Genomic DNA, 72,089 nt, shown 5'->3' with positions numbered 1-72,089 from the left:
TTATAGTTAGGGTTAGCGTCAGGGGAAGGGGTAGGGTTGGGGTTCCCTTGTCAGGGAACTCTGGGAATTGTAGCTCTAGTTAGGGGGCAGGGTTAGGGTTCCCTCCTTGCCAGGGAACTCTGGGAATTGTAGCTCTAGTTAAGGCTTAAGGGTTAGCGTTGGGGTTAGCGTTAGGGTTAGAGTTAGGGTTAGCGTCAGAGGTAGGGGTGGGGGTAGGGGTAGAGGTAGGGTTCCCTTCTTGGCAGGGAACAGGGGGTCCCCTAACAACTCTCGGCACCCTTTTCCAACTATAGCTCCCAGATTCTTTGGGGGAAAGAGGCCATGAGTGTTTAAAGCGACTTCATAGCTCTTTAAATGGTGTAGATGTGGCCCTAGCCTCCCTCACCCCGCTGCCTTTTATTATTGTGGAATCCAAAGCATTTCCCCAATGAAATCTCTCAGAAACAAGAAACAGGAAGAAGAAAGACTTTGTTTCTCATGCCATTTTGGAATGTCTTAACTTGAAATGCCAATAAAGGTATTTTTATTGTATTGTGTTGTATAGTGTTGTGATTAATATGGGAAGTAGAGTGGTAAAATACGTTTGTCTTTCTCCATGTGTTTATAGTATCCATATTGCTATTTGGAATACTCGAAATAGGAGGGGGGGCCCTCAGCTGCACACCCACCTCCCTTCATTCTCCCTCCCCCACCTGCTCAGCAGCTTCCCTGCCTGCTATCTTCCTTGCATCACCCCACTGGCATTGCATCCTTGCCCCCCAGCCCTCCCCAAACTTGCTGCGCCCCAAGGCGTTTTGCACTCGCCTGAACCCTTGTGGGGAACAGGGCAGGGTACAATGGGAACGGGCGGGGTGACCAGGCTGCTTAAACCACACCCCTTTTCCAACGGAAGCGCCATGGGGGGTGGGCCCTCCGAGAGAAAACAACAGAACAGAACAAAGAACAAAGAAGACGGAAGTGGCGCACAGTTCCTTCTGTTCCCTCGCTTCCAAAGAATGGAATGTCAACACACAGAGCATGTGATCCAGTATAGACACACACTCTGCAGCATGGGAGAGAATGAAACTGCTGACATCCAGCACCCCCTTCTCTGCTTCTCTTGAAGTCTTTGACTGTAACCCTGTCCAATCTTTTTTCAAAGAGGGCCAGGTTTGTTGAAGTGAAGGGCTGTGAGGGCCACCGAAACAGCCAACCCAAGTTGTTAACCTTTTTGGGGGGGTTGAATTTGTTGACGGTTGTGTTTTTTTTAGGATTTTACCCCAGGAAATAAATAAACTGCCACAGGGGCCGGATTAAACTGACCGGTGGGCTGGATTAGGCCCCCAAAATGGACTTTGAACATGCCTGATAAGTGCACGAAAAAGATGTAGTGTGTGCACCATTTCATGTTTTACTGGAAAACTTTAGGTCACTGTTAACTTGTAGGCAGGGCCTTGGGGGCAAATCCCCCCTTGAATCTGACTTATGACTTCAGCACTGCCACTACAGAGTAACAGTGTCATCATAATTTCACCATGGCAACCAGCTGCTTCATTTACACTTATTTGAAAGGCAGGTCATTGAGTATTTATTTTATTTATTTATTTTTGTATGTAATATTTTTTAGGTTTTCCATAACTGAACATGTGACCACTTTCTTTCCCTTGGAAATTGACTTGATGATCCACAGCCAGTTACCAAGCATCTAAGACTATAGAAAAGAGCATCTTGATCAGAGGTCAAGTGGGAACCTTGGCACCTCTTACTTAAGCTTTCAAGAAATATGTCTTCTTATGTCACAGATGGGTGATAGCAACCTCAATGAGCCTCCCCACGTAAATGTCAATTCTCCAAGCATTAATATAAATGCTGCCTCTCAGAAATAAAGATCTGCTCATGATCAGATCTCAAAACACAATTCCTTTCTTTTCTCTCCTATTTATTCTGGAGTAAGTCACAACTAAGCCCACTAAAGTTAGTGACGCTTGACCAAGCTAAATCTTCTGTTAATGAGAAGTGAATTGGGCCATTTACAGCTTCCTGTGCAAAGATAAGGCTTGCTTTCATTGGTCTGTTCATTTGTGCATTGCACTAGTGTTGTGTGGAGGGAAATGTAACCACTGGGCTGAAAAATGTCCCCCTCCTGGGGTTTTTTTCCGGTGTGGCCTTCACAGATATTGGCACAACTTTGTGTGTGTGTTTGTGTGTGTGTGAGTTTTGGCTGCTCAGCTGTGCTCACCATTGTGAGGGCTGAGGGGGTGATGGTGATGCCTCCCCAGCTGCTGCCATTGTCCGTGGGTTGATTGTGATGTGACAAAAACATTTGGCTGCTGAGCGGGTATAAATGTGGACCAAGGCGCAAGCCTCGGCAGTTGCCCTCCCCAGAGAGAAATGGGCAGCTCGGTGGCACTCAGCCCAGCTTGTCTCCTGCCCCGTGGCGGCAAGCAGGCAAGCGGAAGGAGGCAATTGCCTGGTGCTGGGATGCTGTGGCCCTGGTGGTCTCCTGCCCCGTGGTGACAAGGTGGCAAGCGGAAGGAGGCAATCACCCGGTGCTGGGATGCTGTGGAGCAAGGAGAAGGCAAGTACAAAGTTTACTTGCTAGTGGGATCACTACTTGAAGGTGACTGACACTCAGCTCTGAAGCTGGTTGATGTCTGGCAATGGACCTGGCGAGGCTGCAGCTGGTGGGTGGTTGTTGGAAGAGTTTGCATTAAGGCTAGTTTTGGCTGCTCAGCTGTGCTCACCATTGCGAGGCTACGCTGGCTGAGATGGAAGCAAAATGGTTTGGATGCCTTGTTAACAGGCATCCAGAGGAGGAATCTGGGGGGACGCTGTTGGGTGTTGGCCATCCCACTCACCTGTTTGTCTTTGCCTTACAGGGATGTTTGGAGCCAGTGAGGTTTTTCTGAAATCCAGCCTTAAAAGTCATCAAGAGAACCGCAGGACATCCCTATTTACATCGGAGAAATGAAACGTGAAGTACTGGCAGTGAGGAATAGACAAGGCCTTGGCCATATTTGAGAGAAGGAGCTTCGAAGGGAGGCTGCAGGTGGACATCTGCTGCATTGCAAGTGATGGGGCAGTGGGGAGAGAGAAGAAAATGAGGGAGGCAACATTAGGCCACATTAGGTGCACCATTGGAACTGCTATGAAGTCGCTTTAAACAGGAATGGCTTCCCCTGGGAACTGTAGGTGGTTAAGGGGACGGAGACTTGTTACGGTGGTTAAGGATTAGGATAAGGATTAGGGGTAGGGGTAGGGGTAGAGGTAGGGGTAGGGGTAGGGTCTCTTGGCAGAGAACTCTGGGAATTGTAGCTCTAGTTAGGGGGCAGGGTTAGGGTTCCCTTCTTGCCAGGGAACTCTGGGAATTGTAGCTCTAGTTAAGGCTTAAGGGTTAGAGTTAGGGTTAGCTTCAGGAGAAGGGGTAGGGTTGGGGTTCCCTTGTCATGGAACTCTGAGAATTGTAGCTCTAGTTAGGGGGCAGGGTTAGGGTTCCCTTCTTGTCAGGGGACTCTGGGAATTGTAGCTCTAGTTAAGGTTAAGGGTTAGAGTTAGGGTTAGCATCAGGGGAAGGGGTAGGGTTGGGGTTTCCTTGTCAGGGAACTCTGGGAATTGTAGCTCTAGTTAGGGGGCAGGGTTAGGGTTCCCTTCTTGCCAGGGAACTCTGGGAATTGTAGCTCTATTTAAGGGTTAAGGGTTAGCGTTAGGGTTAGCGTCAGGGGAAGGGGTAGGGTTGGGGTTCCCTTGTCAGGGAACTCTGGGAATTGTAGCTCTAGTTAGGGGGCAGGGTTAGGGTTCCCTTCTTGTCAGGGGACTCTGGGAATTGTAGCTCTAGTTAAGGTTAAGGGTTAGAGTTAGGGTTAGCATCAGGGGAAGGGGTAGGGTTGGGGTTTCCTTGTCAGGGAACTCTGGGAATTGTAGCTCTAGTTAGGGGGCAGGGTTAGGGTTCCCTCCTTGCCAGGGAACTCTGGGAATTGTAGCTCTAGTTAAGGCTTAAGGGTTAGTGTTAGGGTTAGAGTTAGGGTTAGCATCAGAGGTAGGGGTGGGGGTAGGGGTAGAGGTAGGGTTCCCTTCTTGGCAGGGAACAGGGGGTCCCCTAACAACTCTCGGCACCCTTTTCCAACTATAGCTCCCAGATTCTTTGGGGAAAGAGGCCATGAGTGTTTAAAGCGACTTCATAGCGTTTAAATGGTGTAGATGTGGCCCTAGCCTCCCTCACCCCACTGCCTTTTATTATTGTGGAATCGAAAGGATTTCAATGGATCCAGTGAGGTTTTTCTCAAGTCCAGCCTTAAAAGTCATCAAGAGAACCGAAGGACATCCCTATTTACATCGGAGAAATGAAAAGTGAAGTACTGGCAGTGAGGAATGGACAAGGCCTTGGCCATACTTGAGAGAAGGAGCTTTGAAGGGAGACTGCAGATGGACATCTGCTGCTTTGCAAGTGATGGGGCAGTGGGGAGAGAGAAGAAAATGAGGGAGGCAACATTAGGCCACATTAGGCGCACCATTGGAACTGCTATGAAGTCGCTTTAAACAGGAATGGCTTCCCCTGGGAACTGTAGGTGGTTAAGGGGACGGAGACTTGTTACGGTGGTTAAGGATTAGGATTAGGGGTAGGGGTGGGGTAGGGGTAGGGGTAGGGGTAGGGTCTCTTGGCAGAGAACTCTGGGAATTGTAGCTCTAGTTAAGGGTTAAGGGTTAGAGTTAGGGTTAGCGTCAGGGGAAGGGGTAGGGTTGGGGTGCCCTTGTCAGGGAACTCTGGGAATTGTAGCTCTAGTTAGGGGGCAGGGTTAGGGTTCCCTTCTTGCCAGGGTACTCTGGGAATTGTAGCTCTAGTTAAGGGTTAAGGGTTAGAGTTAGGGTTAGCGTCAGAGGAAGGGGTAGGGTTGGGGTTCCCTTGTCAGGGAACTCTGGGAATTGTAGCTCTAGTTAGGGGGCAGGGTTAGGGTTCCCTCCTTGCCAGGGAACTCTGGGAATTGTAGCTCTAGTTAAGGCTTAAGGGTTAGCGTTAGGGTTAGAGTTAGGGTTAGCGTCAGAGGTAGGGGTGGGGGTAGGGGTAGAGGTAGGGTTCCCTTCTTGGCAGGGAACAGGGGGTCCCCTAACAACTCTCGGCACCCTTTTCCAACTATAGCTCCCAGATTCTTTGGGGGAAAGAGGCCATGAGTGTTTAAAGCGACTTCATAGCTCTTTAAATGGTGTAGATGTGGCCCTAGCCTCCCTCACCCCGCTGCCTTTTATTATTGTGGAATCCAAAGCATTTCCCCATTGAAATCTCTCAGAAACAAGAAACAGGAAGAAGAAAGACTTTGTTTCTCATGCCATTTTGGAAAGTCTTAACTTGAAATGCCAATAAAGGTATTTTTATTTTATTGTGTTGTATAGTGTTGTGATTAATATGGGAAGTAGAGTGGTAAAATACGTTTGTCTTTCTCCATGTGTTTATAGTATCCATATTGCTATTTGGAATACTCGAAATAGGAGGGGGGCCCCTCAGCTGCACACCCACCTCCCTTCATTCTCCCTCCCCCACCTGCTCAGCAGCTTCCCTGCCTGCTATCTTCCTTGCATCACCCCACTGGCATTGCATCCTTGCCCCCCAGCCCTCCCCAAACTTGCTGCGCCCCAAGGCGTTTTGCACTCTCCTGAACCCTTGTGGGGAACAGGGCAGGGTACAATGGGAACGGGTGGGGTGACCAGGCTGCTTAAACCACACCCCTTTTCCAACGGAAGCACCATGGGGAGTGGGCCCTCCGAGAGAAAACAACAGAACAGAACAAAGAACAAAGAAGACGGAAGTGGTGCACAGTTCCTTCTGTTCCCTCGCTTCCAAAGAATGGAATGTCAACACACAGAGCATGTGATCCAGTATAGACACAGACTCTGCAGCATTGGAGAGAATGAAAAGCATGTTCTCAATAAAGGAGAGCACGTGTTGCGGATGGGGCCAGACAAAGCACCCAGGGTTACCAGGCAGGCTAGTTTCAAAGGGTTGAAACTTGATTGGCGGTTGGTGTTACTGGGGTAAATTTGATGTTGCAAATTTAGGGGTGGGATCAGGGCTTATTTAAGCAAGGTGCACAGCATTTCTCTTTCTCTTTCGCTGTGGGCACCGGATCATCAGCACCGGAGCGATTTCAGCGAGAGAGTGGTTGTATACTTTCCTTTAATTTCCTCCTTTCTCTCGTCCTTTCCTATTTATTTTGTCGCTACTATCACCGTCTTGGCTATTCCTTTTTCTTTTAATTAATTTCTTGTTTTAGAGTTACTCTTCCCCTTATACGCCTGCTTGGCGGGGGGGGGGCACCCCCTGGTCCCGGGAGGTTTACGGCCCGATTCTCGGCCGGAATTTTATAGACTGGGCCGGGGAGCGTATTTCCGATTTACGGACGGCGCAGGGTGGCCTGAGGGCGCCGGGACTAGGCCGAGGCCCTCCGCGGCCTGGTTAGGCCGCGGTATAGGCCCGATCCCGCCTCCGCCTTTACCCCCCTCTCCCCCCCGTTTTCTTCATCTTGCCCCGGGCCTCCGGGGAAGGCTGGAGGAGCCCAGAGCACGAGGAGGCACTTACCTGGTGTTGCGCGCGTCTCCTTGCTCAGCCGCCCCCATTTCGCGCCATTTAGAGGCGTTTTGGGCCTGTTGTGGCGCTCAGCGCCCCCGCATTTATTTTGGGCGGGTGGCGCCGTGAGGGGCCCTTGTAGGCCAATCTGCACGGTAGCGCCTTCGGCGCCACCTTTCTTTCCCCTTTTCACTGCTGAGGCTTTGGCGAGCATTTCGGCTGGGGGGGGCGGATTGGTGACTCCGACATTTTGTGCGTTTTGGCGGGAGCGCCATTTTGTCTTCTCAGGTGGCGGCCTCTAGTGGCCAGGCGCTGCAATTGCAGGTTTCGCTCGATTATTGAACCGATTTGGCAGTGCAGCTTCAATCTACTGAGACTTAGTGGGCTATTTCCACTAGGGCGGTGCTTGCCTATTGGGTTTGTTGCCCAATTAATCACTGCTAATAATTGTTAGCCTTTTCTTACTGGTAACACGAATAAATTATTAAAAATAATTAATAACATATTTGACAATAATAATAACATTATTTAATATTGAAGGTATGGCACCAAAGAGGGCGGCGAAGTGGCCTGGACCTGCCCCCTCGGCGAAAAGGCCCATAAAAGGCCCGTCCCAGGCCTTACGTTCCCCTGAGCCTGGCCAGTCGCTCAAGCGTCTCCAATCCATGGTATCTGGCATGGCTGGCAACCCGGTGGCTCTGGCACGCGTTGAGGCGGAGATGGATGGCTTGATGCAGCGATGCTCAACTCCGTCAACCTCCTCGGCAGGGCCGGCTCCTCTTGTGGGGGTTCCTTCGCCGCAGTCCTCCTCTAGTGGGGATGAGAGTGAGCCATTAACGGCTAGCGGCTTCTTACCTGATGCGCAGCTGGCCCAGTCCCACATCTTACCTGTGCCGCAGGTTGCAGCGCCAAGGGGCCGGGGCCATTCCAAGGGTGTGGCCAGACGCAGGGCGTCAGCCCGAGGTCGGGCTGTGGGGAGTCCATTCGCGCAGTCTCCAGTAGCGGGGAGTTTGCTTCTGGGTCCTTCACAGGTTGTCTCTTTTCAGTCAGTTCCAGGTCCTTTGCACCAAGGTGATATGTCTGAGTCTTCGGTCGAAGACAGCCTTCCTCCACCTCCGAAGGCCTCTTCTGGTGGGCATCGTTGCCACAGAAGGAGCTCCAGGAGGCGTGCCAAGAGGAGACATAAGGATACTTCATCCTCCTCTGCAGGTACTACTTCGCAGACCTCCAGTAGCGATGAGGAAGCCTCCCTTAAGCTGTACTGGGGCTTTGGCGAGGTTTCGGGGCTCCCCAAGTGGGTTTGGGAGCGCAGGGCAAACTCCCACAGGGCGAGATACGGGGCGGTGCAAGAATGCCGGGATGGGGTCCTAGTGCCTGAGGTGAAAGTCTCCACCAACTTGGCTAGGGATCTTATTCCTGGGGCCCACTTGTCCGCTAAATTGCGGGCTAGGATTCTGAACGGCCGTTATGTTGATATTTTCGGCCTTGCCCCCCCGCTCGACGGGCAGGAGCCTTTGGACAGGGGCTCTGTGGCTTCAAGGATTCGGTCAATTATAGCTAAAGCAGACAGGACTTTTGAACGCTGGCTAGATAGTTTCCAGGTTTTTTCTGGCGTAGTGTCAGCTGCATATCCCAGGAGATCTTTGCATTTGTGGGTGTATCTGTCCATAGTCCGCTCGGCCTTTACGATGGCTGGAGAGTCTGCTGCTTTGGCTTATGATCAGAATTTCAGACGCAGGGCAGCCAAGATCCCAACAGCCCACTGGGATCGGAAGGATTTCGGACGTGTGGACCACTTATGTGGCCCCATGTATTGACAAAAAGGTCCCTGATCCTCCTAAATTCAAGGCTGTCCCAGCAAAGGCGGGTCGCAAGCTGTTCTGCTGGGATTTCAATAAAGGTGCCTGCCTGCAGCAGCCTTGCAAGTATGCACATGTTTGTGAAAAGTGCTCTGGGATCCATTCTGCATCTGCTTGTGGGGGGGGGGCGGCGGCCCTTTCGAAGGACAGGGGGTTCTCAACAGCCCCCCAAAACCGCCCCCCAGGTTCCAGCTGCCGGATCAGGGAAGTGATAGTTTATCCTCCCGGGCCTATACCCCGGTTCGGTTGCAGCCGTTGCTGGCCTTGTTGAAGCTTTACCCTGACCGGGCCTCTGCTTCTTATTTGAGTGAAGGGTTTTCCTTGGGTTTTAGGATTCCAGTGGCCTCAGCTCCGTTAGCTGGGAGGCCTGTAAACCAGAAGTCGGTTAAAGATATGCCTGAGGTGGCGCGCAAGAAAATTGGCAAAGAACTGGCTTTACATCGTATGGCTGGTCCTTTTGCCGCCCCCCCCCCTTCCCTAATCTGCATGTCTCCCCTTTGGGTATAGTTCCCAAAAAAGCTCCGGGGGAATTCCACCTAATTCATAATCTTTCTCATCCTAAAGGCACATCAGTAAATGATGTGATTCCTCCGGAGCTTTGTTCGGTAAGGTATGCATCTCTGGATCAGGCGATCAAGATGATTCGGAAATTTGGGCCTGGCGCGCTGCTGGCGAAATGCGACATTGAATCAGCATTTCGTCTGCTTCCAATTCATCCTGATGACTTCTGGTTGTTAGGTTTTCAGTTTGAAGGAAGTTTTTACTTTGATAAGGCCATGCCCATGGGCTGCTCTGTTGCCTGTGTGGCCTTTGAATGTTTTAGCTCTTTTCTAGAGTGGGCCTTATGTAGGAAAACTGGTTTGGATGGAGTCACGCACTATTTAGACGATTTTTTATTGGCCTCAGGGAGTGACTCAGGGGACTGTGTCACGTTATTGCAGGCCTTTGCCTCCCTAGCGGAAGAACTAGGCGTGCCATTGGCGGCGGAGAAGACTGAGGGCCCTTCCGTGCAGCTGACTTACTTGGGTATCTTACTGGACACAGTGGCCCAAACCTCTAGCTTGCCACTTGATAAGATAACCACGCTGCGTCGGGTTATTGAAGAGCTACTTCCCAAGAAGAAGGTTACCTTGCAACAGCTGCAGTCGTTGCTGGGTCACCTAAATTTTGCTTGCAGGGTGATCGCCCCGGGGCAACCTTTCTGTTCCCGTTTGGCCAGACTGATGTCAGGCTTGCAGACCCCTCAGCATAGGGTGCGGCTTTCTGGTCAGGTTCAGGCTGACCTCCGCATATGGTTGGATTTTCTGGAGGACTTCAACGGGGTGTCGCTTTGGCAGGACACCTTGAACCTCCACAATGACTTTCAGGTCCATTCTGATGCCGCAGGGTCCTTGGGGTTTGGCCTCTATTGGGATGGTAGGTGGTGCGCTGAGCGCTGGCCTCCGAGTTGGCATGGGAAAGCTATTACTCGGGATCTAACCTTTCTTGAGTTCTTTCCCATTGTAGTGGCTGTACATTTGTGGGTCGAGCACTTCAGGGACCATCGTGTTTGTTTCTGGTCCGATAACCAGGCAGTGGTGAAAGTGCTGGCCAAGCAGTCGTCACGTTCCCCTAGGGTATCAGCCCTATTGAGGGCTTTCGTTTTACATTGTTTGCGTTTTAACATTGTATTCTCTGCACGTTTTATTCCGGGCATATCTAACGAGATTGCTGATGCTCTGTCCCGTTTTCAGATGGAGCGATTCAGGTCCCTGGCGCCAGTGGCTCGAGACCGTCCGGATTTTTTCCCGGATCATCTCTGGAACCTTGGCAGCACTTAGTTTTACAGGGAGTAGCTGCATCTGTTGCCCCCTCCACCTTGAGGTCTTATAAGAAGGCCTGGGCTGATTTTTTATTATTTAATGGGCAGTCTGCTGGGGAAGTTGATAGCCCTCATTCTACTGCCCAGGTGCTTCAGTATTTGGCGCACCTATTTCAGCTTTGGCGGGCAGCCAGGACGCTGAGGATCCATCCAGCGGTGATTTCCTTTTTCAGCAGGGCCTTCTTTAACAAAGACCCATGCGGAAAGTTTGTAGTGCGAAAGGCGCTGGAGGGTTGGGGGCGCCTTTGCCCTTCTAGGCCTGTGGCTAGGAGGCCTATTACGTTTGAACTGCTGACAAGGATGCGCAGTAAGCTGTGGAATATCTGTTGGTCGAAGTTTGAGGCTCGAATGTTTTCCACAGCCTTTTCTTTAACCTTCTTTGGGGCCCTTAGAGTAGGGGAGGTGGTCCTGGAGCCTTTGAAGGCTGGAGGCTCACGGGGTTTGATGCTGCACGACGTGAGTGCTTCTCCGTCAGAAGTGCAAGTCAATATCAGAAGTTCAAAGACTGATCAGCTAGGGCGAGGAGCAGTTGTTTGCTTCCCGGCGACTGGGGTAGGAGGCCCTTGCCCAGTTAAGGATCTTAACAAATATTTGGCCTTGCGCCCGGCGGGGGAGGGCCCCCTATTTGTCCATAAGGATGGGCGTCCACTGGCGAGGCACCAGTTTGCTAAAGTGTTGCGCAAGGTGATTGCGGCATGTGGCCATCCGGCTTCGGAGTTTGCTCCTCACTCCTTCCGGATTGGCGCCGCAACAACGGCTGCACATTGGGGTCTATCCGTGAGACGGATCAAGGATATGGGTCGTTGGAGATCTGAAGCGTTCAGGGCTTATGTGCCAAAATGATGTGCCTGTGTGTAATTATGCTGTGTTTCAACCCTAGGTTTGCCCACCATCAGTATCTGGATTGTGGGGCACAGTATCGTGCACTGGGCTGCTGCCAGAGCTCGTCAGTCCGGATTGGGAGACGGTCTGGGCCTGCCGCAGCAAGTACGAGTGTCCTGGATTTCCAGAAGGGGGATGCTGTGGAAGGAATTCTTATCACTTATGCACAGGCGCATTCTCCTGGATGGCCCCCCTACGGCGATTGTGGTGCAGCTGGGGGAGAATGATATGGTTTCATCGTCCTGTTACGCCCTGAGGGCCGCTATATTACAGGATTTAAGGGAGTTGGCGGCAATGGTGCCATCATCTAAAATCATTTGGTCACAATCGCTGCAGCGCCGTATTTGGCGGGGCAGTCCCTGCCCAGCTGCCACCGAGCGTGTGAGGAAGCGGATTAATTCCGCAGCAAGTAAATTGGTGGTTGGTCTGGGTGGCTGTGTGATTTCGCACCCTCGGATAACATTCAGGGCTGCTGAACTTTTTAGGGAAGATGGGGTTCATCTTTCCTCTGTTGGGAGTGATATTTGGTTGGAGTCAGTGGTGGCTCAGTTGAGGGTGTGGTTGAGTTTGTGAGTGGTTGGCGGCGAGCGTAAGGGCTCTGGTGGCGGTTAGGTATTGGTTAAAATTAGTTGGTGGAGGGGTGTGGATTGGCTGTGCCTACCCCTCCAATGCTGCTGCTGCACGGGAATTCTGTTAAAGGAATTCAGGGGCTTACCATCCCCCTCGTCCAAACCCTTGGTGCAGGGTGCGGGCCAAGTAAGCTCCTGGGAGCAGGCAGGGATGGTACTGAGGGTCTGTGGCGCAGCTCCAGTAATCCCTGGGTCCTGTTCCGCCACACTGGCTCCCGCCGGAGACCGGGAGTCAGTGCTGTCCCCAAGGCGGGGAGGACAGCTAGTCATAACCAATGCCTAAGCAACCACTCACAATTTGTATGATAATAAAGTTGTGGCCAAAATTATGCCAAAAACCTTAAACAAAAATAATGTGTGAAGTGTGACTTATTGGGTTAGGGTGTTTTGGGGGACCTCAGCACACAACTGCTGACATCCAGCACCCCCTTCTCTGCTTCTCTTGAACTCTTTGACTGTAACCCTGTCCAATCTTTTTTCAAAGAGGGCCAGGTTTGTTGAAGTGAAGGGCTGTGAGGGCCACCGAAACAGCCAACCCAAGTTGTTAACCTTTTTTGGGGGGTTGAATTTGTTGACGGTTGTGTTTTTTTTAGGATTTTACCCCAGGAAATAAATAAACTGCCACAGGGGCCGGATTAAACTGACCAGTGGGCTGGATTAGGCCCCCAAAATGGACTTTGAACATGCCTGATAAGTGCACAAAAAAGATGTAGTGTGTGCACCATTTCATGTTTTACTGGAAAACTTTAGGTCACTGTTAACTTGTAGGCAGGGCCTTGGGGGCAAATCCCCCCTTGAATCTGACTTATGACTTCAGCACTGCCACTACAGAGTAACAGTGTCATCATAATTTCACCATGGCAACCAGCTGCTTCATTTACACTTATTTGAAAGGCAGGTCATTGAGTATTTATTTTATTTATTTATTTTTGTATGTAATATTTATTAGGTTTTCCATAACTGAACATGTGACCACTTTCTTTCCCTTGGAAATTGACTTGATGATCCACTTGGTTTTTTCCGGTGTGGCCTTCACAGATATTGGCACAACTTGTGTGTGTGTGTGTGTGTGTGTTTTGGCTGCTCAGCTGTGCTCACCATTGTGAGGGCTGAGGGGGTGATGGTGATGCCTCCCCAGCTGCTGCCATTGTCCGTGGGTTGATTGTGATGTGACAAAAACATTTGGCTGCTGAGCCGGTATAAATGTGGGCCAAGGCGCAAGCCTCGGCAGTTGCCCTCCCCAGAGAGAAATGGGCAGCTCGGTGGCACTCAGCCCAGGTGGTCTCCTGCTTCGTGGCGGCAAGCTGGCAAGCGGAAGGAGGCAATTGCCTGGTGCTGGGATGCTGTGGCCCTGGTGGTCTCCTGCCCCGTGGTGGCAAGGTGGCAAGCAGAAGGAGGCAATCACCCGGTGCTGGGATGCTGTGGAGCAAGGAGAAGGCAAGTACAAAGTTTACTTGCTGGTGGGATCACTACTTGAAGGTGACTGACACTCAGCTCTGAAGCTGGTTGATGTCTGGCAATGGACCTGGCAAGGCTGCAGCTGGTGGGTGGTTGTTGGAAGAGTTTGCATTAAGGCTAGTTTTGGCTGCTCAGCTGTGCTCACCATTGTGAGGCTACGCTGGCTGAGATGGAAGCAAAATGTTTTGGAAGCTTTGTTAACAGGCAGCTAGAGGAGGAATCTGGGGGGACGCTGTCGGGTGTTGGCCATCCCACTCACCTGTTTGCCTTTACCTTACAGGGATGTTTGGAGCCAGTGAGGTTTTTCTCAAGTCCAGCCTTAAAAGTCATCAAGAGAACTGCAGGACATCCCTATTTACATCGGAGAAATGAAACGTGAAGAACTGGCAGTGAGGAATGGACAAGGGCTTGGCCATACTTGAGAGAAGGAGCTTCGAAGGGAGACTGCAGATGGACATTGGCTGCTTTGCAATTGATGGGGCAGTGGGGAGAGAGAAGAAAATGAGGGAGGCAACATTAGGCCACATTAGGTGCACCATTGGAACTGCTATGAAGTCGCTTTAAACAGGAATGGCTTCCCCTGGGAACTGTAGGTGGTTAAGGGGACGGAGACTTGTTACGGTGGTTAAGGATTAGGATTAGGATTAGGGGTAGGGGTGGGGGAGGGATGGGGTAGGGGTAGGGGTAGGGGTAGGGGTAGGGTCTCTTGGCAGAGAACTCTAGGAATTGTAGCTCTAATTAAGGGTTAAGGGTTAGAGTTAGGGTTAGCGTCAGGGGAAGGGGTAGGGTTGGGGTTCCCTTGTCAGGGAACTCTGGGAATTGTAGCTCTAGTTAGGGGGCAGGGATGGGTTCCCTTCTTGCCAGGGAACTCTGGGAATTGTAGCTCTAGTTAGGGGGCAGGGTTAGGGTTCCCTCCTTGCCAGGGAACTCTGGGAATTGTAGCTCTAGTTAAGGGTTAAGGGTTAGAGTTAGGGTTAGCGTCAGGGGAAGGGGTAGGGTTGGGGTTCCCTTGTCAGGGAACTCTGGGAATTGTAGCTCTAGTTAGGGGGCAGGGTTAGGGTTCCCTCCTTGCCAGGGAACCCTGGGAATTGTAGCTCTAGTTAAGTGTTAAGTGTTAGCGTTAGGGTTAGCGTCAGGGGAAGGGGTAGGGCTGGGGTTCCCTCCTTGCCAGGGAACTCTGGGAAGTGTAGCTCTAGTTAAAGCTTAAGGGTTAGCGTTAGGGTTAGAGTTAGGGTTAGCGTCAGAGGTAGGGGTGGGGGTAGGGGTAGAGGTAGGTTTCCCTTCTTGGCAGGGAACAGGGGGTCCCCTAACAACTCTCGGCACCCTTTTCCAACTCTAGCTCCCAGATTCTTTGGGGAAAGAGGCCATGAGTGTTTAAAGCGACTTCATAGCGCTTTAAATGGTGTAGATGTGGCCCTAGCCTCCCTCACCCCACTGCCTTTTATTATTGTGGAATTGAAAGGATTTCAATGGAGCCAGTGAGGTTTTTCTCAAGTCCAGCCTTAAAAGTCATCAAGAGAACCGCAGGACATCGCTATGTACATCGGAGAAATGAAACATGAAGTACTGGCAGTGAGGAATGGACAAGGCCTTGGCCATACTTGAGAGAAGGAGCTTTGAAGGGAGACTGCAGGTGGACATCTGCTGCATTGCAAGTGATGGGGCAGTGGGGAGAGAGAAGAAAATGAGGGAGGCAACATTAGGCCACATTAGGCGCACCATTGGAACTGCTATGAAGTCGCTTTAAACAGGAATGGCTTCCCCTGGGAACTGTAGGTGGTTAAGGGGACGGAGACTTGTTACGGTGGTTAAGGATTAGGATTAGGGGTAGGGGTGGGGTAGGGGTAGGGGTAGGGGTAGGGGTAGGGGTAGGAGTAGGGGTAGGGTCTCTTGGCAGAGAACTCTGGGAATTGTAGCTCTGGTTAAGGGTTAAGGGTTAGAGTTAGGGTTAGCATCAGGGGAAGGGGTAGGTTTGGGGTTCCCTTGTCAGGGAACTCTGGGAATTGTAGCTCTAGTTAGGGGGCAGGGTTAGGGTTCCCTTCTTGCCAGGGAACTCTGGGAATTGTAGCTCTAGTTAAGGGTTAAGGGTTAGCGTTAGGGTTAGCGTCAGGGGAAGGGGTAGGGTTGGGGTTCCCTTGTCAGGGAACTCTGGGAATTGTAGCTCTAGTTAGGGGGCAGGGTTAGGGTTCCCTCCTTGCCAGGGAACTCTGGGAATTGTAGCTCTAGTTAAGGCTTAAGGGTTAGCGTTAGGGTTAGAGTTAGGGTTAGCGTCAGAGGTAGGGGTGGGGGTAGGGGTAGAGGTAGGGTTCCCTTCTTGGCAGGGAACAGGGGGTTCCCTAACAACTCTCGGCACCCTTTTCCAACTATAGCTCCCAGATTCTTTGGGGAAAGAGGCCATGAGTGTTTAAAGCGACTTCATAGTGCTTTAAATGGTGTGGATGTGGCCCTAGCCTCCCTCACCCCACTGCCTTTTATTATTGTGGAATCGAAAGGATTTCCCCATTGAAATCTCTCAGAAACAAGAAACAGGAAGAAGAAAGACTTTGTTTCTCATGCCATTTTGGAATGTCTTAACTTGAAATGCCAATAAAGGTATTTTTATTGTATTGTGTTGTATAGTGTTGTGATTAATATGGGAAGTAGAGTGGTAAAATACGTTTGTCTTTCTCCATGTGTTTATAGTATCCATATTGCTATTTGGAATACTCGAAATAGGAGCGGGGCCCCTCAGCTGCACACCCACCTCCCTTCATTCTCCCTCCCCCACCTGCTCAGCAGCTTCCCTCCCTGCTTTCTTCCTTGCATCACCCCACTGGCATTGCATCCTTGCCCCCCAGCCCTTCCCAAACTTGCTGCGCCCCAAGGCGTTTTGCACTCGCCTGAACCCTTGTGGGGAACAGGGCAGGGTACAATGGGAACGGGCGGGGTGACCAGGCTGCTTAAACCACACCCCTTTTCCAACGGAAGCGCCATGGGGGGTGGGCCCTCCGAGAGAAAACAACAGAACAGAACAAAGAACAAAGAAGACGGAAGTGGCGCACAGTTCCTTCTGTTCCCTCGCTTCCAAAGAATGGAATGTCAACACACAGAGTATGTGATCCAGTATAGACACACACTCTGCAGCACGGGAGAGAATGAAACTGCTGACATCCAGCACCCCCTTCTCTGCTTCTCTTGAAGTCTTTGACTGTAACCCTGTCCAATCTTTTTTCAAAGAGGGCCAGGTTTGTTGAAGTGAAGGGCTGTGAGGGCCACCGAAACAGCCAACCCAAGTTGTTAACTTTTTTGGGGGGGGGGTTGAATTTGTTGACGGTTGTTGTTTTTTAGGATTTTACCCCAGGAAATAAATAAACTGCCACAGAGGCCAGATTAAACTGACCGGTGGGCTGGATTAGGCCCCCAAAATGGACTTTGAACATGCCTGATAAGTGCACAAAAAAGATGTAGTGTGTGCACCATTTCATGTTTTACTGGAAAACTTTAGGTCACTGTTAACTTGTAGGCAGGGCCTTGGGGGCAAATCCCCCCTTGAATCTGACTTATGACTTCAGCACTGCCACTACAGAGTAACAGTGTCATCATAATTTCACCATGGCAACCAGCTGCTTCATTTACACTTATTTGAAAGGCAGGTCATTGAGTATTTATTTTATTTATTTATTTTTGTATGTAATATTTATTAGGTTTTCCATAACTGAACATGTGACCACTTTCTTTCCCTTGGAAATTGACTTGATGATCCACAGCCAGTTACCAAGCATCTAAGAATATAGAAAAGAGCATCTTGATCAGAGGTCAAGTGGGAACCTTGGCACCTCTTACTTAAGATTTCAAGAAATATGTCTTCTTATGTCGCAGATGGGTGATAGCAACCTCAATGAGCCTCCCCACGTAAATGTCAATTCTCCAAGCATTAATATAAATGCTGCCTCTCAGAAATAAAGATCTGCTCATGATCAGATCTCAAAACACAATTCCCTTCTTTTCTCTCCTATTTATTCTGGAGTAAGTCACAACTAAGCCCACTAAAGTTAATGACGCTTGACCAAGCTAAATCTTCTGTTAATGAGAAGTGAATTGGGCCATTTATCTTTGTGATTGAAGAAACATGGTGTGAACTTTGATGTGCTCTAGCATTGCACATTTACTCTGGATTCTTCCATCTTTATTTTGTCCTCCAAATCCATGTTACGGAAATATCTCTTCTTCTTTTTTGCTCCTTTCTGCGATGAAGGCTCCTTTTTCCATCTTCGCCACTCTGCTTCTTCACTTATGGTGAGATGCAGAGATCATAAAAGGCAAGGTTTTAAGAAAGCGTTTATAATTAAAGTGAACAGGTGGCTCCAACTAGTACGAGCGACCGAGCAAACAAACCCACTGAGAGCTGGGATTGGTTGAAGCAGATGGTGTATCCTTTGTACCTCTTTTAATGAAGACTACGCCTGATCTCTCTGTTGGGCTTAGCATGACACATATCCTTCTCATTTGTGTAAGTACATTTATACTGACATCAAAAGAAAAGCCCCATATTTGTATCTAGATTATAACAGCAAAAGATGCATCCACTCTTAAGAACCCCTTTCAATGTTTCAGAGATCTGGGCACATTAGGCATGGCATAGCAACACAATTCAGAATGGGAACCTAATTCATGCCTGTTATCTACTCCTGTCCACAAGGGCTAACCCATCACATTGTTGATGTAATTGTATTATACAGTTGGGTGATTATATTCTCTCTCCCCCCCCCCACCCCACTCCCACTCTCTCTGGACAAAGAACAACAATCTCCAAGCATTGGATATAGTCTCGCAGCATTTAGTTTTCCATTGGGAGGAAGGAGGGGATATAAATTTAATAAATAAATTTAAAGCATAATATATTCCCTGTTGCTTCAGGCCATAAACCCATCTAGCCCAGTATCCTGTTACCACAGAGGCCAAATAAATAGGACGTGAGTGGTACCCCCCCCCTCCATCTTGGCATTCAAAGGCATACGTTCAGAAGAGTCATGGTGTTGTGTGCTGTGGGGAGGAGCTGTTTCCTATTATCTGGTATGCACCCTGGTGAGAATGACTTTGTTCAATGGATGGCTCTGGAAGTTTTGGCTGGGATTACCAAGGATATCTGTTTACTCCAAACAAGGACTCTGAAGATGTTGTTGGCATGGTCTGAGCTGTTAGAGCAGCACAACTGGAGGGAGGCTGTACACCATAATAGGTTTATAGGACACAGAATAAGGTAAATGTTATGTACTGAAGTTCTCACCCTGGGCCAGCAGGGGGATACTGTAGATAGTTATGCAAATGAAGGATCGAAAAGTGACGTTCAGTGATTGGATAGTTTTATAAAATGGCAACAGTTACATTGTTCTGGAGCTCTATATAAGCTGGCTGACTGAGCTCCTCAGCTTAGTTCTGTTCTAGCTTACAAAATAAAGAGCTGCTTTGGAGAAATTGCTGTGTCATCTGCTATGTCAACCCACAACTTAACAGTAAACAGACTGGTATTCTTTTTAAAGTATTCTGGCTCATGGGGGCACATATATCCCCCATGGTTGAACACTGGGGATCTTACTATTTTGGGTTGTGACTTTTGTTTGTTTTTTGTTTGTTTTAAATCTGCAGAGAACTCAGCTTGTGTCTGAGTGGGTGGAAGTGAATTAGCTGGAGCTGATCACTTCCTGTGGCACTGAATCCAAGCACATGAGAGAATTTAATATGGATTGCTTATATACCTAAGGCAGTATTGAGTTAGGGTACTCTTGAGTTGCCTTTCATTGACTTGGCATTGTGGGTGGGTGTGGAACCTTGGGGATGCTCTTTAAACTTAGCATTCACTGTGCATGTCATGTTCACATGCCAAAGTACATGTAGCAAGGAAGGAGAATTCTTTCCAAGTCCTTGCTGTGAGGCCATAGAATGCAGCTGCCCAGATTACATTGATTTGTCCAATCTGTTTATTTGGTTTCTGCAGATTCTCTAATTTGTTACATTCCAATAAATATAACCTGCTTGTACCATAATTGTTGTGTCTCAAGTCTTCTTTGGGGAAGTAACGACAAAGATATTCATCTAAGCAAGTCTTAGTTGCCTTCAGCATTTGTATCCTGCCGCCCACTTGCTCCTGACGTTGCTCATGCCATTTATTTTGCTTTGGCGTAATTCATCTGGGAGCTTCCAAACAATTAGTCCGGAAGCGTGTACTAAAGGGTGAAGAATTTCAGTGTTGTTGTAATGCAAGATAACTATAGATCACAAACTCTGTCATGAAATAATGCCGCCGAGAACAAAGCAAATTGAGGCTTTGTTTCCAAATGATAAGGAGGCGCTTGGAACGCTTAGCAAGGGTTCTGCATTTCATTTGCTGTCTACCTAAATGAGGACCCCTGCTTCCATATTTTCAAAGTCATTGGTTAATTATGCTCTAGTGTCATCACATTTTGTGTGTTATGGTTTGAATGTGAGCATATGTAAAACTCTGCATTTGAATATGCAAAGCAGAGTATTCCAAATTAATTCAGCCTGGTCTGGCAGCATATGTTATTCCAGGTAGCCACTTTTCACCACTTTTCTTTTTTTAATGTGTTGCAGCCAAGGTGTCTAGGCTTTGGGCCTCCAGGTGTTGTCATACATTTGTTCCCATCAGCCCATGACTAGGGGTGGTGGAATTTTTATTCCAGCAACATCTGGAAGGTCACAGGTTAGCTGCCTCTGTGTTAGCTAGTCTCTGGCAGGGATGCCCACTTAACTTTCCTGCAAGTATGGATACAGTTATTCTTATTTTACAGGCAAGAAACAGAGGCAGAGAGATACTGATTGATCCAGATTAGATTTAAGGTCACATTTCCCAAATCTGAGAGAATGCAGATGGACCAGAAAAGTTCTCAGTAACTAAGATATAGTTGTGGCAGACCCCATTCCATTATAATGGCTTGAGGAGTATGATACTGGGTATGTTGAATTGTTGTGTTGTGTAAGTGGATCATGGGGTCCTGAGATGTGTGACATTTATTATGCAGGGTAGATGACCTGCTTGTGTAATTTATCTCCATGGGCTGAAATTAGGGGTGCTTCTGACCTTTTCATCATCTGAACTTCTGCCTGAATTTTGAAATTCTGAATTACTTGAGGCCGATCTACACTCAGTCCCTGCTCCTGCCCACCTAGCAGTTCGAAAGCACGTCAAAGTGCAAGTAGATAAATAGGTACCACTCTGGGGGGGAGGTAAACGGCGTTTCCATGTGCTGCTGTGGTTCGCCAGAAGTGGCATAGTCATGCTGGCCACATGACCTGGAAGCTGTGTGCCAACTCCTTCAGCCAATAAAGCAAGATGAGCGCCGCAACCCCAGAGGCGGTCACTACTGGACCTAATGGTCAGGGGTCCCTTTACCTTTTTAAGGAACAGTTATCATAACGCATTTGGCTGTATTATGTTTTGCTTGTAACATTTAAATTTGTGTTATTAAAATGTGACACCTGAGGGCGCTGCAGAGCAACCAGGAACTGGCAGAAAAGGAAACTGCATTGTTAAGGAGAAAACAAGATAAGGAAAAATTTTATTTTACCATTATGCCCTGTGGCATTCTAATAACATTAAAATAGTAAATATAGATCGATTCTTGGTTTGGGGATTAAAATGGAACTGCTGTGGTAGATTTTTTAAATACTTTTTTTAAAGAAGCAAACATCCCACATGTTGTCCATGAGTAATCTGACATGCTTACTCTCTCAAGTGATTTGTGACCCTTCCCCATTCCCTTACCTAAGGGTTTGTGAATTAAGTCTTGAACATTAGAAGGAATATATCTAAACAGTAAGAGACATTTAATAATGGAACCAATTATGTTGGCGCTGATAGGCTCATCCTCTTTGGAGGTCTGCAAGCAGAGGCTGGGCAGCCACTAGAAGAACAAGCAAAGAGCACAGGGCAGACAAGAACAAGGTGATGCATTACTCTAACTTCCCTTCTCCAAAGCACTGTGATTGTTCTGGTGAAACCATTCTGTCTGTTTAGAAGCTAGATATGTCCATCAGAAAAGAGTCACACACACACCCGGTGTTGTCCTTGGAGTAGTAATGTTTCAGCTTTTGCAGACACAATGGGTGCTTCCAGACAGGCTGTGTGTGCTAATATTGCAAATGGATGGTTCAGATATTGCAAATGAGTCACTGGCAACATGTTTGTTTGTGATCTTTACTTCTCAGATTTCCCATGTAAAACATAAATATGGATTAATGGGAAAAATAAAGACTGGTATTGTGAGTTGTGCAGACATTGCATTTTTATTGATTTATTTACTTTGCATGTTGGGTACTGATCCCACAATAGGGGTGCCCACTGACTGTAGGGTTGTTGCTGGGTTTTGGGTTTTTGTTTTGTTTTTTAACTTCTGAGTTTCTGAAGAACCCCAAACCTCTGAATCTGTGCATAGCAGACTCGCTCCCATCCTTGTTTCAGGGTTTGTCCAAATCTTTTGCACACCCTTATCCAATACCTTCTACATTCAAAGCATACCATTCAGCTTTGGTCAGTTCCCCAAACACGAAATGTATCTGTGCAGTTGCTCCCTCCATTAAAGTTAGTGGGGACACCCACATATGCATGAGTTCTGTGCACACAAGAAATAATTGTTATCAGGCCAAAAATCTATCTTCCTTCTGCAACATTTACCTGGCATCAAACAAACCTATTTACTTCTCATTTTTGTAAGTATCAGGGTTATGTTTCCCTTAACAAAATACAAGGGGAAATGTGGTGTGGCACAGTGGTTAAGTTGTTTGATTGAGAAACAAGTTCAAATCTCCACCCAACCACAAAGTCAGTGGTGGCAGGTGCTCATTTGGATGGAAGATAAGGAGCCCAACAGCAGGTGGAGTCAGTGCCGAGAGCCACCTATTTCTAGATTTGTTCCCATCCTCCTCCCTGCTGAACTATTCAAGGGCAACATTGAAATTAATGAGAAGTAAGCTGGCAGTCAGTCCCACGCCCTGGACTGGATGTAAGTAAGAAGGCAGGCAGGTAAGGGCAGACTAAGCTTGATGTGGCAGTGTCACATCAGCCTTAATGGGCCAGCCTACACTGCACAAAGTCTGTTGGATGTGATTCAGGCAGCCACTGTTTCTCAGCATAAACTACCCCATAGGGTTGCTGCTGCTGTGATGAGCTCTTTGGTGAAAAGGGTGGAACAAAAATATTAATTATTAATAGTATGTAAATTGGAGGTGAACAGGTGAGGTGCTACATCATGATTATTAATGGAGATTAAGTGGAGTGGGGGGGTTAACCTAGTTTATCTTTGTACTGCATTGCAATGTTGTTTCTGTTGCATGGGAAACTGTCTGTGATGCACAGATGATCTAGCTAAATTAGAATTAAAATTGGATTTTAAAAAATCCACTAAAAATGTAAGGGGGTGCAAAAGGACAACACAAAGGGCAATCTTTTAAATTTTCATTTCCAATTCCAGCCATTCTGAGCCAGATGAATAGAAATCAGATAAGGTTCATTACAGCTGCAATCCATCCAGAAAAGTTGGAATGGGGGCGAAAAAGGTCCTGGTACATTAATTTTTTCACAGTTGCTCTCTAGTAAATAATGTTCTCCTTACAATTTAGACTCTCCAGGTCTAAGCTCATGGGACTTCTGTGCACATTTGAAGCTGGAATTCTTAGCAATAGAAGCAAAGATTTATTTTCTTCCCCAGAATGGGGTGTGTGTGTGTGTGTTTGTGTGTGTGTGTGATAAGGCATCCCCTTCCTTTCCAAAGAATCAAAACATCCAATCCTTATTTATTTATTTTGATTTCAAATGTTGGGGTCCCGTGCTGATGCTCTCAAAATGAGGAAACAAGGACATTAGTCAAATGTAGAGTGAACCAAGTGAAGAATCAAATTTGTGATAAACTACCATGCCTTCATTTTCCCTTCATACTTGGAAGACACTAGGTTCTGAGTGAGTATGCCTCATTTAGCAACCTGCAATTCGCAATTTGATGCTGACGGCACAACTTGAACAGAAAGCAAGAGCTGCATTAAGAAGATTTGAGACCTATTGTGAGCTGTGTGATCAACAGAGCCATGTGGTCCAGCAGCTCTTGCTGGATTCTACCACTCCAAAATGTGCATGTTAGGAGGAGGATGGAGGGAGCCAACTTATTTGAAAGGTTTGTTTTATAACAGGGGAGGCAGGAACTAAACAGAAAAAACCCCATAGCATGGTAATTGAAAAATTAGGTGACAATCCTTCCCTGTGCCAATCTTATTTTCAATACAATAGATTTTAAATGGAAGGAGTATGCAAACATGCAATTCTGCAGCAATGGAATTCTAAAGCAGTGGTGGGGCCACATTCCTTTCTGAGCAACCTTCTGAGGGCCACATGTCAGTGGCTGGAGGAGCCAGAAACCAAATATGGGTGGGGCAACTAATAGATTTTTTTCTTATGTACAGTAGGCCACTTAATTCACACATACTCATGCCTCTCTCTCTCCTCCATCCAGGTAAGCAAGAGTTCAAGGGAGCATTTCAGCCAGGTAAGGACACTCTTGGATGGTGCAAAGCAGGGCCAGGGAGGAAATGTGGTTGAGGAGGAATTATGGTCTGGGGTGAGCCTCAGGAGCGAGATAGGGAGGACTAAAGGGCCACATTTGCCTTCCTGAGCTTTGCCTTCCCTAACTCACTTCGAAAGCCTTACAGTCAAGCAAAAGCTGCATCACATTGTGTCCAAGAGTCTGTGCTGAGCATTAAGTAGCAGAATGCAAAACAAAGTCCTCAGACAATTTTTGGAATGGATGCTAGGTGATTGTATGTCACTCTATGCATGCTCAAAGGAATTTACTATGGCTTTAAATGTTCTGGGTTTGTATCTTGACATTTAAAATTCAGTCCAGTGCTTAACCCTGGCTCACATTAGCCCCTGTTGCTGTTCCTGTCCTTTGTTCTTAAGGGCTGTGTTTCCTTCAGTTCCTTCATTTGGCAAATACATTAAGCTAGAAGGTAGTCTGAATCAAGGCTCTTTCAAAGGCTTTCTTATGTCTCAGGAGGCTTCCTGCACTGCCTTAGCAGCAGCTGTATCAAAACTAATCTGAGTCATTACAATTTAGGATCAGATTGGCTAGAGATAAGATAACTCTGGTTTATAATAACCTATAAAGATTTATGACGATTTATTCACCTTCCCTAGGTAACAGGCTGCTCATCCCCAGCAGACCCACAGCTCTTTTCTGTTAAAAGGTCACTGAAGAAAGAACTCTGAAATGGCAGAAAATAAAACCACTAATCGGCACATTTCTAATAAAACTATCATGCCTGCTAGAACCAGAGGGACATCAAATGCTAACAATTTCACATCCCATGTGGCACCATCTCTTGAAAGGACTAACAAGATGGGTTTTTCATGCAGTACTCCAATAAATCAAGGATCATTAATCAACCCTTCCTTTAAAAAATATAAATTATTGGGGGGGGGGAGGAAAAGGAGCTTTCTGACAAATATCATGCATAGCCTAAATGTTGAAACTTGGGGGTTCTTTCTGTTCACCCTGAAGAGACAATTAAAACATAGACACAATGCAAAATCTGGAATTGTGCAAAGGTAGAGGAGATCTGTATGCTCTCTGTTTCTCAGCATGTGTTGTTGGTATCCATCTGTCTCAAGTGACAATGGAAGAGTGCACCATCAGGGGCAAAGTTGCACCATTGGAGAGTTACAATGCCTACTGTGGCTGTGGATAATAATACAGGAGAGACAGGTTACCCCTGCTAAACACTGAAGCCTGGTAGACCTTCATCTTGGTATTGGTCATTAGCATCACATTCTCCTGTGTCCTTTTGGTTAGACACTGCTGTAGCTGCCTTACCAATATACTTGTCCAGCTCAGCATAAATGGAAAGGGTGCTTGTTATGGTGGGCTGAGGTACACAAAATTGTCTACCACCTCAAGTGTGTGGTCACCAGTGCTAATGTGTGGAGTGCTGGCAACACCCTGACTCAGGTTGTTGGTCTTTGTCAGGCTAATGGTGAGGCTTGGGCATGCAGGCTTGAGCAAAATGGTTGATGAGGCTCTATAGAGGTTCTTTGGAGTGCACTGGCAAAGTTGTGTCATCTTTGTTGTCTGCAAACAACATTTCTTGCATAAGAACCTGCTGCAGTTTTGTCTTGGTATGGATACATGCCAGGTTGAGCAGACCCCTGTCACTCCTTGAATGGAAGTCCACACTACAGTGGTACCTCAGGTTACAGACACTTCATGTTACAGATGCTTCAGGTTACAGACTCTGCTAACCCAAAAATAGTACCTTGGGTTAAGAACTTTGCTTCAGGATGAGAACAGAAATCACATGGCAGTGGCACGGCGGCAGCGGGAGGCCCCATTAGCTAAAGTGGTACCTCAGGTTAAGAACAGTTTCAGGTTAAGAACGGACCTCCAGAATGAATTAAGTTCTTAACCCGAGGTACCACTGTATCTTCATTCATGAACGTATGAGAACAACAGTGGGAATAACATGCCAAAGAAAGTTGAGGGAAGAGCACAGCCCTGTTTCATGCCACTGTTTATAGGGAAGGTGCTGGAGGTTGTACTGCCTTACTAGATGGTGCCACACACATTCTCATGGAAAGATATTATCATCTTGTAGTGCTTATGTGGGCATCCTATCTTGTTGAGGAGTATGAAGAGTCCTTTTCAGCCAATGTGGTTGAAGACCTTCATCAGGTCTATGAAGGCAATGTACAAGGGGGTATCTTTGTTTTTGGCATTTCTCCTGCAGCTGACACTGTGAAAATAATTTTGACCGTTCACCTCTCAGCTCTAAAACCACATTGTGACTTGAGATAGACCCTGTCAGTGAGTGACTGTAATATGTATGAGAACTACAGGGGCAAAGGCTTTACCCACAGTACTCAGCAGGGAGATTCCATGGTAGTGGTTAGTCATGGTGATCACCCTTGTAGAGGGTCACAATGATGGAGTTGTTCATGCCTTGTGGTTTGGATCCTGTTAACTAACACTGCAAGAGAAGGCTGTGGATTGTGCATCATGAGGGAGGTGTTGAGACTGGCTTTCAGCACTTCTATTGGGATTCAACCTTTGTCCTGGGGATTTACCACATCCTTGAGAGTTGATGGCATTCTTCAGCTCATTGATAGAGGGACATCCAGCTCTCCCAAGATAAGCAGAGTTGCTAACTGTTGTGCAGAAGACCATGTTTCCCCATGAGTTCAGTTCTTGATAGAGCTCTGCCCATCACACCTCCCTACATGTGTAGCTGTCAGCAGCAAGTTGAATGCTCTAACATAGCTTTAGCCAATAGTCATTGGCACATTGCCTGGCAATCCACTGGGCATCACTCCTTTCCTTTCTCAGTGCAGCAAGCGTTTTCTCACAAGACACATGCTTATAGTTCACAAGAGCCTAACCCTTTGCAGTGATAAAAGGTTCCATGTCCTTAATGCCAGCCTCAAACCAGGACATAGCTGTGTTGTAGGTTGCTGTTTAATGCAGTTTCTAAAGCAGTCCAGTAGCACTTGTTTGACAGAATCAGAGAAGCATTTATAAAGTTCAGGTATGACTGTTCTGGCAGTGTTGATTTGAGGCCACATTTTCTGCTTTCTCCTATAGGCTCTCTTTGGCTGGGGAGGATCAGCATGGATTCTTTTGTATGGATCTCCCAAGAGAAGAAGTTTCAATACCGGGGCACAGCCACCGAAACAGGTCTTCCCCCTTATAGTTTATCCTCCACAAGTAAGAGCCACTAGTGAAGGGTTTTCAGATTGTGACCACTGCTAAGCAGTTTCATACCCAAATTCTTCTGAATGCATTTCTAAACCTGGTATTTCTGAGTTTGTAAGGGAATTAAGTTGTTTCAGTTCACATATTGCTTCAGAAAGCACAAATTAGGTGGATAGGCAAACTGAATCAAACTTCTCCCTCATCCTTATTTGTAGCAGAGCTCAAGAGGACTTCCTCAGCATGTGATGCATTCTCAATGAATTCCTTCGTATAAAGATGAGAACCACCCAAACTGCTCATTTTTTTTCTTTTTAAAGAAGATCTGCTCCTGCCTTGCATTTCTGATTCATGACATCACAAAGACCCAGCATAAGTCTGCTGCTGAGTGTCCCTGATTCTCATTGGCTCCCTGCCAATAACAATGCTCTTGGAGTGGGGCAGAAAAGTAACTTTTGTGAGCATTAAGAGTAAAAGTTGATTAATTATTTTGTCTTGTGTAGGGTGTTTTTCTTTTTCTTTTTCTTTTAACCAATGAATTCACTCCAAAAATTTAATGCATGGTGAAAAAATAATTTGGATTTCCTCTTTGTCAATATTTCATGAATAAAACTAATTAGGGGACAATGTGAGAATGAGTTTGAATATACAATGTCTTCAGCTAATTGGGTTTATTCATGAAATATTGAAGCGCAGAAAATTCAGCTTATTTTTCAAACCATATAAATTTTTGAAATAGTGGATTCAGTGTGTGGCTAAAACAAAGTAAGCAGAAGAATTTTTACATGTGAAAAGTGTACACTTCAGTTATTGGGGATGGATGATTTGCTTTAACCAACTAAACATGTTTCAGGAAGAAAGGAAGCTGCTTTATACCAAATCAAGACCATTGGTCCATCTAATTCACTACAGTGGTACCTCGGGTTAAGTACTTAATTCATTCCGGAGGTCCGTTCCTAACCTGAAACTGTTCTTAACCTGAAGCACCACTTTAGCTAATGGGGCCTCCTGCTGCTGCCGCGCCGCCGGAGCACAATTTCTGTTCTCATCCTGAAGCAAAGTTCTTAATCTGATGTCCTATTTGTGGGTTAGCAGAGTCTGTAACCTGAAGCGTATGTAACCTGAAGCGTAGGTACCACTGTATTGTCTATGCTGCTTTGCAGCAGCTCTCCAAAGTTTCAGAAGGAAAATTTTCAGCCTTTCCTAGAGATACTGTGGGTTGAACTGGGGCCTTTGGCAAGCAGAGTAGACGCTCTACCATTGAGCCACAACCCTTATACCTTAATGACCTAATTTGAGGTGGCAGCCCTGAAGACTAATGCAAAAGGGATCAGTATGGAACCTTGATCCCCTAGATCAGACATAGGCAAACTTGGCCCTCCAGATGTTTTGGGACTACAACCCCCATCATCCCTGACCACTGGTCCTGCTAGCTAGGGATGATGGGAGTTGTATTCCCAAAACATCTTGAGGGCCAAGTTTGCCTATGCCTGCCCTAGATATTGTTCATCTACTATGCTCACTTTCTGGTCTGCAAAGAAACATTCCTTCATCCAGCAAGGGTTAAAATTTAAGCAAGGATTAAAAATCCTAGAATAGCCTAGCTGCCTTCTTGATGAGGTGATAACCTAGGTGATGGGCCATTAAAGGAAGAAAGGAAGTGGATGTGTGCCAGATGGAAAAGGGTGGTCCCCTACTCCCTCACTTGTTGGACAAAGGCTGGAGCTGAGGGGGGGTGTGTGTGTGTGTAAGCTAGAAAACAGAAGCTGGATAAAGCAGCAGGCTAAAACCTGTGAGGGGGAGACATGCCTGATTTTTCCTGCAATCCAAGGCTGTGGCTATGTGAGATAGATCCTCTTGGGGTGTTAATGCTGTGAGCCCCTCCATCATGGGCTCAGGTTGTATATATGTAGAAATAAACCATATATAATAAAGATACCGCAATCTCCACTGTCCCTCATTCCGAAAGGAGCACGAACTCTGGACAAGTGCCTTGAATCCCTTGAATCTTGCACTGCTTAGAGATTGGGGTAATGTGCAACAATATACATTTTGTGTGAAACGTTGCCTAATCATATACACACCTTTGCAACTGACCCTGTTTTAATGCATGAACTGCATATCGAAATTTATACGCATTCTGATCCAGTACAGTATATCATTTTTGTAAACTGCACCTGACATTTCAAAATCCTATGAATTTCAAAGGATGGCTGTTTTTCAGTTCATGTATTGGTTCTAAAAGTGCAAATTATGCAGATTTACCTTCAGGTGTGAACTTAAACAAACTTGGCCCTTCTCCCTAGGAATGGATTCATTAAAGGGGCACCAACTATAGGGGTGGAAGGGGCTTCAGCCACCACAATATTTGTGAGTAGGGGACTAAGCTCCCCATACTGAGAGGGCCTCCATCCTCCACAGCCCACTGCTACCAAGCAGTGCTCACATGGTGGGCAGGAGCAGGACACAGGGAGGGTGAAGATCATCCTCCATGTTCCCCACCACCCACTGCTGCTGCCAGGTGAGCACTCATGTGCCATGCAGGGGCAGGAAGGCAAAGGGGTCATGTGAGGCAAGTCTGGTTCATAGATCTCACTCCTCTACACATGCTGTTGTAAGATTTATCATGGCAGGAAAATCTGGGAGAGAAACAACCCAAGTAGAGGAAATACTCCACTGCTTTCTTCTTCAGTTCTAAGCTTCAACTTTCATTCCAGATCTCCACTTTTCAACCAGGGTGATCCTCTCTAAGTTAGCTATCAGCTGCAGTTGATACAGAGCCATCATTATATTTGCCTCTCATTTCTTTTTTCATTAACCTGGCACATAGCACACAACCCCAAGACCACAAATAAGGAACATTCAGCTCTCAGGCTGAGTACACAGCCCTCCAGTTTTCTCTGTCCACCCTCAGGACTCTTCCCAGTCGCACCCACTCTCCCCGGGCCACCAGTCTTCTTCCACATCCACAATGAATGATTTTTACTGGCTGGAATGTGTCTGATAATGTCTCTTGCCCTGGATGGAATGAAACTGATTTTAAGGATTTATCCACACTTCTCCTAATGTTTCCCCCCAGGGTAAACCACATTTTATGGAACGCGGGTGGCACTGTGGGTTAAACCACAGAGCCCAGGACTTGCTGATCAGAAGGCCATGGTTCGAATCCCCGCAGCAGGATGAGCTCCCGTTGCTCGGTCCCTGCTTCTGCCAACCTAGCAGATAAATAGGTACTGCTCAAGCGGCAGTTCGTCAAAGTGCAAGTAGATAAATAGGTACCGCTCTGGTGGGAAGGTAAACGGCGTTTATGTGTGCTGTTCTAGTTTGCCAGAAGTGGCTTAGTCATGCTGGCCACATGACCCGGAAGCTGTACGCCGGCTCCCTCGGCCAATAATGCGAGATGAGCGCCGCAACCCCAGAATCGGTCACGACTGGACCTAATGGTCAGGGGTCCCTTTACCTTTTAAACCACACTTTACACTCAGTTGGAGCAAATGGCAATTCAGGTTTTCTATGGATTTATGTTGGCTCCGATTTAGCGGGTTTTCCATGGGAAAGAAGCGGGGTAAAGAGAAAACCACTCTGAGCTGTGCTTTCTAGGCTTGAAGTGTGGGCAAGCCCTAAGAGCTACATCAATTGCTCTGTCCACTTTTGCTTCTGGAGCTCCCCACTACTGGTCATCAGCAAGCTGTCAATCAGGGAATGAAGCTCTTAGGCTCAGAAAGGTTCCATAGCTGAAGGCATTCAGTGACACTATACAATACAAACAGGTTGGTGGTGAACTCCCTTCACCTTCCTTACCATTCAGTTTTAAGAATATATTCTGAACACATGTAGAGGATTGTTTTTAACCTGCTCTATAGACAGTAGGATACTTTGCAATATTACAGATGTCTTTTATGTTTCTGAAGTGTTTGCCCCATGTTAACGTTAATCAAAATCCATGATGTTTATTTTTACACAGTATCTCTCCAAGGTGTTTCATTTGATGTGGCCTTTCCAATCAAAAAGAAGAAGAAGAGAAGAACAAAGTAATCAGCTGAAATCCTTTTAAAAGGGGGCAGGGGGGCGGGGGTGGAATGCCAGTAATGTAAGCCAGAAAAATGATTGTAACATCCTTAAGTATAATCACAACTGACTATCATTTACTGGTTCACATTGAAAACGTTTATCATAAACTTTCTCTCAAATGAAACTTTGCAGCCGAATAGAACTTCCTGTCAAAGGGGCAGAGAAATAGCACCCTTGTTTTGAACAGGTCTTGTTCATCAGAAATGATTTTTTCCATTTCATTTGTTTAAAAATATATTTTATTTGCCTTCCTTTTCCTTGCAAAATGGATGGACATCTCTTGATTAAAACATCATTATAAATTAGAAAGTAGCCCATCATGTGGAAAATTGAGATTCTCTGGTTTAAGCAAACTGCCTCAAGCAATAGACTTACCCAAACTAAATGACAACTCTTCTTCTTCTTTCCACTTTTGGAGGAAAGGTGATTTGCACTTTTAAAAAGGTAGCATTAACATTAGCATTCTAAAGTAGCATCATGTGAGCTGATTGGGACTATTAAATTTATTAACTTTCCCTCTGCTATAAGCATTCTGCAAGATGTAAGATGTTCATCAGGAATTTGGGGACTAATTAATACACTTCTAATGTAAGCTATAATTTTACGAGGTACAAGTTCAGTGGTACAAGACAAGTTCAACCCCCACCTGCCAAAACAAACAAACACTTGTATTGGTGAATTCAAAGTGCATTAAATTAGGGACGTAAGCATATAGGATGCTGCCTTATGCCTTATGCATAAGCAAACCATTGGTCCATCTAGCTTAGTATTCCATTGTTTCAGACAGGGAGTCTTTCCTTCTCCTGAACTTCTACTTCTATTACTTTAAACCAGAAGAGGGCACTGTTTGACTAGTGATCTGTTTGACTAGTGATCTAGTTATCCCCTGTTTGTAGCTTCTCTAAGTTAACTCCACCCCTAAAAACTTAGACATTTTGTTTACTGTTTTCTCCAGACAATATGGCTGCTATTTCTCTCCTATCTTCACTCACATGTAAATAGTTCCTGCATGAATAAATCCTTTGAACTCCAGAAACTGTAAGTAATTACTTCAATCTAAATCACTTAAGCTGCTAACAATATTTATTTTTAAAACAGCTCTGGGAATTGTAGTTTGGGGACAGAAATCTTCTAACCACTCTTAACACCCTTAAACTGCAGCTTCCAGCATGCTTTGGGAGAAGCCATGACTGTTTAAAGTGATATTGTAGTACTTTAAATATATGGTGTGAATGTGGCTTAAGTCTCTGTTTTTCAGCTTGTTAATTTTTGTCCTTCTTTTGTACTTGTAATGCCTTTCTGGGACATGGTAGTTCTGGCCTACATTTATCAGGCTGAGTAAAACATGCTGCTGGAGAGAAGGAACGTTGCAGGTCTTCAGGGTCAAGTTCCATCTATCTCCTGAACAGAGCTCCAGAGACACTATCGCAGCCATGCCTTGAATTGAATGTAGTACCCATCTAGCCCAGCCCATTTTTCAGCATACGGTGGGTTCCAGTGCATAAAGCTTTGAATCAAATGTCGAAATCTGCCTTATACCTGATCCAACTGGCCTACTACTGCTTATTATGACTGGCAGAAGCTTTCCACAGTCCCAGAAAGAAAAACATCATTGCAATCACCTTCTGCTTCAGGGTTGGGGCCAGGTTTTTTATCTCCCCTCATCTCTGCAAGGCATCTTTGGCAGATGGCCAGGACCACCTACCTGTCAATCTTGTGACATCATAAATATACAATGTAATTGCTGGCTTTGCTCAGCACTGCATACTGATTGCAGGGCACTTGAGAGGTGCTGCTCACGGGGTTTGCAAACCCTCTGTTTGGTGCTTAGGAAGTTTCTAAACCACGTGACAGTCAGCTGGTTCTTGGGTGCTTGAGAAGCACTGTGTAAGGAGCTATATGCTGGTGGTGCTTGCAAAGCCCCTTTCAGTTGAGTTCTGCACATCTGATGTCAAATATGATGTCAGGTGCAGAGCAGGTGGGCATGCCTTGCCTGGCACATCTGTGTGTATGAAACATGGAGGTATGACAGGCTAAGCAGAATTCCTGCTCAGAGATTGAGCCTGGGAACTTCTGCATGGAAATCATGCGCTCTACCCATTGAACTATGGTCCTTCTCCATGTTAGAACCTTAGGCCAGGGATCCAACACTGTACCTATTTTTAAGAACCCACTAGGCTTTGTACCCTGACCTGCCAAAATCAATGACCTACACCTTCTGGTTCCACCCCCTTTCCTTGAATCCTAGGGTTTCACTTTAGACCCTATCCAAGTACCAACATAAATAAACAAAACAAAATACCATAAAGTGTGTTATTAGCGCAACTTCATTGGCAAGGACCAACATTCCCCCGTGGTATAACAATCTGCGACTCTTAAAACCATAATTGGTGTATTTTTTGTTTGTATATTGTTTGGTTCAAAACTTTCTGCATCTAACTTTGGTAAGTTTTTACAAGACCAAAAGGAGGAAAACTATGGTGAAGGTTGAAATAAGAGTGTTTTAGCATCATGTACTTTTCTTATAGACCTTCTATGATCTTTAATGTTAGCATAATAGATAACAGTGGGTATACTGCAGATATCTATGGCTTTTTTCTTTTGGGCCTTAAGTGCATGTCTTGTTATGAGACCTTGAAGGGACATCCATCAATGGCTGACCTCAATCTTTCTGCAGTGTATTCTATTATATTTGCCAATCAGTGAAGGAAGTTTGCCAGCGTTGAGCCTTTCACCTCTATCAATTGAAGAATAAGTCATTTTATGATCAAAGGCATCCTTAGGTCAGGCCCTCTAATCTCACTTTCTTATCTTGAAGGGGGGAAAAAGGATAACAGAGTCTTCACATTTTACTCCCTAATGAGCAAATCTACACCCAACTTCCCAGACTGACTTAATCTGATCTGAAGTTTGAAAGATCTGTTCTATTCTGACTGGAAATTAATGGTATTAACATACTGGTGTGCCTGTTACCCAGTGGGAACTCTAGGTGCCCAGGATTTTTGGTTTTGGTTTTTTTTAAAAGGAGAACAAGACTCAAACAGGGAACACACCAGCCCTTTTCAAACATTCAGAACATCTGTAATGGATATGTATGGGGAAGGTGGCATTTGAGTGTAAATTTCTCTTATTCAACACAATAAATCAATCTCAATCAATCTCAAACTTTTATTGGTATATAGACAAAATACTGAAAGATTCACTACAATAAAATCACTCAGCAGAATCTGCATCTAACAATTAAAATAATGTTGTATAGCATTCACTAATCTTCACTGCATGTTGCACAAACCTGGCTACTATCTCCATCTTATCTCGATTCTGAGTAAACGTTTGTGACTGCCACTCCCTGCTAACAACCAATTGTTTAGTGAATTTAGTTTCATTGTGTGCCAATGTTCTACTGATGGAAGGTCTCAAAAGTACTTAGGATGTTCATATACATTCTATGACATTCCAAGTCAGGTAATGCATAGATAATGCTCCCAAGAAAAAGTTGATGGCTTCGTAATGGATGCTCTATTTCAGGTCTCAGAGCATGGTTAAAATGGGCATTTATACAACTGCTTTGAAGCCTATGGAAGAAAAGTTGCTGTCTAAATAAAAATACATTTATGATATCCACCTGTTGGCTACACACTTTCATTTCAACTTGATCTGTTTTTGACTGTGTCTTAATGACAGAGACTAAATTTGGGAGTGCTACTTAATAATTAGAAGTAATGAGTGAATAGTTCTATCACAATCAAAATGGCAGATGATTTAACAAACAGCAGTGAGTAAAGTACCCTATGAGTCCAAAGCGATGCTTGAAGAACCTCTTCTTTTTGAGCAGACATCAGTGATTGAGAACTATAATTAAAGTTGCCTTAATAAATTGTAGGAGTTGCTAAGATACCAGCAGGTAGCTCTTGGCTAGCCACAAATACCTGAACACAATCTTTAAATATATTTGTCTTGTGTGTGTCAGTAATTGTAACCCTTTGCAGACAGAATACCGCCACCAATGACAGTCAAGGGTGTTTGATTAGGAATTTGCATTCTTATAGCACCTGATAATTAGCTATTTTTGCATTTTCTTCCACTCTCTCTCTCTCTCTCTCTCTTTTTTTTTTTTTTTTTGCCTTTCTGAATAATAAAACACAACCAAATTGTAAGAACAAAGTTTTCATCAAGAACATACCTTGTAGCAAAACAGGCAGTCAAGAAGACCCCATGGCATGTTGATTATCTTTTGAGTGCTAAGGATAGCAGTGGCATTCACAGCTTGATTCTTTACTTTGCCTGGCTCCACTCAGCAATTAAGTGTTATGCTTTCAAACTATCTTGGTTTAGAGTGAGGAGGAGGAGGAATGAAGATGAAGCAAAACATTTCATTTATAAATAGCTGAATATAAGCTCAGTGTTTCAAGTGTTGACAGAGATGAGTATCATACAGGGATGGAGGAGAAGTTAGTACAGTCTACACTTGCAAATGGATTGGCCTAGTTTAAACCTCCTACAGTAACTCACAGGTTTGTTGCTGTTGTTTAGTCGTGTCCAACTCTTCGTGACCCCATGGACCAGAGCACGCCAGGCACTCCTGTCTTCCACTGCCTCCCGCAGTTTGGTCAAACTCATGCTGGTAGCTTCGAGAACACTGCCCAACCATCTCACCTTCTGTGGTCCCCTTCTCCTTGTGCCCTCCATCTTTCCCAACATCAGGGTCTTTTCCAGGGAGTCTTCTCTTCTCATGAGGTGGCCAAAGTATTGGAGCCTCAGCTTCAGGATCTGTCCTTCCAGTGAGCACTCAGGGCTGATTTCCCTAAGAATGGGTAGGTTTGATCTTCTTGCAGTCCATGGGACTCTTAAGAGTTTCCTCACAGGTTACCAAAAGAAATTCTGACTTGGACTTCTGCAAGTTTTGTGATGCAGGTCTTGGCTCAAAAATGGACCTTTTTTTTAAAAAAAAAAGGAATGAAGTGCATTTAGAAATGTGTACATTGCGATAAGATATGGATTTAAATAGGTATTTTGTAAGAAGATAGATATTAGAATATGAACTTTCATATGGATTTTGTGTTTTTAAAAAGCCATCACATAATGCAGAAATGGGAAGAAGATTTATAAAGGAACACATTCACAATTAACTTGGAACAGAAACATATGGTTCTGCCCAACCATATAATATTTTTTGTTAGTTTCTATATATGATGCATCCATACATTAATGTCTGAGGTATCACAGACCTTGTGATTTCTCTAGCATACAGAATCCAGAGATTTTCATACAGGGAAAATGTTAGGCAAGCATCTCCCCAATTAGAAATGGCACAGTAAAGACATAGTGTGAGGGCTTCAGAAAATGTATTGTGAAATGTGCCTGTAATTTGCCTGGCAAGTTAAGCTTCATATGTAAGAAACTTTCCTCTCCTCCACAGAGATAGAAAAAGTCAAGAGCACAGAGGGGGAACCTCAGGCCCACACAGGGCCAGCCCAATACATTTTGGCACCTGAGGCAAACCACGAAATGGTGTCCCCCTGCCTGCCAAGGGTGAAGGGGTACGTGAATATCTACGTCAGGAGCAAGGGGAATCACTGTGAATCCTGCCACCTGAGGCGGTCGCCTCACCTTGTCTTATGATTGGGCTGGCCCAGGGCCCAGGAGTCAATTGTTGCCCCCCAAGCCTCTCTACCTGGCCCTTGGAAGCAACTCACTGCTCCAAGTCACACCCCTCACTGTCCTTGCTTCTCACACCCCAAACATATCAGTCTGGCTAAAATGTGTCCTTGAATTGTTTCTTGTCTGAATGGAGGTGGGAGAGTAGTGCCTGATCATGCATGAAGAAATTAGCCTACTGTCTGAAGAGAGAGTTCATATTCATCGCTTCACCCAGTTTGCCTTTAGCCCAACCCTTCACTGCTATGCGACCCACAGAACATTGTTTAGAAGAGAATGTTGTTCTTGGGCTGATAAAGCACCTTCATTCCTGGGTGAGGATGACACCCAATCTGGACTTGCACTTGTTTTTTGTTTTTTTTAAAGCACCGCCACATGTCCTAGCTCTCTAGAAAAGCTGCCATGCATTTCTTTGCTGAATTTGGGTTGCTAGTGGTAACCTTTAAGACTTTACAGGACTTGGAACTAGGGTTTCTGTGCCTGAAAGAATGTCTCTTCCCATATGAACCTACCATTTTTATTATTGCTTGTAAGCCGCTCTGAGCCCAGCCTTGGCTGGGGAGGGCGGGGTATAAATAAATTTATTATTATTATTATTATTATTACTAGGACCTTAAGATAATGCATTAAGAAGCTCATCAGAATGACTCTCCATCAGAAGTGCAGAGGGTAGTGATTGGAAAGAGAACTTTTTCAGTCGCTGTTCCATCCTTTCTAGGCATGGGTCTCAGTGGTTTTGCCTTTGCCCCACTACTTTCCCACAGAAAATACACTCTTGAGCACTAAATTGGAACCAATGGAACGCTCTGAAAACCCAGTTGCCATGTGTTCTGATTCCGCACTAAAGATCCACTTTCCCTTGGGGCAAATGGAGGTGTGTATCTTAAGATAATGTATGAGCCATGAGTGGAAAACCTGTTCAGTTCATAGACCTTAAGTCCCAATATGAAGGAAGATGATGTTTGTTTCTTGATGTGTTTTGTCTGTATTGTACCCCTTCTTTTTTACACACACACACAAACACACAGAGGACTTGGAGTTGTTAAAAAACTTTATTGTTACTTCTGCAGTATATTCTGAAATGATGTTGTCATAACACTTTCCATTTGGAGAAGATAATCATTCTTTAGATACACTCTCTTATTTTTACACCAAGCTTGTCTTTTTTTATTTTAAGCTAACACCCAAGATCAAAGTCTAATTCAATTAATACTAATCTCTAAAGCTATTAGATCTCAGCTTTAAAAAAAAGTTTCAACATTTTGCTAGGCTTTTAATCCTTTAGACAACGGCTTAGGCAGTCACATAGTATCCCTAAAGATAATAAGCACATTATAAATGCTGATAAAATGTTATCAGGCACGAATCGTGTATGAAGATTGGTTCACATCTTGGTAGGGAATAAACAGTGGAACCTGAATATGATGTAGGTATAAGCTGGAAAGAGATAATTGCAATGTTCATAGCTCATTGGACAGATGCAACACTTTTCAAAGTGTGTGTGTGTATGTATGCCCTCCCCCCAAATTCCTGCTTTAAAGAAAGCCGGAATAGTTATATGGATTCAATCAATGAAACGGAAGGACAGTGTCCTAAAGTGTCCACTGGATTTCATACTTCTGATGTTCTGAGGCAATGCAGATGCTTTTAAATTATATATATATATATCAGGGTTTTGTTTCATTAGATAGAAGATTAACTAGCAATCAGGACAAAATGGACTCTTTTTTCCTCCCTTCTGGGGTGACAAATGGGAGCATCACCCACTACACTATCTTGCCAGGTGGGCGCAGCCTCTCACTAGGATGCAAGCATGACTTTTGGAGTTGCAGGGATTGGCAGCAAGTCTGGCTGAATCCTCAGGATTGCAGGCAGAGAGGTGAGTGGCAGTGGTGACATTCAGGCATCACCACAAAGTCCTTGGGCCTACTTTGCTTAATTATTGTCAACAGTATTGTCAACTCTTGATATTTACCAGAACAACTCTTCGAATGCACTTGATACATAAATGGACCAGCGAAGTTACTATCAAAATGTTGCCTAAAGTATCCCTACAGAATGTTATAACCAGTAAGTAATTTGTGAAGATTTGCAGTGAACAGACATGCAGTGAAATGTATCAATCACTGTAAAAGATCGTGCTCAGATATAGGTGAAAAAGATAGCATTACAGAGAAGTGCATCCCAAGTTGTTTAGAGCCTTATGTATTGAAAATGGAATATGTAATTGTGCCCACATAATTACAGGAAACCATTAAAGATTGTACAAGCAGTGCGACACATGTAACGTTTTGGCATGATAAGTGCCATTTATATCCCCACCGTGCCACTGGTCTGTAAAAACCATCCTTAATGGTTCCCATGAATGATGAAGCTGATGCATTTTCACTCTTCAGCTGTTCTCTTCAAGGGTCTTAATCTTCCGGTACAAGAATAATCCCATTAAGAAAGCATCCGCCCATGGACAGGGCTAAGGAGGCCGAATGTGCCACAGATGGATGCATGTTTCAAAGTCAAACAAAGTCATTTTATACTTTGCTACTAGATTCTGGGTCACAATGGGTTGGATCAAAAGTTGTTCTTATTGTTGTCTATTATATTTCTGCACCTCCCTTCACCCAAGGATCACAAGGCAGTTTACAATATAAAAACACAAAAAATATACCATAGTAAACAAGGGAAAAACCCCCAATAACACACAAAGTTTAAAAGGCTGTGGGTTGTTTAATTAGTCAAAGGGTTGGAGGAAGAGGAATGCTTTTGCTTGATGCCTAAAGATATGTAACAAAGGCATCGACCATCCTCCCTGGGGACAGTATTCCACAAGTGGAGAGCCAATACAGAAAAGGCCTGTTCCTGTGTTGCCAGCCTCCAGACATCTCATAGAAGAGGGCCTCAGATAATGATCACAGGGTCTGGGTCTGTTCATATGGGGAGAGGTGGTCCTTGAGATACATGGTCCTGGGTCATTTCAGGCTTTATAGGTCAAAACCAGCACTTTGAATTGGACCCAGAATCTAATGGGCAGCCAGTGCACTCAGGTCAGGATTGACTTTACATGCTCAAACCATCTTATCCTGGTGAGCATCCTGGCTGCTGAATTCAGCATCGGTTGAAGTTTCCAAACCATCTATGTATAATGTGTTGCAATAATCTAACACAGAGCATAAACAACATAAATTAAGCTATCCCTGTCCAGATAAGAATGCAACTGGGCCACAACCTGAAGCTGATGGAAGCACTCCACACCACTGAGGCCCTCTCAGCCTCAAGTGAAAACATAGGATCCAGGAGTACCCCTAAGCTTCATGCCCACTCCTTCAGAGGGAATATAACCCCAATGAGAGCAGGCAACCTCCAATCAATCAAGGGAACCGCCCACTAACAGTGCCTCAGTCTTATCTGGATTGAGGTTAATTTGATAGCTCTCATCCAGTCCATTATCAAGGCTAGAAAATGGTCCAGCACATCCACTGCCACAGCTGCAGATGTAAAGGAGAAGTAGAGTTGTGTGTCATCAGCATATTGCTGTCAATGTACTCTAAGACTCCAGGTGACCAAAGTTAGCCTTTCCCATTTGGAGAACAGCTTTCACTCACAGATATTGGTCTGTGTAATGCAAGTTGGCTTATGAACACTACTTCCTTTAATTGAAAACTCTGGTGATGGGTGCCCACAGCACTGGAACCAAAATAGGGCCTAAGAAACAAGAGGGAGAAATCAGCAAGCTTGAGGGAACCCTTGCAGTTGTCAGGAATATTTTAAAAGCTGAAAAATCCCCACTTAGAAAAGGTAATGAGGACTGAGCATGCTTGGCAGCTGCAGTCTTTTGAAAGTCAATTGGGGTGGTGGTGGTAGAAAATTTAAGGGGTATGCAGAACAGCCTTCTTGAATGCCTTACAACTCATTGTATATATAGCAGGCATGGATGGTTGGCCAGAGAGGAACACTCTTGCTGGAAGGTGAGGATAAAAGTTACAATTTGTTGACAGTTCCACTTGTGTTTCCTTAGAACTGTTTACAGTCATTGAAGGGATCTTGTGTAGCTCTTTTATCCTAGAACAAAGGAACGATCTCAGTTTCTCATTTAAATTTAGTTATCCATATTTTAATAGCAATCAGCATTTTGGTATGAATTTCCCCACTTCCCTAGACAGACTCCTTAACTCATGTAACTGATGCCTACTCAGGTCTTGTTTAGGAAGGAGAACAAAATGATGCCTGGTTCAGGTATTCAGGAGTGTAAATGCCACACTGTTGTTCACATATTGCATAAGGAAAGCAAGACTAAATCTAAAGATGCTATATTTTCACCCACTTGTATAGGAAGTTACAGAACAAAATATATAGCCAAGCATATGAGGTGGACAGCCTGAGCTGTTGCCAGCCCAAGGTGGGGAAAAGGGCGGATGAATCCGGGTGCATGGGGCCACAGCCACCAAGCACGAGCATCTCTTTCCATGGTTGAGGCTGGCAGTGGCCACAGCATGCAGAACACCCACGGGCCTCTTTCCCCAGCTTGGGCTGGCAGCAGCTGCAGCACGCAGAGCAGCCCAAGCCCAAGTCGCTGCCAGCCCAAGTGGAGGCAGTATCCCACTTCCTACCTTATCTTCGCTGTGATGGCCTCACTACAGCGTTTCTGCTTTGGGGGCACAACGCCCTCCTGGGCATGCACGTACCCCCCTACCCCCCAAAACCCAAACATTTTCTTTAAAATGTAAAAATTTGCCTAGATTTGCATGTTGCCCCCCCAAAAAAGAGGACACGTCTGGGTTTTTCCGGACGTACGGCAACCCTACATAATGATAGCTAAGTAACTTTGACATTCTTATTGCAAACCTTTTCTCTTAAACGGATTCCTGTAGTTACTCCTAATCCACCTTTAAGCCCCTGGCTAGCAGATGGGTGGGATTTTTTTAATAAATGCAAGATAAATGGCAACAACATAATGAGCAATTATAACTGATTCCACCACACAAACACCCAATATACAATCATGCAAGGTCGTGCAATTTCTTTATTTAGTTTCTCCAAAGTATGCAGCTTGCAAGACTTTCAGGCCCCGCAATGATGAACTTGCTATGTATCTTTTCCTCCCCCTTTCTCCTTTCTCCAACAATCAATACCTAGTGGACAGTTTCCCTTGTTTTGTTGTGAAGATGTAGCTGTTCTTTTTTGTTGCTTGCAGAGAAATAGATGCTTCCTTGAAGGCAGAGAAATATAAAAAAGAAAACTTTGGCATTGATATTGCATTTGTTCACAACTGAAGGCAGGAGACTCTGGCATACACTTGTGTTTCTTGCAAAAGAATCTATGAGCTATAAATCTTGTGTGAAGATTGGGGCCCTGGAGAAGAGAGAGTTCATGATGTCCTATTGGTCTTCCTCCATAGCCACTCTGAAAGCAAATGTTCCATCCCTCGATGTTAAGGCTGGGCTGAAGTCACCACCACTCCATTTCCTGAAAACATTCTCTCTCTTTTCAAGTTATAAAGCAAGAAAAATATAAAACTTTTGGCCACCTTGTAAGCAGCAAACCCTTCCTGAAATTTTCAGACATTTCCCTCTCTTCCCCCCTTGTTTTGTAGAAAAGTTAATTCCACTGGAAACATCCACCCCAAAAGTCTGATAGCACAGGTGAACAGGATAAAGCTCCATTGATTAGCTGTCATTGTGCATGGTAAATAGGTCTGCATTTTTCATCAGTAGGGTGCTATTCTATGTGGTATGATCCCTTGGAGCTGCACACAATTGCTTCTCATTTTATGTTCAAATATGGATAGCGTTTTCCTGAGGTTGGTCGGAATCTCCTTTCTTGTAACTTGAAGCCATTAGTTCGGGTGCTATTATCCAGAGCAGGAGGAAAACAAGGCTGCTCCGTTTTCCATGTGATGTCCCTTTAGATATTTGAAGATGGCTATCATATCTCCTCTCAGTCTGCTCTTTCCCATGCCAAACACACCCAGCTCCCTCAACTGTTCCTTGTAAGACTTGGTTTCCATACCCTTGATCATCTTGATCACCCTGCTCTGCACATGTTCCATGTAAGAGCTTTTAGACAGTGGAATGGACTCTCTTGGGAGGTGGTGGGCTCTCCTTCCTTGGAGCTTTTAAGCAGAGGTTGGATGGCCATCTACAATTCTATGATTCTACGAGTCTAAATGTATGGTGTGAGTATCTTAATATGACTCACAGGGTCCCCAATCTCATCCCCTGAATAAGCATAATCCGAGCCCGGGGTTATGACACTCAGCAATACATTTTCTTGGTTTCCCTTGAAATCAGTCATATGAACCTATCTCTGGGCACTCATAAAGTAATATTCAAGCCAGTGAAATGCTAATGGAGGTTGGCCTATCTGGGCAGTGCCCCACCATCCTAATTCTACCCCTACCTGTTTTTCTTCCTACTCAAAATCTCTCAAGGGAAGGAAGCACCAGCTTCGGTTTTCCCTTTGCACAACTCAACAGGGAGCAGAATAGAGACAACGCTAGAATTAGCTGGCTCTGCCTGTCATTGGCTCCCCTTATTGTTGCTCTTCCTTCCTTCCTTCTGCCTCACCAGTCCCAATGGGCACAAGGCAGCACCATTAAATGTTCTGTTCAGAGTTTTCTAACTCTTCCTAATTTACTGGTCTACCAAATAGAACCACATAATTTGACCAAATTGTGTTATTTTCCTGTAAGATTTCTTTTTTGGAAGAAGGGGGAGGGGGGAGAGAAGCAAAATCCAAGCTCAGCAGGGCAATACTGTTATGTGTATACCATGATTGCCTTGTCCAATAACTATTAAATCAGATTGCAGTTACACTGATTAAATTTACTCTGGCAGACAGAAAGAGAGTAGTAGAATCTGAAGAGGTGGGTCTGCCAATTGTATTCCTCTTTCTAGCAGGATGCTTCACATGTTTAGCTTCCACAAAGCTGCTAAATGTAGGCAGCTAAAACATTTCTATCCTACAGTTGTCCTAGCTGGAAAGAAAATGTAAAGGCCCAAGTCATGAAATGCACTCATCTATTCTAAGAAGAGAATGTAAAAAATAAAATAAAAAATAGTATCTTACCATCTAACTACCAGATGTCCTGAAATAAAAACATTTGCAGAAAATTGTTAAAACAAGTCTTTCCTGCAAGAACATTAGATTTCAGCAAACAGGCAACAGTTTCTGTATCACCACCTGTTACTATTTGGCATTCCCTAACGCTTTTCTCAGGTGAAGCTCTTTACACCCACATCCAGTAACTCCTAAATTAATTATCATAAAACACAAATGCCAATAATCCTTCATTAGTGAAGCAGCCATCTAAACGAGGTGTTTGGGACTAGCCTTTTTTTATGACAACTGAGAAGGTTGCTCAGGAATGAATTAGTTCTGTTCCTCAGCAATTTCCACTATTTGTCAAATGGTTGTTCTCAACACTGTAGGCTGGTCCATTAGGGCAAATGAGGCACTGCCCCACCAATCTCATTCTACCTTCAGCCAGCCCCTGATCTGCCTACCTTTCTATTTAGCAGTTGGTTAAAGATGTGACACTGCCTGTAACCTTCCTCCTCAGTCACATTATTGCCCCTTATAGAAGCCAGCAGGAAGTAGGAGGAGCCACACTCTTGATAGCCTTACATTTCTGGATTACACATTTCTGAATCACCTTCAAAGGCAGCCCCACAGAGAGTGCACTGCAGTAGTCCAAAGTAGAAGACAACCAGAGCATCTACCACTCTGGCAAGACAGTGGGCCGGTAGGCAGTGTCTCAACCAACATACCTGGAAGACAGCTACCCTGGACACAGAGTTGACCTGTCCCCCCATTGACAGTTGTGAGTCCAAAAACACCCTCATGCTGTGCACCTGGTCCTTTCGGGACACAGTTATGACACAGTTACCCCATTCAGGACCAGGGAGTCCCCGCAACCTGCCTACCCCTGTCCCCCAGAAACAGTAGTTCTGTCTTACTGGGGTTCAACCTCAACCTGCCATCAATCCTCCAACTCTCTACAAACACTTAGATAGGACATTCACCACCTCCTGAATAATACCACTCTCCTGAATAAAATAAAATTTGTTCATTGTGGTGAAAGATGTAGCACATCATAAGAGCTTAAGAACGGCCATCATGGATCAGGTCAATGGTTCATCTAGTTTGTTATCCTTTCCCCACAGTGGCCAGCCAGATATCTGTGGGAAGTCCACAAACTGAACATGACCACAACAGCACTCTTCCCTCCTACAGTTTCTAGCAACTGGTATTCCTAAGCATACAGCCTCTGACAGTGGAGGTAGAACAAGGCTAGTAACCGGATATCAGGAGATGTGGAAATAATTTTGAGGAAATAATATGAAAATGTATTCTATATGGGGAAGCTACTTGCAAAAATGTGTATACTGGCAAAACGGCATACAAAAAAAAAAGTTTTTAGGGGAAATACACAAGACAAAAGTGGACATGGAAATCAGGCAAACCAAACTTAAGATTAGAGAGGGGGAGGGGGAGAAAGAGAAAGAAATAAAATTGACAGATTTGCCAATCTTATGTGTAGGAGATGGGAAATGTTAAAAAGGACTCTCATTTTCATGTAGTATAGGAGATGGCAGTGAAACCAGTTGGCATTTTTAAAAAGAGAAAAGTCACATTCTGAAAACACATTAAGCAGTTCTTTCAAGTCAATGGCCTCCAAGTGTTTCAAACTATGCCCTGGTAGACAGATGCTTATATTACAAAACCAACACGCACATTTCAGAACACACTTGTCTCCAGGGAGGAACTATCACAGGTGTGGCAGAATGATATTGAGTAGCTAAAGGCAAAGAGGGGGGGAAATCTAATTAACATCACAGACGGCAGAATCTGCTGAAGGAATAGGAGAGACAATTCCAGCCTCTGTTAGACAGATGAGTGAAAAAGCTAGGAGGGTAGTTCAAAAATAACCCGGGGCTTTCTTGTGGAAGCACCACTCGCCATGATGCTTTTTCAACAATCAAGTTCCAAGCTAACCATTGTTTAACCCATTGTGACATGTGTTTTGTTGGTGCCGCTAAGAAACCATGTGCAACCAATGCATATTTCATAATCACAACTTCATGAGTGAGTGACAGTTCCTTCAAAATTAGCCATTAGGACTTGGATTAAAAATAGCTGACTTTTTAAAGGAGCAGTTAAAAACTTACTGATTAGGCATGTGTAGAATCTCATTGTACATACTTAGCTGGATAAAAACTTATACGGGAAATGATGCTTTATTCAGAATATATTGTTATTATCATTATTGTCATTATTATTTAATTACCTTTCACTATGGCTGGCTCAAGACATTTTGCCAGTTGGCAAAGGACAAGTTGGTACCATTCCTGAAGGTACATACCGAAGCCAACTGGGTTGGCAGTTGAATCTTACTCCAGTACCGGTGAAAGAAAAGTATATTCCACTGTTCTTGAGGGCAGCCAGCTATCATAGGAGTACAGGGCAGGTCACATGATACTCACAGTTCTGCCCCTTCCCTGTCCCTCAGCAATTGCCACCTGAGGCAGCTGCCTCACTCTGCCTCATCTCCAGATGTTGCTGGACTACAACTCCCATCATACCTGATCACCGACCTTGCTGACAGGAACAACATTTGGAAGGCCATAGACACCCCCCCCCAAACCATCACTAGAACCTCTACATAAACCACTCTTACAACAAGTTTCACATTTAAACTAAGGGATTGTCCTCAGGCAAAATGTCTTGGAAATGATGAGAGAAGTCAAAGGAGTCTTTTCTTTTTACTACCAGTGTCCGGTACACGAAAACATGAACTGGGTTATTTATTATGAATGTGCTTTTGTATTTCTAACAAGAGACAACAAAGAATGGTTGCTGTTCAAAGTTAAGAGATGAGGATTACATGTCCATAAGATTGAAATCTATACTGGTTGTTTGGTGCTGTCTTTTATCCTAACTTTCATTTACTGCTTAGAAAGCCTACTTTGGATCAATTTTGAGAGCCCAGAGACATAAAGGCATGAAAATGAAAATCTGTGTGCAGCAGATGAGTCTCATCCTGCAGGGCTGCTCAACAGATGGCAGGTTTAATAGCTTAATGAAATTAGGAACATTTGGGGACCAGGAGAAGTCCTTTCCAGGGCTGCCCTCAACTGCTTCAAAACACCAAACAGCCTACATGCTTTCAAGGCTCATTCCAGACCCCTGGCTTGTGTCAAGATCCTCAATACGCCAACTTCAAATATGAGTTATATTGATTCCTTCACTGATCCACAGTGTATGTGAATTTGCAAGGACTCCTATTGCCCAGAAGGGAATGAGTTGGATTTTGAGCTGAGTTTTTAGCTGATGAACCCAGAATCTAGCCAATGGGCATTTGTTAATTACATTTGTCTCTCAACCATCCTCAAGATTATTAGAAGCACCTACATGAAGTTAGCTATTTACGTTCTCATGGCAGCTTTGTGAAATAGGTTAAGCAGAAGGAAAATAATTTAACAAGCTGCAGAGCTCAACAGACACTTGAAACAAATTCTCCTTGTCCGAAGTCCACCATCTCACGCTGGCTTCACTTAGAGGAGAAGCTGTGTCCAAGGGCACATATTAATTCTTACCCCCAACAGAATTGACATCTACAATGTGCTGTTGTTGTTTCTGTGTAAATAGATGAGGTTAGTCTTTCTCTTGAGCCCCAGTTTGATCGCAATGCACTATGGGAAGTGCAGAGAGCAGGAAGAAGTACTTTCAGCACTTTATCACTTTGGACAATCTGGGGCTATCTCCCCCAGAGTTTGCTGAGGCCCAGATCCCCCTGATTTGGCCCAGTTTGGTATGGGATTCAGGTTTTGGTCAGATCTGGTACACATCATTAGGGTGTACCCCATTTAAATGAATGACAATTGAATGCTCCAACTCCTTGTTGTGCACTGCTGAGGAACCTGCAGTTCTTACTAATGTTGTTTACCTCCAATACCCAAATCCATCCCAACCAGCATGGCTAGTGGTCGCTGATGATGGGAAGCTGCAACTCAATAGCACCTGGAGTGCCACTGTTCCCCCACTATTGCTGTGGTGCTTTGGGCATAGGGAAACCTATCAAAACACTGCATCCCAAAGAACACACACAATGCTACTGATATTTAGCTAGGGTGTGTGGAATATCTTCATTAAAATTACTTCCAAAGAAGAGCACACAAAGTGTTTTGGCTGCACTCCCAATGACAACATAACAATATCATAATTACACGTTTTATTCACTTGCAGCTCTTGTTATAAAGTGTTTTCAGACTCCCCCTAAATTAATTTTATTTTGCTGTTTGTGGATTTGAAGCGATTGTCCTGTAGAGAAGGAAGGGAAGGAGAGAGGAAGAGAGTGGAGGAAGAAGTAATGGATAAGTAACGGGAAAAGGGATGAAGCCCATCATAACTCCAGAGCTGCCTCTAAGCTTCTTCTTATATATTGTCAGCAGCCCAAACACAGGAAAACCTCCTGCTGTGACTATACCAACAGCGTTTTAATGTGCAAAAAAGAGGGAAGTTTCTCTTGTTACACATTTAACTTTAACATGAAGTTACTCTATGCCCTTGAACAGCATATTTTTGTCAAGTTGAAATGTTTCAGCAGGAGCAGGAAATTGATTCATATTTTAAGAAGCTACCCCTCCCTGAATGATCACAATTAACACTGATTAATGGATCAAAGAAAAGCAGTTCTATAAATACAGAAGGATGCCCATTTTGGTAAGAATGGCAGAGGTTCATGTGTGTGTTTAAAATATAAAATAAATGAAACATGTCAGGCAGGTAACTTCATTGAAATGCTCAGAAGCATTTGTCATGGTTGATTAAACTAGGATGGGAAGGTGTTTTTATCAGAAAAAAAGGAAGAGAGGGAGGGAGGGAGGGAGGGAGGGAGGGAGGGAGGGAGGGAGGGAGGTCTTTTCACCATACCATTCAAGGAATGATGATGATGATTTCTTACACATAAACCCTTCATCATAAGGATACAGGTTGGGCTGCAACAATCTAAAAACACAATATTAAACCCAGTTAAACAGGCAGAAGCAGGTGAGTCCAGGCCAGCAACCATATATAGCATCGGCTCCTGACAGAATCATCAGTAGTCTAAGAGAGATGTTGGCGTATCTCTTCCCTCACCTTCCCTGGGGCTTCTGAAGTCCTGTGTGTCCTGAGGGAAGGTATAAAGGCCAGGGAGCACACATACACACCACTGGCTCTCAGTTGGCCTAAGAGAATTCTTGACACTTCACATCTTATATATTGTAATTATTTTAGTGTTTTGAAATTGTAAAAAGCCTTGGGTTACTTGGCTGAAAGGTGGTATAGAAACCCAATCAGTCATCAATCAATCAAATTATAATCATAATGACAGACACATAGGATCCCTTCACCGTGCCTGTGAGAATTCACCAGGACAGCTAACTTAAGCCCCTCCTTGCCCACAGCACTTGTTTGATTTGGGCAGCCAATTAAACCAGATCAATTAAGTCCCATACACTTGCAATCGCGGGTAGGCAAAAATGGGTGTCTTCAAGACCAGTCAGAAAATATCACCACCACTCCTAGTTCTCTGCAGTCTCAAAAGTGAGAGGGATGGGATGAAAGGCTGCCATTAGAACAAAAATGGCAAATCTATCCATTTCGATTTCTCTCAATTGCTCACAGTGGCGAAGCTTCCTGCTCCAGCACCGGGGGGCGGAGAGGAGGTGGGGGTGGGGCTGGTGCGCATTCTGGGGGCAGGCTGTGCTGCCCACAGGGACGTGGCGTGTGTCCTTGGGGTGGGGTGCCCGGGTGGGGGGGCAACCACGATGGCACCCCGCCGGGATCGCACTGCCGGGGTCCATGCGCTCCCCTTGCACTCCTCTTCCTCTGCCAGTGATTGCTCATACCCTCCCTAATTTTCAGTTGAGTTCTCCACATTCCTACATCACTTTGTGTTTTTTTAAAAAGTTCTCTCCTCATGAAATTGTATACAAATTTACATATGTACTTTAATAAAGATATGTATTTTGTACCTGATTTTGCTAATATATGCATTTTTGCAAGCAATTTAATCTAATAGGTTGTCATTTTTGTACATCCTATACACTTACAAACATTTTTGCACCAATGGTTCCCTAATATACATTTTTTTGTAAGCTTTTCTTCTTTTGTCCCAGAACTGCACTGCAAAACTCAGAGAAGAGTGCATTTCCACAGATAACTGCGTTTTGGTTCATATGTTGGTTGAGAAAGTGCAGATTAGGAAAGTTCACATTAAAATGTGATTCAAACAAAATTCTGCCCCATTTCTAGTTATGACCATAAATGGAGCACTGAAATGGTCACTGAAGATCACTGTTGTCCATTTCCAATAAGGTTGTGCTTTGTGATTTATCCAGTTCATCTTTTGCAAATGGGAATTACAGCCTTTGATTGAGTTGCATATATAGCTAGATAGAGAGCTTTTCTAGCTATAGATAACATGATCAGTCTCAAGGTTATAGGAGGTATCTGCATGTGTGTAACAATTCCAGTAGAAAGCTACGGAGATCTTGTTAATATGCCTTTATGATGTAATATTACGATGGCAATTCAGTTTCATTGCAGGCCTAATGAGACCCTGTTAACAACGTCAAAGGGAAAGGAAACTGCTATCAATCAAATTCTACTGCCATTTGGTGGAGAGACTCCCCTCCCCCTCATCAACTGACTTTATAGCAATGTTGAATGTGGGAATTGAGCCTCTTGGCTGAAAACCTTGCCTAAATTCCCAGGGGCTAATTTTCATGAATTCATGCAGCAGTTCTGACAGGGGGCCTCCTATTTGGCTATTAGTTCACCCCTGGGATTTGATATTGGGGAGAAGAGGTGAGATCAAGTCTTAGTTCATATGAATTGATAGAAGAGGCCAGAGTGCAAAAGGGATGAAAATATGTAGAGTTAAAGATGTGTTAATGGTTCAGGGTTTCACAAATGCATAGTCATATCTTATTATATGTCATTTAGGTAACCTATAAATGGAAGAGTTTGTAAAAATCTGCATTATAGAAATGGGGCAGAACTGAACTTGGAAACAGACCAGGTAGTCAAAGTGGACACCCATAACAGAACTCCACAGATAACCAACCACACCAAGTGGGTTGGTGCCCAACTAATTGTGCCTGACAGTGATCCCTAGCAGAGCAATTTATACACCAGGGTTCCTCCTACCCCTGGTTACCACAAGCATAACCTCTATCATTCATTAAATGGATAAAGTTTATACTATACTGTGGAGGATCTTATTATCTTGGAAGATTTTTCTCGAGTGGCGGGGGAGAGAAGAAGAGTTCACTTAAAGTCCACAATGAATATAAAGGTTAAAAATTTGAAATAATTAAAGGTAGGGGGAAAGTCATAAAGACTCTATCTACAAGAAGTCTGCTGTCAGTGACCTAAGGGTATAATATGTCAAGTGCAAGAAATGTCATCTATTGTTGGATATACAATAAGGCAGCACAAAGTAGCCGCACCTACCCATTGTGAGTTGAAAAGCAGTGCATTGCAATTATAGATGTCAAGCCTGTGTGGTTCACTGGCTGTCTGAAAAATGCCCAAATGGTTTCCACAAATTGTTACCCATTCTCATTTATATGTCTCCTATCTGGAGTCCAGCAGTAATTGCTAATGCACTACCACATTTGCTTCTTAAAAAATAACAAGGAACTGTACAAATCCTTTTAGTTTTTGCACATCCTGGTTCTTGATGTAAGGATGCTTCCGAATCTCCCTGACTGCGTTTCCCATTGTACTTAGCCTTTCAGATTTACTTTGTCCTGAGCACAGTAACAGACAATGGGGTGGGATGGTGGCACTTAGCTGACTTCAGTAGTGACACTGCTGATGTGATTACCAGGAGAGTAGGAGTGGTAAAGCAGTGAGGAAGTCAGCAGAGTGTATATGCATGGGGGGAGGTAATATGGCACTCTTACTGGTGTGTTAGCACAGCATTGGCCTCTCTGCCATTTAGCCCGCCCGCCCGCCCATTGGCCTCTCTGCCATTTAGCCTGCCCACCCTCACAGAGGTCTGGACATATGGTGACATGGTTGCCTTTGCTTTCTGCTCTTCTTCTGGCTTGGACGTCCAGAATTTGCTAAATTCCTTGCTTTTGCTATAGCCTGCCGTTCCCTTTTGTTGAGTGATCATGAATACCAAAGTACCAGCCATATTCAATTTGCGGGGGGAGGGATTTGAATCTGTTCCTGCGTCTCCTGCCAGTGTGCATTAAAGTGTACTATTATGCAGATCATAGCATGTTTTAGATTTTGGAAATACTGATCTGCTAGGGGAGAACCTGGTATATGCGGGAGACAATTGTGGGCTATCTCTGATTGATCACAGACAGCTTGGTAGAATATAGGGCTTATTGACACAGTTGCTATATGATAAGATACTAGCCAGTTGATAAGGCTATTTTGGTAAATAGTGGGAGTTCCTATGGCAAAATGGTTGGAAATTCAGAACAGAACTAGAGAGGTCATACCCCCCCTAAACCCACACCCACCCCTCGGTGGATGAAAAGTCATTCTTGTTGTACAGTTTTGTCTGCTGATGAAGAACAGCACACAAATGTTATAAAGGAACTATTTACTGTGGCTCTCAGGTGGGGGGAAAAACAGGAAAGTGTATGCCACACAAAAGGAAAGCTGGAGAGAATTAATCCTGCTATGCTTCAGAAGCAGCACACAAAGGTTATCATTCCCTTTTGTCCAACGCAGTGTAGTCCATTTGTCTGAAGAGAGCAAGGTTCTGCTTTGGGTGCAATTGTGGAAGGAAAGCTTCAGGTCAGAAAATGAATACATCCTTTTGGATTCTACCAACTTGTCTTTCAAGGTTAATCATCAATACGCTACAATTGTACTTCATATTGGCTACACACACATTTTGCCAAGAGTTACTTTCTAAATCATCTAGTGTGCATTTGACAGCATTGTACACAAAACAACACTTGCCTATTTGAGAGTTACAAGGTTCATTTCATGCATTTGCTGCTTACCACATGACTCTCTTTTGTGAGCAGAGCAAAGCCACACCAGATCAGTTTTTATTCCTTCTTGAGCCCTGCCTAGTGGATCTGAAAGATCCACACTTTCTTGATAGCAGGGGAGGACCCTGGTAATATGGCACTCTGTGCGAGGCCAAAATTAGACACCCTCCCCAGCCATTGTGCTGCATTCCCAAAGCTGGATAAGTGAGATGCCAGGCTTTGGGAAGGAGTCGGGAGAGCTCTGGCAGGGTCCTAGAGCCCTCCTACCTCCCTCCAAAGTTGGGCAAGTGCTAACTGGGCTTTAGGAAGGGTGCAGGAAGGCATCCACTCAGCTTTGCATCCTGTGCAGGGGAAGCCATCATGCTTCCCTAAATCCACTTCTGTTGCTACACACATTTTGATCATAAAATGGCAACTTGGAATAAGGCATGGTACAGACTTGCAGGAAAAATGCAACTCCTCTTTTTCACCTCTGCCATTCATTATTTGCTCACCTCTCCTAAGAGGGCAGGTTAGCAAGCAAGTAGCAATGAAGAAGAGAAGGAGCAAGTCCAGGGGTAGTCTTTTGCTAGGGGCATGAGACAGAATAGGTGCCCAAATGTGCAACTGGTAATGGGCACTCCTGGCAGCTGGAATTGCAACTAGTGATCACTGAACCACTTGTTGTTGGCATTTGTCTGTCTCTGGAGACAATGGAGGAGTCAAACAGTTGTAAGCTTGAAAATCAAACAATACTGTTGTAAACTTACAACGCCGGTTGGGGCTTCAGAGTCCAATACAGGAGAGACATATTTTGTTGCAACTGGGGTAGATGAAGGTATCCGGTTGTGGTGCTGCAGATGCACTTGGTTTTTCTTCTCTCTGCACTCATCTGAGCAGTTATTCCTCCTCTGGTCACTGCCATCATGACTTGTCTGTCTCTGCACTGTGGTCATCTGCAAGGGATTGCCCACATGGTGGGGTTGATGTTGCCAGCCTTCATGTCATATTTTTGCCCATTTTTGTAACACAGAGTTGGGGAAGTCTGTGGCCAGGTGCACTGTAATTGTTCAGTCTGCTGGCTAGGTGCTAACATTTGATGGCTAGCACCAAACACTTCCTTATTCTTCCTTTCCAAGTCTTCAATCCAGCCTCAGACAGAATTGTCCATCAAACAGAGGATTTCTTCAGATAAAGAACATTTGTCTATAAAGAAGGATACATAGTCAGCCTAGCAATCATGCCAGGCAAGAGCTTGCAGGGATGGTAAATTTCCTCACTCTTTTTAACAGAACTTAAGAATCCATTGCTGTGTTTGAAAGTCAGCGCAAGAGCCAGTCATTTTCTCTTCCTACCTTCCCCACTTCAACCTTACATTTGCAACAGTACACAGAAGGTCTAGTCTGGAAATGTGCAAATCAGTTAACAGTGCTTTTTCTGTGCTTCCAAGAGGCAAATGTCAAATTAAAAACATTGTGTATTGAATACCTTGGCAATGAATCTGCCACCGGATAGTACATGTCGAATCAATAAAGCAAGTTTCTATTTGCACTGAATCACACAAGTTTCAATAGAATGGGCACCTGAAATGGACTTTCCCCTCTCCCATCCCTGTCGTGGTATTAAAATAAGCCTGAATCAATGTTACTTACTTTTAGTGTGCACGCACATGCACTCACACACAACACACAGAGAGAAAAGGGTTGTTTGCACTCAAATGGATTCTGTATTGGCAAATCCTGATGGTTGCTTATTTAAACAAAGAAAAAAGGATGCTACATATTTACCATCATCAATTTCCCTCTGAGCCAAGGAAAAAACGTGTTCATAAATCTTTCCAAATATAAGTGAGACATAAGGAAATGAATTTATTTAAAAATGAATTTATGCAACACCCTTCAACTTAAATGTTTCCAGAACAGCTCACCAGGGATGGGTAGTGGGGGGGGGTGTGATGTGGCGGCAGCAGGGGGGAATTTACCCAATAAAATAATAAACAAGAAGAAGAATGCTAAAAGAATAGATTAAAAATACTAGCAGCATTAATTTACTATGGTATAAGCTTGTTGTGTAGTTGCATACTCCCTTTCTTATGTAGTTCTATTCCTCCAGCCCTATCCACTTGAGTAGGGAATAAGAAGAACGAAAAGCACTGGGGTTTATGTCTGGAATAGATAGGATTACACCATGAAACTAGAGAATGGAAAACTCTGCCCTCCAGATCAGTGGTTCCCAACATGGGCAGTTCCTCCCCCTGGGAGATGCTAGAGGTGTAAATGGCTATCAGTCTTTGAAAAGATAGTATCAACTGATCCAGGTAATCAATTTTGTGGAATTAATTAAACTAGTTTTAAATGAATTTTGAATAAATATGCAGTCAGTGTATCATGGACACTGCTTTTCAGAATGTTGCTTTCTATAGGGTAGGGGGCACTTGGGATGAGTTGATGGAGCAAAGGGAGAGATGGCCTGAAAACAATGGGGAACCGCTGCTTTAAATTACTTTGGACTCCCAACTGCTAAACCAGCATGGCCAGTAGAAAGGTAGGATGGGAATTCAGCAACAGTTGTGTCATTGGTTCTGCACCCCTGCAAAAATGATCTTCGAGATCTAGGAATAAAGCTTTCCTCAGATGCCGCCACAACACCAAAAAACAAACAAATTATACAAAAACTGAAATCGTTGCTTTATTGACTTAAGTCTGTCTTAGCACCTGAGCAGGAATTCAAAATGGGAATCAAAGTGTGAGAAATTAGGGTTGCTTCAGAAGACCTCCCATTTTGAATTATGGAATTTTCAGTTCTGAGGGCCCTCAGATATTCAGTATGACTATATGAAGGGCCGGGGATGCGGGTGGCGCTGTGGGTTAAAGCCTCAGCAGCTAGGGCTTGCCGATCAAAAGGTCGGCGGTTCGAATCCCCGCGGCGGGGTGCGTTCCCGTCGTTCAGTCCCAGCGCCTGCCAACCTAGCAGTTCAAAAGCACTCCCGGGTGCAAGTAGATAAATAGGGACCGCTTACTAGCGGGAAGGTAAACGGCATTTCCGTGTGCGGCTCTGGCTCGCCAGAGCAGCGATGTCACGCTGGCCACGTGACCCGGAAGTGTCTTCGGACAGCGCTGGCCCTTGGCCTCTTTGAGTGAGATGGGCGCACAACCCTAGAGTCTGTCAAGGCTGGCCCGTATGGGCAGGGGTACCTTTACCTTTACCTTTATATGAAGGGCCAAGAAGGTTAGCCTTCCCTTCAGTGTAGGGTTGCCATATTCCAAAAAGTAAAAATCCGGACAGAGTCTTTTTGGTTAAAGTTGTTGGGCTTTCTTTGGGAACATCTCCCCAAAAAGAATTAGTTTTGGGGCTTTTCTTTTATTTTCTTTGATTTTTATTTTGCCGATTCAGCAAAAATCCGCCCAGACACAATTTTCCTGAGCGATTCCCACATGTTTCTTGGACATACGGCAGCCCTACCTCAGTGTCAGGCACACCCCACAACCAATGTATGATTGCCACTAGTCAGAAGTAGGGATGGAGGAGAAATTCTGCTCAGTTTACATTCAATGATGAACATACCTATTTTGCAGTTCCTAAAACTGTGTGTGTACCCAAACACAGCCATCCTTTGAAATTCACCCTTCTCCAATTCACATTTTTGCAATGTATTTCTCCAGCCAAGTAATGTGTACAAAAAATACATGTATTCGGGGAAATGTGCATAAAATGCATATACAGTGGTACCTCGGGTTACAAACGCTTCGGGTTACAAACATTTCAGGTTACAGACTCTGCTAACCCAGAAGTGGTACCTCAGGTTAAGAACTTTACCTCAGGATGAGAACAGAAATCACGCTGCGGCGGCGTGGCGGTAGCGGGAAGCCCTATTAGCTAAAGTGGTACCTCGGGTTAAGAACAGTTTCAGGTTAAGAATGGACCTCCGGAACGAATTAAGTTCTTAACCAAAGGTACCACTGTATTTGTGAAAATAGCTTACAGAACATTTCATTATATTAGTGGATATTGCAAATAAAAATCTGTATATTAAGAGAAGCTAGCCTTGAAGATTGCAAAATAAAATAAAATGTTGAGATCAGAATCTTTGGGGCTCAGAAGGGTTTGGGAATGTGCACTGGAACAAGCTGAAGGATGTCTATTGATCAGGGCCATCTTTTATATATATTTATTTTATTTTCAATGCAAAATTATAACAAAAATTACAAACAAAAAACAGGGCCATCTTAAGCATATCAGACACCATGGTGCAAATATCTCTCCGGCGCCACTGCCCGCCCCCCCCCCCCCCATTTCCCAGAGTTGTCAACCTTTTTTGGGGGGAGGCGGGACATTTACATCATGTGATCCAATGCATGCTTGCCACTGCACGTAAGAGGCACCCGGATCGCAGCCCACCGTCTTCCCGTGAAGCTTCCCTCTGAGTGAAGCTTCCCTCTGTCTTCCCGTGAAGCTTCCCTCTGAGTGCCTGGCACCCCTTACCTGCCCCCTTCCAGGGAAGTCCACACAACAGGAGGGCCAGCAAGCAGATCAGGCAGACATGCCTGCTCCACGCCCGCCCCCGATTGCACCCGCCAGGCACCCAGGCAGCCCCGGCGGGAGGGAACGCCCTGACTCTCCTCTCTGGACACTCAGCCTGTTGCGCCTTCCAAAATCTGGCGCCCCGTGCCACTAACGTCTATGGGTAAGACACCCCTCCTGGTGATAGGCGCTAGTGATATGACACCCCAATGTGTCACAGTCAGCAGCTGACTCAGCAAATGCACCACAATCAACAACTGAAGGGCTACAAGTATTCAGGAAAACCTGGCGGCATTTTGCAACCCACATCAATGCCTGGACAGCATCTTCTTCAAAGACACGGTCATGTCCATCATATAAAACATAGTGCCTTTGCAAATGACATTTCCATGCTATAAAAGCTAATCCAGTGCTTCTTAAATGTCACTTTTTAAGGTACCTTCCAGGAATAATGATACAATCCATCAAATCCATTGGTACATGGACTGAATGTGAGCAAGGCCATTATGCCATCCTTGCATTTTAATAAAGAGTTACTGCCATTCCTATAATATTGACATGTGTGGAAGCTACAGCATCTCTGGGTGCTTTCCACTTTGGAGGTCAGGGCTCTAAACTAGGGTAGAGGTGTTAGACTTCAACTCCCATTACCCCTATTACCGTGCTGTCCAGAGTTTATTGGGAGTTGGAGTCCAACAAAATCTGGAAGACTGCAGGTTTCCTGCCTTTGCTGGAACTTCCTCTTTGCTAATGAAACTCAGTTAGTTTTGCCCCAGCCTGGTGATGATTGGCTTCTTGTAACATAGAGGTGAGTTAGTTCACTGAGGGCACCTGTGCTGAGGAATACCTTCGATGTTGGAATACAAGGGGCTGCTTTAGTGTTGCCGTTCCTCCAGCATCTGCAGACAACACCTGTTTAGCAAACATTGAAACTGAAATTCTGATTTAATTGTTTTAACAGCTTTTAGTTGTTCACCTATGATTTCTCATGTGTCCCTGGAAAATGTTCCTCACCTCTGTTTCAGGCAGATAAATACAACATAGCTAACACCACCCACCTTTGACACGTGAGCCCCAGATGGTTGTTGAGCAGAGGGTGTGGCTCTTGGGGCTGAAAAATGTTTCCCCACCCCTGACAGCTGCACTCTGTGCAATGGCAGCAATGTGCCGCATCATCTTTTAGCATGCATTTGCATGTATCCAAAACTAATTCTGCTCAGAGTAGAACAGCTGAAATTAATGGACACAACTGAATCAGAGTAGAATATGGCTAGTAGCCCATATGCATCTATTAAACACTTAACCTACACAATCCTATGCTTGCCTAACTCAATCCTATTTTGTAAGGGCATATAGGCTTGCAACATAAATTTCTCAGAACTCTGAGGAGGCACCTAAACTTTGAAGAATGAAGACTTTAGTATCTCTTGCTCCAGCAAAACTTTAAAAAGGCACCACTGGGACAGCAATTTTCCATGGGAAGGTACCAGAAAACAAGGGCAGCTCCTGGGGAAAAGGGTCAGTTTGAGCGTATGCCTTAGAGTGGCCCTGCATTATTGGCTTAGCTGCTACCTGTTATTTTGTGCTTAGCAGCTTACTTATGAAACACTCCAAACTACTGCATAATAAGGTATTATCTGAATGCTTGCCACCAAATTATAGCAGGCTTTTCACAGCAGCAAGTCAGCAAAAAAACCTGTGGATTTTTGAAAGTACACCACCAGGAGGGAATGGTATTCACCCAGCATGGGATTTGCTTGATCAATTCCTAGCCGTCTAACACCTTCTGCCAAGGTTACCCAAAAGGAACAGCAAGCCAATGAGATTTGCAACAGCTTGTCTGCAGTACCAGTTGCACCATAGTTATACTCACCTCTCCCGGCAAGTTTCATCTTAATATATTAATAGAACAAATGCCTTCTGCACAATGTGTATCGTCTGCAGCAATATTGGCCCAACCTGCCACCAGCCGACAATTAAAAACACAGCAAACCTGCAAGATCAGCTTACTGTCATCTTCACATTGCGGAGAGATCTATGTTTTGTGCTTCATCAGCTCTTTTGCTAATTAATGGCATTCTGACTATTCTGCAAAACTAAATTGATGGTTTTGTTTGCAAAGCATCGGAGGAATCTGATTTGTCATGTAAACAAGGTTTGTGCAACCGCAAATTTTCATCTGGCTAAGTATCTTTATTCAAATAAGTATCCTCTTGAATAGACTCAGGACAGCTTAGAGAGGTTCCTTCCTAGTGGAGCTTCTGGCAAGAGATGCATGGTCTGGGACCTGGAACTCTACCTCCTTTCAAGAAGACTCAGGGCCAAATGACACATGGCATTAGAAATGTGGTTTAATAGACGAAAGATTTATATGATCTGAAGAGATCTGAAGAGTGTCTTTCCTAAAAATGCAGATGGCACCTATCAGAGATTCTCTTCAGGATTTGGGCTGTGGTGGTAGGGAGTGAGTGTGATGGTGCGCGCAGACAGACACACACACTGTTCCTGTAAAACTGCTGCTGAATGCAACCTCTCTGCTCAACCTTTTCATGATTAGGAGCTCTTTTAGACCTTTGTGCTAAGCACACAAAAGCTGAGAATGGAAAAGGCCTACCCAGTTATATGGGGTGGAGACAGAAATGTCATTCATACTCAGAGACTTTGGATACTTTTGTCTACATGTGTCGTGGCTAATTGCCTGAAGTAGGTACTAGTCTTTTTTTGGTCTTCACGTACCATTATCCTATTTTCACTCTGCAACAGGAATTTTGGTAAGTGCACCGGATCTGATTGAATCTCATATCCATAGTTGAATCGGGCTGAATACGACATACCTCTCCCAACTCTGACCACCTAACTGTACAAGACGGCTGAATTGGTTCAGGACTCTGATCTAGAATTGGGGTCACTCCAAAGCACTGAATTGAGCCCCAAATTAGAAAGCAGGCTACATGCATTGCCCTAGGGGATTACGTAGCTTGCCATGCTCTATGAAACCCATGCTGTTCATCAGCAAGGAATATAGGCACCTTTTGATTTGTCTCACTTATATGAATTGACGCATCTATCTATTCCCCCCCCCAACCGTTTCTCAGTTTTCCAGTCTTCAGATCAGTTCACCACATTTCCACATCAGTTTGCCATTAAAAAAAAAATCCACATGAAAATCTATCAGCATTTTAGTGCAATGTTCTCCTAATTCACACATTTTTATAAGGAATTTTTGCAAAGCAGTTTTCCCTGATATGATGCATGTTACATGCTTTCCCCTACAAATATACATTTTTATATGCACTTTCCTTTAATACATGTAAAATTTGGAGAAGGGCAGAATTTGATGGACAGCTGCCTCCATCAGAGGCTTACCTAAGTTCCCTTGTCTTCTTGGCATGGCGCTGTATGGATGCCCTTGAAGCCAGGAGAGACCATGGACCAGAAACTAAAAAAGAACCAGTGAATTCCTCCACTGCCACCAGGAACAGGTCTGCTCTGCTCCTCCCCTCCTCCTCCTCTTCTTCTTCCTCCTCCTCCTTTGGTCCATCTGTCTGCCTTCCTTCCTCCACCCACTTGCCACCTTCCCTTCTGCCTCCTTCTTTCCTTCGTTCTTCCTCTTGCAACTCTCACCCTCTTTCTCCATCCTCCTTCCCTCCAAGCCCCTCAGGGGGCTACAATAAAACTAATAGTGCCACTGACCAACTGGGGAGGGGGCCCTGTAGGGCTTGTGCAACAGCCCATGCCAGTGGCTGAATTCCTCCACCCAGACACCCAGAGTCACGGAGGGGTGGCCTGGGGAGCACACAGACAGGTGGCAAGTTTCTAGCCACTCGCAGGTATTATTTTTGTAGGCCTCCTCTGGACTGTGCCTTTTGTGGGGGCCAACATGGTCAACCCCTAGGCATTCCCCATGCCCCTGTTTTCATTTTTTTAAATAATATTTTTATTAAGGTTTTTACATAAAAAGAGAAAACAACAGAAAAATACAAAAGTACAAAACGACAAAAACAACAACACAAAAGAGAGAGAGAGAAACAAATAAAAACAATTCCATTTTCATAGTATTCCTTGCATTTACTTATTTCCCAGACTTCCCCACACCTCCCCTCACTGTATTCCAGTTCATACATTTAATCAGCAAATCCGTTCCCTCTATCTTAACTAATCTTTATCTTAATATTAATATCTTAATATATCTTGATCTCCTTAATATCTTAATATATTAAGCCTTTTAATTTTACACCTTTTAACCTTTGAATTTTCTATACTCCTTCACCACTTTGTTGCTAATAACCTTTTGCGCGTGTAGGTCCCCAGGCCACCCCTCAAATAACTTCACACATAACACGTAATTTAGTTGCTGGTTCTCGTGGGTTGCTCCTTCGGGATATATGTGTTTCCCTTTTGGAGTTGAGACTTGTAGTGCGCAACTCCACAAACTGACCAGCTGGGTCGGGGGGAGGTTGTCTGCCTCCCAGATTTACAGGGCCAACGCCGGCCAGAAACCCTAAAAAGTCCCAACAAAGCTGCTGCCGGGCCAGCTTCCTGCATACAGCTTAAGGTTCTATTGCTCAGGGAATTTCCATTTGAAATGTGGAGCTGCGCAAGTGGTCCACATGTCCCCGTCCCTGCGATCCTAGCAAGCTGAGGGGATAATGGCAGCCCTGCATCTAACGTTCCCATAGTGAATTGCAACTTAAAGAATAGTGGGGTGGAAGGGACCCTGAGGATGATCTAGTCCACTCTCCCACAAAATAATAATAATAATAATAATAATAATAATAATAATAATAATAATAATAGTGATGATGATCTATTTGTACCCCGCCCATCTGGCTGGGCTTGCTCAGCCACTCTGGGCAGCTTCCAACAAAAGATTAAAATACAGTAATGCAGCAAACATTAAAGGTTTCCCTAAACAGGGCTGCCTTAGATGTCTTCTAAAAGTCTGGTAGTAGACATCTGATGGATTACCGACACCATACGCTGACCGGCTGAGCTATCCAGGATGGTCCCTAGAGACCCAGGTTTGACATACCTGCAAGGAGGTGTAAGCATCATCCCTGCTCCCCTTTTCCCTGCTCCTGGATCGCCACCTCTGAAGACGCTTCCTTCTGGAAGAAGGCACCTAGGGCATCAGCAAGTCAACCTCTGCAGGAGAAGCAATCTCTGGAGGCATCTGTAAAGGCTCTGTCATAGTCTGCAAAAAAACTAAATGTGAGGAACTGGTGAAACCAATGCTTTGTGCACCACATGGGGAAGCTATTCAGGCCGGAAACGCTGCCAGAGGCCATCAAATTCTAGGGCCAAGCGGGCCAAGCCCTAAGATCACCTGCTAGGCCAGACATAAATGTTTCCAATGAGTTAACAAACTCGAGGCAGCCCACCGCCTGTCCAGGTGCCCCTGTTTGCCCTTTAGAGGGAAGCACGCCCTCAAGAAACCCGAACTTCTTTTTGGGAGCAGTATCACAAGTGGGCCGAACTACCATGCAACAGAATAGTCCAAAAGGAGCAGCTTGTTTTGTTATGTGATAACAATGGCTAAGTGGGGGGTATGAACCCTGTCTCCCAGGTCCTAGTCCTGCGCTCTAGCCACTAAGCCACAATGGCTCGTCTCTAAAATGGCAGTTGCCACTATCAGGGCAAACAAACTTGAAGAAATAAACTTGTTCAGAAACAGCATAGTTAAAGAGCATACACAGAGTGCTCACTGGAGGCACGGAGAGCCACTGGCTCCACTCTGTCTGCCTAAGATATACATTAGCCACAAGTGAGCCTGCAAACAGATAAATTCTTATAGAGAAAGTGAGTCACATACCACAGAGACTAACAATTGCTGTACTGCTAACTGTAGCAGGCTTAGGCTTGAATGATATGTGCAGGCCGAGAAGGCCGTGAAGGCCTCCCTGCTTCTCTCTCTGCCTTTTTTGTCTCATTGCAATATTAAAGGAACTCAATATAGTGCTCCTGCCCAAGGCTAAATTAAAACTCGGCCAACAGCACTGCATGCAACCAAAATAAAGCCAGCCTTTGGGGATACTATAAACAAAGTGATTCTAGCTAGGCTGAGAACAGCCCTGACTAGCCCCACAATTAAACAGGCAAAAATGGGGGAAACCTCTTTGCAAAAGAAAGCCCCTAATGGGGGCTCTCTCCCTATTGGGAAAGGCAAGCCCAGGAGGATTATGCACAGGCAGCGCTCACAGGTACAGGGAGAATCTTCCCACAGGGCAGGGAAAGGGGTGGGGTGGGAAATCAAACAGGAAAAAAGGGGAATTAAATTAATTAAGGGGCTAGAGAGGGGAATTAAATTAATTAAGGACTAGAGAGGATTAAAAAGAAGGGGGGAAATAAAGAAATGTAACCAGACAACGAGAAGATTGCTCCTGATCCGATGCACTCTGCAAAGAGAAAGAGAAACCAGAGTGCACCAATATTTAAAGACTATGGTCCCACCCACTCAATTTGCAACATACAATTTGCCCCAGCAACCCGGTTATCCAATCACAGATGCCAGGCAATAACTATTAACCAGCCTGGCAACAAGAGGCCTGGCCCGGTGGCCCACACCGCAACACGTGCTCTCATTTATTGGAGAACACGCTTTACGTTCAATCCGATGTCATTCTAACGTTCATTAATCTTATAATATTTCTGTAAATAGTCTTTAAATTTCTTCCAATCTTCTTCCACCCCCATGCCCCTGTTTTCAGTTTGCATATTACTTTGAAAAGTTCGGATTTGATAGGATCTCAATAAAATCGAAATTTCTCACTATCACTTCTGAAACAACCTACCTTAACAGCAAATCCACATTTAGGATTGTGTCAACACCCACCAACATTCCCAAGATGAAAATAGCTAAATTTCTCACACAAACCCCACTCTGCCATTTTTCTCCCCTCCCCCACTGCAGAGCATTTTCTGTCAGAAGGGGGTGAGATGCAGCACCAACGGGGCGCAGGACACAAGTCCTGAGAAAATCCTCAATCCTGATTTTATTTTATTCTTTGGTAAAAGAAAAACACACACCAATACATAAATTTAAGAAAGGGGCAAGATTAGATGTGGAAACACAAAGCATTTTTTAAAAATAAGAAAATCAAGACTCCTTGCACTCTCCTCCTTTCTTCTTGCCCAGGGTGGCCCTGCCCTCTGCTTGCCCCTTCAGAGCTCGCCCATCACACCACACAGGGCTGGGCCTCAGTGGCCAGAACCTCTCCTCTTTGCCTAATTTCCAGCCAAGGGAGGAGGGGGGGGCAGTCAGCCCTGGGTGTCACCACTGGGGGGGGGGGTGTGACAAAATGCCGGGCGGTACTCACTGCGGGCTCTGCAGCGCGCCCGAGCCACACGTTTCTCCTGGGAGAGACACAGTGGCTTGAGCACACACAGGCTCCGCGCTGCCCAAACGGTCCATCCACTGCCTCCCCCCCAGCTGTAGGGCAGCTGAGTAGGAGGAGACAGGTAGACTCCGGAGGCCCCATGGTACACCCCACCCTCGCCCTGCCCCTATGGGCAGCTTGCCCTGCCCTGCCCTGCCCCACCCCTATGGACGGCTCACCCCACCCCTGGGTGCGCTGCCCCAAGCGCCCGAGCGGATTCCTCCACCGCTGTCTCCAGCAGCTGTTACAAGCTGCTAGCAGTGGTGGCTATGGAGAGGCAATGAGATGTTCCACTGCAGCTGCCATCACTCAGGGCAAGCACCAGCTCATCTTCTTCCCTGAGCTCAGTGGCAGCAGCACTGGTGGGGAAAATAGGGACACTCTGGGATTAAAACAGAAGCTGGGATGGCTTTTGGTAGGTGAAAAGGTAAAGGACCTCTGGACGGTTAAGTCCAGTCAAAGGCAACTATGGGGTGTGGCACTCATCTTGCTTTTCAGGCTGAGGGAGCCGGCGTTTGTCCACAGACAGCTTTCCGGGACATGTGGCCAGCAGGCCAAAACTGCTTCTGGTGAAACAGAAACCAGAGCGCACGGAAATGCCGTTTACCTCCCTGCCGCAGCGCTACCTATTTATCTACTTGAACTGGTTTGCTTTTGAACTGCTAGGTTAGCAGAAGCTGGGACAGAGTAATGGGAGCTCACCCCAGAACTGTCCCTGGAAATTGGGACATTTGGAGGGTATGCTTGTCTGTATTTTTGAATGGTGTAAGAACTGGCAATATGGAACAAGATACAAGGGAAATAAGACTGCAGTCGTAATCTAGCATACTCCATTGAGTTCAGTGGGACTTACTTCTATATAGTGGACATGGCTAAGATTGCACTGTAAAAAAATTAGTGGAAACCAGCCACAATCTTCTGGGAAAACACGTTCACTTTTAAAATCAAATCCTCCAAGGCAAGATAACAGGTTTCTAATGGCCTAATTAGTTTTATAGCCAGTGTCCTTCTCCCCAGCCCCCCCTTTTTTTTGAAAAAGTAATGAGCCAGATAGCAAATTGGTGCCCTTCCGGGTGGAGAAAGAGTGATTGTCAAAGAACAGGCCTTAAAACCCAGAGAGAGTCAGTCAGACTGACAGCTTACTCTATTCATTGTAATATTTCAAGTTGTGAGGTGCTCACTGGATGTGAATAACACCTTAATAACCAGCGGAGAAAAGAAGAACGTTTTAAACCAGGTTTTGATAATTAAATAAATTAGACACTGCTATTTTGTCTCAGATCAGTGACATCCCATGATTATGTGTGACAAATTGGGAATGTGTGCTACTGAATTAAATTCATTTTAGCGATCATAACAGTTAAAAATGGATGAAAACAGTATTTTTTTTTATTTTTTTTAAAAATCCTCTCTCTTTCTCAAATAATAATAATAAAAACCTTTCCAAGTGATCAGTCCCAAACACGGAACAGACAAAATAACTCTTAACTCGTTGATCTGGAACATTGCCACCTAGTGACCAAAGGTGAGACATACACATGTAAAAGCTAATTGTGAAAGTGCAATAAAGTGACAACCTTGGGCTGCATTTAGAGAGCAATTTATTCCATTTCCCCCTGCATTTCCTTATGTAATTTCCACATTTTATGTGGTTTCAAACAAAAGCAAAAACCACTTCAGGAAAGCAAGTGAAATCTATCAGAAGTTTAGTGCTCATTTCCATGTTAGTGTTTGCTTTCGGGGTGGGGTGTGGGAAGTGGCAGAATCTATTTGCCACCCTGATAACCTAGAAAATCACTTGCATTGGATTTTCAATTGTGTAAATCTGGGACAGTATCATGGTGAACAGTTCTTTCCTGCCATTTAAAATATAGTGTGACATGGTGTTATATCAATGAAAAAGCCACAGTTCCATACCCCTCAGCTGCCCCCCCAGGACATTCAGGTTTTTTTCATGTGAGAGCATGGCAGCTATTTTGAGTGTCATGCTCTTGCACAATCTCAGGATGCGAACTTGCCCCCTCCCCCACAAGTGTTTTTTCGGGGCCGTGATCTCACACGGTTCCCTAAAACACACTCCCCCCCCCCTTTTCTTGGTGCCGTGCCTGAAAAATGTGGGGGTTTTTTTCACGGCTGCAATCTTGAATGGGTTAGGTGACTCACCTGGGAGATTGTAGCCCCAGAAGTTTTCTCCCTTATCACGGTGGAGGGTATGCAGTTCCATAATGCTAACAGATGCAGGGTGAATGTTAAAATCTGGGCTAGAAACTGCTAGCATAATAACCAGGAAAACGAAGAGAACAATCCGCCTGCCTGATGCCCCACTCTTCTTGGGGCACAATGAATGAGCTCCATCTTCAGGATCTTTAGATGAAGGGCAGTGTAAAAATGTAATTAGTAATAATAATAATAATAATAATAATAATATCTCTACAAAACAGAGAAAACAAAAAGATTAGCATTGTTCTAGTTCAACGTTGTAGATCTTGGGCTCGTCACACTTCTCTGAAGTCTCTCAGCCTCACTCACCTCCCAGAGTGTTTGTTGTGGGGGAGGAAGGGAAAGGAGGTTGCTAGCCGCTTTGAGACTCCTTAGGGTAGTGATAAAGCGGGATATCAAATCCAAACTCCTCCTCCTCCTCCTCTTCTTTTTCTAGAAGAAATAGGGAGGGAAAAGTTTAAGGCTTTGAGATGATACCTTCACAGATCCTTTGTCTTTTCCCATTCCTCACAGTCATTGTGTTAAACCTGGGTTGACTTGACCCAGAAGAACACACTCAGCTCTCCCAAAGCCTGCTAAATCCCAGAGAAAAATATATGGAGGATCAGGGGAGTACTTATGGCAGGGGTGGATAATCTTCATATATGGCCTACCCAGTACCATTTTTCTATGGACCATTAAGACCTCTTATCCTTATTTTGTAAAATAATAATAATATAAAATTTTATTACTACTACATGTTTGTTTTTTAAAAAAAGAATGTTGCAGGTTCTATGTTTCCCATATTGTGATGTCAAAAAATTTCTGGGCCCATCCAAGTATCCCCAGCTTTAAAAAGAAATTACTACTTCTACCACTATCAAAATTACTGTCTGCTCCTATAGGAGCGTAGAGTTGTATCCAAGTGAGAGGAGACACACTTAAAATAATGGACCTAAGTTACTCAAGTCCGTTATTTTCAATGGATCTATGCTGAGCAGGATTAGCATTAGATACAACCCATACTGTGCATACTTTGAAGCCCAAATGCTTCAGGGACTGCCTACATTGACTGAATGGCAAAGTCCTCCTCCTCTGAACCAGTGGTTCTGAACCATGAATCAACTGGTCCCTGCCAATCTCCCAGTAGCTCAGTCTCATTGCAGTTCTCTGTTATCATGCAAAAGGGGAGCAATCCCCCCAATAGTTAAGAAGATAGTTATTATTTGTCTGCCATGTAAGCTTCCATAAGTGTTTATGGATTTCTCTTCCTGCTGGTTCAAATGAGCCCATGTCATGCATAAACGGGAGTGGATCTGATGAGCAATCATGATAGCTGGCATTTCCACGGGTGGATAAAAATCTATTGGCTTCATTTTACTCATGTTTGATTTCTAATGTGCGTGCCACACAGATACGCAGAACAAGAGGCTTCGGCTGATGAGAATAACTTTAGTTGGAAATTAAACAGCACTGTCACACAGCCAAGAAGGCAGCAGAGTTCCAGATAATACCAGTCTTCAGCTTTGAAGGAGAGCCACTGATGCATAGAATGTTGAGGAGAAGACAGGTTTTAGTATACAAGAAGCTAAGACAAGTGCATGGAAGCCTGAGAGAGCTGTTAACAAGGCTGTGTGCACCAGAGAGACACAAAGTTTGGAACATGGGAAACTGCCTTATACAGTGTAAGACCATTAGCTCAGAATTGCCTGTCATAACTGGAAAAGACTCTCAATGGTTTCTGACAGTCCCCATGGAAATTGATCCTCATTTTAGTGTGCATTTATCATAAATACTTTTTTTTTGGCAAAAAATAAATAAAATTCCTTTAATATAATTCCGTTGTTGTTGTTTTCATTAACATAAGTGTTTTTGTACATGTTGCATTGGCTGGAGAAATGTACGGAAAAGAATAAGAGAAGTGGCAATTGGCTGGGTTTTGATTGTCAGATTGCTTTAGAAAGTGTGAATTTGTTAAGTTTGGCCTTAAACACAAACTGAATCTCTCTCCTACAGAAGGCAGGAGCCTCAGTTCCACAGTCCCAATAATTGCATCAGGCTTGAGCACCTGAAGAGGGCCATAGACGAAGAGGTAAATAGTCTTACAGCTTCTGTTTCTTGAATAGACTCCTCTGAATGGACTCTCCCTAAATCAGTATTACATCTTCATTTACTATTTCCTTTCATTTCAGTAATGATTCTTTTTTATCTCAAGTTCTTATCTTAAGGTTGAGTATTATTGCAATATCAAAACTGGCCTCTGAGTATATATGTTTATGTTAAGTAGGATTGTTTAATTGACACTGGAATGGAAAATGCCTGTGTGTATTGCTGAAAGATTTAACATTGGAATATTCCACTGGAGTATACTATCTGATCTCTGAACTCCTTGATGAATTGATAATTAACTATTGTTGTTTTCTGCTAGCTAACACATGAGTGTTTAACCTTAGATCAGATGACAAAGGTATTGAGTTGCAAATCTCCATTTTGAAAGGGAGTTGCCTTCAGTCTTTGTTCCCAAGCTCTATGAGAGTGAGCATATAAATGAAGCTCTCCAAGAAAACAGCAAAATGGAGCTTGCATAGATAGGTTGAATTATGTTTTATTTCTAAGAAGATGAACCTGTGACGGACTTGAACAAGATATTGTACGGAATTATTTGGATGTATCTTTGATGTTTTTGTTCTGTTTTGAATAAAGTTCTGCAAGTAAAGTTTTGAACAATCTAATGGGCCTGTACAATGCTTCATTCCAAGAAGAGCCAGTTTTTATGCATCCAGTTGCTTCAAACTGTGCAATATTAATATTTGAAACAGTATATATGCACATCCATGTATTTTATTTAGCAGTTAATTACAGTGGTACCTTGGTTCTCAAACTTAATCCGTTCCGGAAGTCTGTTCCAAAACCAAAGCATTCCAAAACCAAGGCATGCTTTCCCATAGAAAATAATGCAAAATGGATTAATCCATTCCAATTAAAAAGAACCCCCAAAACAGCAATTTAACATGAATTTTACTATCTAATGAGACTATTGATCCATAAAATGGAAGCAATAAACCGGGGTGTAAACTACTACCCAGTATAAAAAACTGGCTTCCCATTGCCATTGGAAGGGTGAGGCAGGAGAGGGGAGTTTAAGGGGGGGAGGAAAAACACTCAAACTGGAGGGACGAGGAGTGCATGTGGGGAACTAGGTTGCTAAGTGGATGCGGGAGGGGGGAGTTTAAATGGGGGGTAAGGAAAGGGTGGCAAAAGTTCTCTGCCCCTGCCCAAGCCAACCCTTTCTCCCTCTCCCTCTCTCCCCCCTCCCCTGCCTGCACATAACTGGCATGGCAGCACCAGGACAGGCAGCAGCACCAGAGCGCGGAGAGGAGGGCTGGAGCCTGTGCGCAATGCGAGTGCCCCATTCTCCAGCTTGGGAATGCAGCGCCCACACTGCCTCGCCTGGACCTCGCTTGGGGTTGCTTGTGGTCGGGGTTGGGATGCGGGTAAGGAGGGAAGGTCAACCTGCCCAGCATAGTTCCCCCACCACATGTCCCCCCCAATACCACCTCTTTGTGTGCTGGGGAAGAGTCGCCAACTTCGAAGTCTCCCTACTCCGGAGTCACTTACATTCTGAGGATCTGCCCAACTCCACTTTGTATTGAGGAAAGCGGCACTTTCCAGCAGAGGAAAGGGAAGGGAAGGAAGTGGCATCAGTCACTGCTGGGGACAAGGCACTTGCTCAAGATGGAAGTGTGCACTCAAATCAGAGCACGTTTGGCTTCCAAAAAAATGTTTGGAAACCAGAACACTCATTTCTGGGCTTGAAGTGTTCGGGTTCCAAGTCGTTTGAGAACTAAGCTGTTTGAAAACTGAGGTACCATGGTAATTGGTGTGGTTTTTTTGTCCCCCCCCCTTTCCTCCTTCCTCTCCTTCTTCGCCCATGTCCAATCCAAAGATTCTCTTCATTGTTCTTGGAGTAAAATGAATGCTTACAAGAATATGGGAATAAAATGAATTCGACTAAAGAAAATAAATTGCTTGGGGATAGTATTTGCTTCCATTTTTTTCCTCCTTAATTCCAGTAGTTGATAAACACAAAAAACAACCTGCTTGTTGATGAGTTGAAACTTTTCTTTCCTAAGTTTTCCAAACTTTCTGTAACCAATCAGATAGCTTTTCACTCTGTTTCTGTTTAAGTTGTCATGCACTACTGACTGAATGACTTTTCAAGGTCTGTGTTTTTTAATGCTGTTTGTATTATTGTTGTGCTCCTTATTTTATTATTTGAAGGACATGTTTGATTGCTGGAGTTTTTGGTAGCCACCTTAGGAAGGTGAAAAGCAGACAGAATTGCTATTGGAAATAGATTGTAGCCAGCAATTTTTTTACTCAGAGTAGAACCATTGAAATTCATGAACTTCACAAAGTTATTCATGTTCATTAACTTCCACTAACCCAATAAACACAATTTGTACCCTGCCTTTTCATTTAAAAGAAAAGAAAAACCTTTACAAGATGGCTTCCAAAGAAAACAGAGTAAAACATTAGAATGACATGGCATTACAAATTCAGTCAAACCAATAAAAACAGAATTCAGTTTCAAATGATAAAACAATAAAACTACCTACTGATAAAATCTAAAACAACTGTATAATCGACCTCATGAGTCACTCAGCCTGAGCAAACAAAATAACCTTAAGCTGGCACCTATTCTGATATAGCAAAAGCACCCAGAAAAGGTGTTTGGAAAAGGCATCCTGTAACTGAACTGAAGATAGTGGTAGAGCATCTGCTTTGCATGCAGAAGGTTCCAGGTTTAATCTCCAGCATATCCAGGGAAGCCTGGGAGAGAACCCTGTCTGAAATCCTGGAGAGCTCCTGTCAATCAGAACAGACAATACTGGGGCAGATGGACCAATGTTGTAACTTAGTACAAGGCATATTTCTGTGTTCCCATAGGTATAACGATGTTTCAATAGCTCTGAGTAGAATGGTGAAAATGAGATCTCAAACCTCTGCAAGGTTTATCCCATGTTTTATATATGCAACCCAGGAGAGAGCGCAGTTAAGAAGAGAAAGTGAGCGAGCTGGTGGGGAGAAATGTGAAGGATTAGAGATGAAGCCCTGGCTAGTATCTTTAAGTAGTGACACTTTTAAGATGCTCTTCAAAGCAACGGTCCGCGGGCTGCGAGAATGCAGCATAAAGATAAACTGCCTATCAATGGCATAGCATGGAGTGGCAAAAAAATTAAAAAATAATAATTGACAAGTAACTTGGTAGAGTGGATTATAAATAGCAGGAGGTAGTGGGGGTGCGCAGAGTGATTCCAACTACT

General features: G+C 44.6%; 1 long non-coding RNA gene across 2 annotated transcripts; it reads left to right on the top strand.

The window, feature by feature from the left end:
• Window positions 1-22,957: 22,957 nt before the first annotated feature.
• LOC310668949 lies at window positions 22,958-41,561 on the top strand. 2 transcript variants are annotated; one of them, XR_014506926.1, is made up of 6 exons: window positions 22,958-23,387; window positions 23,724-23,756; window positions 30,916-30,982; window positions 31,978-32,060; window positions 36,442-36,562; window positions 38,368-41,561. It is a non-coding gene; the product is annotated as an uncharacterized lncRNA (long non-coding RNA). The 2 variants fall into 2 exon arrangements; XR_014506925.1 differs by lacking the exon at window positions 36,442-36,562.
• Window positions 41,562-72,089: the final 30,528 nt, after the last annotated feature.

Source organism: Podarcis tiliguerta, assembly GCF_965153285.1.
Source record: "Podarcis tiliguerta genome assembly, chromosome: Z".
Taxonomy (NCBI): Eukaryota; Metazoa; Chordata; class Lepidosauria; order Squamata; family Lacertidae; genus Podarcis; species Podarcis tiliguerta.
This window is presented reverse-complemented; position numbering and strand designations above follow the sequence as displayed.